General features: G+C 37.6%; 1 protein-coding gene across 1 annotated transcript; it reads left to right on the top strand.

Annotated features, from left to right (window-relative positions):
* The first annotated feature begins 569 nt into the window (after nt 1–569).
* On the top strand, nt 570–50528 carry USH1C (USH1 protein network component harmonin). The gene is made up of 26 exons (XM_059826115.1): nt 570–605; nt 4573–4640; nt 6602–6745; nt 7242–7380; nt 15468–15576; nt 15678–15702; nt 16506–16563; nt 17332–17426; nt 18672–18756; nt 19174–19233; nt 19515–19571; nt 21419–21561; nt 22172–22237; nt 25354–25478; nt 28706–28755; nt 31593–31745; nt 32114–32230; nt 34350–34598; nt 38065–38184; nt 42385–42447; nt 46141–46182; nt 46492–46545; nt 46691–46790; nt 47848–47957; nt 48668–48723; nt 50421–50528. Exons 1-26 carry the CDS (start codon nt 570–572, stop codon nt 50431–50433), a joined length of 2337 nt encoding a protein of 778 aa, XP_059682098.1. The 3' UTR covers nt 50434–50528.
* The last annotated feature ends 6695 nt before the right edge of the window (nt 50529–57223 follow it).

The following is a 57223-nucleotide window of genomic DNA, read 5'->3' as shown; positions in this document are numbered from 1 at the left end:
CAGTGGAAATCGGACTGAGACAGTGATACATCAGATTCACCCTGCTTACCTACAAATAAAAAATTGAGATTATTTGCAGTAATTTATTCAAGCAAATTATTTTCTTTTTTTTCCCTCCAGGTGTTAGCATGCTTTAAATTTCACATCTTCCTGCTTTTTTTCTTAAACAGTAGAGCTAGTAACATACATACCTACAAATACAAAAGAGAAGTTTGGGTGTGAGCTCTGCGCTGTATGAGAAGCACCAGCTGTATAAATCAGCCCAGGGAAAAAGCAGTCGGTGCAAGGCCAAGTAACACATGGGGGGGGGGCTTTTCTTTTTCTTTCTCTTTTGCTTTGGCCTTAAACAACCAAGACCTGGGGTCGCAAGGAGGTTATCGCTGCTCGGCGGCTCGTACCGCTAAAGCAGTGACATAGATGAGCGGCGGCGGCGGACGGGGTCGGGGATGCTGCAGGCAGCGGCGGCCGACAGCGACGGGCGCGCCACCCACCGCCCCGGGGCGCGGTCTCGCCGGCGCAGCCGCTCCACGCACCTCCCGCAGCCGCGCAGCGTCCGCACCCCGCGCACCATGGAGCGCCGGGTTGCCCGTGAGTTCCGGCACAAGGTAAGAGAGCGGGGCGGCGGGGCCCACGGACACCTGGGGTCGCTTCACCGGGCGAGCACAGGCTGTGAGCAGAGCTGCTCCCCCGTGGCCTGGAGGGAGGCAAAGCGCCGGGCTGGGGCACGTCTCCTGGCGCCGGGAGGGCCTGGGGCGTGCTACCGGCGCTGCCCGCGGCTGTACGGTGCCTGTGTGCCGGAGTGAGTGACGGGGAAGGGAGAAGCTCGGGGAAATTGGCGCTGCCGTGCCAGCGGCGCGGAAAAGCGGGTGGCAGCCTCCTGTGACAGGGTGGTTGTAAAACTTAAAACCTTCAAAAAGGGAGGGAGAGAAGAGGGAGAACGTTCCCCGATGCATGAGCTTTTTCAGGGCTTGTACAATTTATTTCATTTTAATATCATGTAAAAAATGTTGCACCCCGTCAAGTTCAGGGAAGGCAGAAGTGCGGGTGCTGAAGTCCAGGCCCAGGCAGTTCACATTTGCAGTGCTGCGCGCTGCCAGCCGGTGCTCAGGAGGCTTCAGTTCCACCTTAACATTCACGAGTGCAATTGTGCATGTGCAGTCATGTGCAAATGCACTTGATACATGGAGCAACTCAGTCTGCCTGGCACGTCATTTTGTCATTTACCCAGTTAAATGTAGAGCTCAAAATTGTATGAGCAAAGTAAGCTCAAAGACCTCTATTTAAGGAAAGGAGGGGGAAAGTCGTTTACGCATTTAAGACATGTTTAAGACCATGTTTTTGCATAGCTATTTAGGACTCTCAGACTAAAGTTTTCAGTGCTGTTTTGTGGGGGAGGTTGTCGTTGGTTTGGGTGTTTTTTCTTTTTTTTTTTGTCAGCTAGGGAATGGAATTTCTTTGAAGTAGTGTAATGTTGCATTTTATAGAAGTATCACCTGATAATAAAGCCATTAACTAAAGAATTGTTAGGATGAAGTAGAGGGGCTGCAAAAAACCACCTGTATGACAAGCTGAAGTTCAAACACATTAAGGACCTCGATACTTTATACTGATGACTACAGCCATCTAGCAGGTTATTTCTGCCTTGCTACCTGTTACTGTGTAACTCAACAGTGAGTTGCGCAACATACCTCTAAAAGGCTCTGGTTCCTAGGCAGATGGTTACCATCTTGAACTTTAAACCTTTTCCCTTTCATTGCTGCTATAATTCATAAATCATTCTAGTTCCACCCCGATAATGTAAGACTTATTGTGAGCGTTTATTGGTGCAAATAAGTAGGATGCATGTCTGAGTGAAAACTTCAGCTGAGTTAGAGTATAGTGGAATAGGCCTTTTCTTTATATTATTTTGTATCATCCTGTTTCTAGTGGCCTCTGTGACAATTTTAATGTCTTGGATACTTACTTTTTCTGTGCCAAAGTAGTGAAGATGCTCAGCCAGAGGATCTGTTCCCTCAATGATTTGCTACTTTCATATTCTTTTTTCATAGTAATTTTAATCAGTTCTCCCTAGCAACCAAGCAGCAATGCAAATTATATAATATATGCAGATATATTAGCCAGTTCTTCCATTTCCCTCAATAGTTTTTCAAAGGCTGTGTAGCTTAATTAGAACTTTATATTATTCTTCGAAAGCTGACAGATTGGGCTAGTGCTACAGTAGTGCATTACTGTAATCTGAACTTTTTTCCACACCAAGAAGTGTTTCCACCCCCCCCCAAATTCTATTTTACTGAATAAAGTTACATAGACTTGCTGCCAGATTTTATTTTTATTTTGTATGTAGGTGCAGTTTTTGTGTTGACTCCTTATTAATTTCTGTGAGAAACAGTGCAATTTATATAGTGCAAAATAGAGCATAAGCAACTCTTTATTTGTGTTCTAGGATTATAAATTATACAACTACTGTGAAGATACCCTTAAATAATCACAGAAAGGTTGAGGTTGGAAGCGACCTCTGGACATCATCTGCCCCAACCCCTCTGCTCAAGCAGGGCTGCCTAGAGCAGCTTACCCAGGACTATGTCCAGATGTTTTTCTAATATTCTTGGTTTAAAAGCTGTGAAACCATCTATCCCATACCTCCACAGTTATTTCCTTGAGTAATAGAGAAATACTAAAATACTTCTGTGATCCAAGTTACAGCATGTTACCACTGATTTTTATTTTTTTTTTTCTCCTTAACATGCAGGGGTATGATCTTTTAGCATTTATGAAATTAGAGTCAGCTCTTTAGAAGCTGTTGATGAGCCTAGGTAAAGTGTATGTCTACAGTAAGACTCTATTCCAAGGAGTTAATTAGTTAGGAAAATGATAAGAGATGCAGGTGGCTACAAGGAAGTGATAATTGGTGGAACAGAAGGCAACAGGAGAAGAATGACCTAATTAGAGAGAACTAGGAAGATTAACCCAGCTGTAGCATTCTGAATATATAAGAAGTCACTTGGGTGTTTGTTTTGGTCACGGGATGAGGAAGTTGTTGGTGCAGGGTGAAAAGTGCAGGAATAAAACAGAAAGGCTGAAGGTTGCGTGAGAAGAAATGGCAGAATTTAGATATGGTCCTCCAGTTCCTGAGAGGGAGTGGGGATGTATCCAGAAAAAAAATGTGATGTTGTCACTGGTTGCTTTCCCAGTCAGGAGAAGAGATGATGATGATTTTGCTCTTTGCTGTGTAGGATTGATGTGCTTAAACATTTAATGTTTTTCATGAGTCACCACTCATACAGTACTTTAGCTAGCACTAGCAATTGAGTTCTGTGTACCAGAACCGAGGCAGATTTGCATGTTGTATTTTTCCTGATGGGGAAGGGGAAAATGGATGTTGGACTTAGTTTTACATGTATCACCTTGCCTTGAGCCTGTGTACAGTATCGGTGAACCAGTCAGTTTGGATTGCAACCATTTTATTTCCTTTTAAGGTGGACTTTTTCTTCTGTGTTTTGAAATTCCCTGTGAATAAATTGGTTTACTCACTAGTATTACTGTCAAGCAATCTTGTCCTGCGTGTAGCTTTTTGGCATTCAGGTGTTTTGAAAGTGTCTTTTTCCAGAGGAGACAAGTAATAGAAAACCACCCGTGTGTAGAGTCTTGCTGGTTTAAGAGAGCCAAAAGGGACAAAGGGAATGTGAAGCATGTATTTAGTGTAGAATATAATGCAAACCATTGCAAACCTAGAAAGAAAGGGCCTTTCTTTAAGTATGCAAATTGGTCCTCAGACTTTACTGTCACAGTAATATTAGCCTTTAGGTCAGATGTAAATTGTTTTCTTGAACATTAAGCTTGTCCAAATGTTAAACTAATGTGATGTGACCTCTCACTGCAAGTAAGATCAGTGGGGGTGTCACTGGCACTGAATATAAATTGAACTCCTCATATGAGAATTCTTGGGGTTTTTTTTGCTTTATTTTACTGTAATTATCCAAGAGCAGGCATAGTAATATGACACTGGTTTAAGTGAACGTACTATTACTGGGGGAGGAAAGAATAACTAGCAAGTTCTATCAGTTAAGAGCTGCAGCAAAGAGGAACAGAGGTGTAGCAGTTTGCATAATGTTAGAAGTAAGATCCTGAAATCAGTGGTTTGGATGACAGAACATAGATTATAATCATCTCAGTGTGGTGGTTTTATCTGTGACAGCATGTGCTATATTAATGAATGGCCAAAAAGGTTTCTGAAAACATTTATTCAACAGTACAGTGATGATCAGGTAAGGCAAATATGATATTACTGTAATAATATTACTGCCAAGGGGAAATCTAGCATACAGAATATATCAGTATTTACCACCTTGTCCAATTGTTGTAATACTAATTTTAGAAAGTCTTGTTGTAAGTTTCACATTGTGAGGTAATACTCTATTGCAAAAATGTGTTTATCTTAAAAAAAAAAAACCAAAAAAAGTCTTTCCCTATTGGAATCTTTGCTCTGTGGCTTAAGAATTTGTGAAAACCTTGTATGTTCAACATTTGTGGCTATTTAGTCAGAGATTTACAATAATGGCCTTGGATTTTCAGGTTAATCTACTAATTGACAATGAAGCGGAAAAAGATTACCTTTATGATGTGCTGCGGATGTACCACCAGTAAGATCTAACTTTATATATGTTTGTGTAGAATTTTACTAATGTTTGTAAATGTAAAGAGTGAATATGCAAGATGTTAAGTGGTTTTTCTATATGCTACTAGAAAAGTAGTTGAAGTAATAGTTTTTATTCTGTTTAATAAAGTCTTTAACAGTGTAGTCTGCAGACAAGGAAGGAGCATGTCTAACCACCCGTAAAGTTACTTTGGTTTTATGACTGGGCAGTTTTGTAAAAGAATTTGGTGGGTTTATATTGGGGGGACAAAAAAAACACTTGGATGATAAAACTGTTCTTAGGAAACAGGAAGAGAGCGTTGTTCAAATTCATTAATATTTCCAAATAATGCTTATTTATTTGCAACAGAGGTTTTCATTGAGCTTGCTTTTCAAAGATTTTTTGCTAACTATTTGGATAAAGCTTTGCAACTGTTTTATCTGAAAGCTGAAAAAAATTAGTCTGGGAATCTGTTTGGCATGTTTAACAACTTTGGCTTATTATGACATAATGGGAAAAAAATGGTAAGGTGATAGGCCTATTACCAGTCCTTTTGCTGAACTGATTTAAACCACAGTTGCTTAGGACCTATATTATTGCAAATGAGATCAGCGTCTGATCCATTGTTTTTCAAAGACGACGAGGATGCATTTTCCACTCATGATAGACAAGTGGCTCTAATAGACATGGTTTCCATTCATAACTTAATAGCATCTCAGCTGAGTGAAACGTAGATGTTTCCATCTGATGTTTGCACTGAGCTATAGTTATGGGTGTATTCAGCTGCGTATCTGATTCAGTTTCACTCAGGTCTGTCTAATTGCTTCTCCATTCATAAAGCCTGTTTGGAAAGCCAATTGATTCAGTAGCTCTTAATTATTTAAAATCTTCTTGCAGTTACAAAAGTAACAATGCATATAGTAATTTTTCTTTAATGCCCAAAATTGCAATGACTTGAGCAAGATTTCCAATATCTCTGTGAAGATATGTTGATGATGCATCGCTTTTTTTGAATACATTATGAAGTATTCCAGGGCAAAAATATGTGAAATTGCTGTTGTAGTTAACATGTAATGTCTGCTCTACTGTGAATAGCATTTCCAAAAGCATTTGACCTCTAATCCCATGTAATATGCATTCCTGATTTGGATTTTTGGTGCATATGCTTCAGAAATATTGTATGCCAGGAAATGTAAATTATAAGAGAGGGAGCAGCAAATATATAGAATAAGTTTAACTGGATGTCATTTAGGAGTAGGTCCACTGAATTTAGGGAGTTGTTACTCCACTCTTGCAGCTGGGCAGCGAAGTACATTTTCTAGACCTGTAACTATCTCAGTGCTGACAGTATCAAGGAGACTACTTTGCATAGCTCTCATAAAACAGGTGTTCACAGTGGTTTAACTTCTGTGGGTTTTGTTTATTGGTTGATGGCCCTTCAATTTTGATTTGAAAAAAATTCTAAAACTTAAACCAAGTCTTTGCTCTAGCCACCGAGTATCACGATTTTTTTCCTGGAACAAAATAATTTGTCGGAGGAAGGAGCTTGTACCCTAGATTCACTTAGAAGGATTGCTAACTAGTAAAGAAACAAAAATCTAGTAGGCAGGTATATCTGATCTGGAAAGTTATTTCCAAATAGTTCCATAAATTTTTGGGGGACTCTGAGAATGAAATTAAAGATGTCATCTATAAAAGTGATGTGTGTGACCTTTAAAAGGTAAAGGCAATATACAGGAGATTTCGGTTATTTTGAAGGAGGTAGTGCTTATTCCTCTTTGCTTATAGAAGGCTTGCTTTCTCAGAGGCTATTTTGCTTTGGTTAAACCAGTATCTACATAAATAACTTTTTTAGTAGGTTGAAGGGACATGCAAATTTTGAAGCCACGTGTACAGCAAGTTATTAAATAATGCTTTGTGTTGGTGTGTTGATTACCTGTGCCTGTTTTCTCACTGTGTTTTTGTAGATCTATGAATCTCCCAGTGCTTGTGGGGGATCTAAAACTCGTGATTAATGAACCAAACAGATTGCCCCTATTTGATGCTATCCGCCCACTTATCCCATTAAAACACCAGGTGGAATATGATCAGCTTACACCCAAAAGATCACGGTAAGAGAATGCAGAACAAGGCAGCTAACTTAAATACAAGCAGGAAATACTAAGTTTTCAGATAAATTCCAAGTAAAATATCAGTCACCTGTGTAGAGCTGGGCATAATTTTTTTACTTTTGCTATATTTGCTAGAAGTACCGTCTTGAGCTAGCTGAAATTGTTTGCCAAGTAGTTTATCTAGTAAAAGCAGGGTAAGGGAGTCAAAACCAATGCTTTCCAGTTGAAACAATCTCTTCTCATTTTTCCTGCATTTAAGAAAAAAAAAATTCTTATAGCTCTAACCCTCTAGAAGCAGACAGCTTCAATGTTGGTAGATGTCTTATGAAAAATACTTAATGGGTTTAGCTAACACACGTCCATCCAAACTTCAGTCACCATGCTTTTTTTCATGCCTAAATGTTATAAGAGAAAAATAATATGTAACTTTCATATGAAACATTATTGTCATGAAGTGTTACGGAGCTGAACAGTCAAGTATCTTCCATTTTTGCAGAAAGCTGAAAGAGGTGAGATTGGATCGTTTGCATCCTGAAGGACTTGGAATAAGTGTGAGAGGTGGAGTGGAATTTAGCTGTGGACTATTCATCTCCCAGTTAGTTAAAGGAGGACAGGCAGACAATGTTGGACTTCAGGTAAGAAAATTATATTCATGGCTGCTGTGCTACAAAAAGACTTTTGGTACAATGTTAGGGAAGCAGGCAGTAAGAATTGTTCTTAAATATTTAAAAATAGCGATTGCTAAGGTGCCTTTTGTCTCTTGTAATAAAATTCATAAAATATATAAGTCAATGCCGTACTAAATACCATTATACTAACAATAAATCAAGTTATTAAAATTGTTCTTTTCTTTTCACTGATTTTAATGACAGGTAAACCTTTTTTTTTGTATTTGGGATATGATAATTTTTTTAAGATAAAGGGCTTTCTGGAGTGTTTATACTTCATGAGTAGCAACAGTTAAATGTAAGCAGATGCAAAGAAAGATCTCTAACTAGACTGTGGAAGAGTGTTTTAAGTTGCCAAATTCTGATTAAATGTAGAACAGCATACAAATACTAAAAATATTAATTCCATCTTGCACAGATATAATTTGTGTAATGAACTGTTTATCTGAACTTCATGTATAAATTGTGGGGGGGTTTGGTTTATGCAATGGAAGTACATAAAAGAAAGAACCTATTTTTAACCATTTCCGTATCCTTTGTACTGCATGGAACTGCACTTTCAGTGATTAAATTTTGGATAGCTGAACTATAACAAGATTGGCAAAAATAATTATGTATAGAAACACATTTTTTCTGTATCTGTACTTATGCAGTTCTCATTAATGAAGTTTTGGATGTTTGGTTTTTCTGTGTGTCATTTCTTGCTCATATATATATTAGTGAAGAGAGAAGTGAGCAATTGCTGTGGCAAATGTCTGCATCTTTCCATGCTTTCGAAGCTGATAGGTTGTATTAAAGGTCAGTGTTTCTGAGTAGAAAGGCTGATATGCCTGGCTAACTTCAATTTGTTGAGCGTGAGTAGTTACTGGAAGTATTGATGTTTAAGGATTATATTTAATACTAGTCTAAAATGTGTTAGACTGGCATGATTCATTACAGTGTTTAATCAATGTGTTTTCTGGATATGCTTCAGTGTAACCCCACAACTCTCTTAGATTAAAGAAAAAAAAGCTCTGGTGAGAAAGCAGTCAAGTTAGGGTATCACATTTGTATAATTCATGCTGAGAGCTTTCTAAAATTTAAATAAGTGTTCCTCTCTCTGCATGCATGCAAATGCCCTTTTGTTTGTCCGTTCATACCTATATATCCCATTCACTAATTCAGAATCACCATTGAATTAGTCCCATCTTCAGGCAGCCTGCTCTGGACAGGCACATGACCGGCTCCCTGGATACTTTTAGAAGCTCCTACTTAGAATAAATCCGCAAGTTCAGGGAATACACGCCCAGAAATTCTGTATTTAGTTAGCATTGAGAGGGTGGCATAGGACACGGCAAACACTGTGCTGAATGTGTCAGCAGCCTACTTTTAAGCATGGGATTTGCCAGTGAGTAACTCCAGAAAAGGGCATTGATGCACCTTCCCAGAGTTTGCACCAGAAAAGCTTGTGTACCTTGTGTGCTACGTTACACAGTGAGAATGGGAAGTGTAAAACAAGAGAGTTGTTCCTGGATTGTGATCAGCTCAGTAGAGAGACGCCAGCTGCATCCTTCCTCCACTGCTAGAAAACTGAGAAAAAGACAAAGATCAGTGACTTACATGGCTTTTGAAAACATCTCCTGGGAAATGCTGGAAGGCATTAATGATGCTGAGCAATAAAGGAGTTAATAGCCACTGTCTTAAACTGTCATGCTAGTACATTCATCTTCATGCTGTGCTGCAGCTCTGCTTGTTTGAGACTACTGTTTTGACATGATCGATAGGTAAGGAGTTATGCTCAGTTGTTGTGCTACTGTAAGGATGACAATTTTTGGTTTTTTCTGGATAGGCAAAAAGGCCCTACTGGCTTTCTGTGACCAAGGCCATTGTACTACACGTTGGTGACAGTGAATGGGATTGTAAGGCGTCTTTGGGCTGGCTTGTACAAATTGTACTGCAACTCAGGGCATGGTTAGTTTGGCAGGCAAAGTAGGGACATAAGGGGGAAATATGCTTGAGACTGACTATGAATTTGTTAGATTATATGTATTAATATGAACAGATGGTGCTTCACAGCTCACCTAATTGTCTGACTTCTGTTTTTTGATATGTGGTGTTAAAGCTCAGTCTAAAGTGCCTTCATAATAGGTGGCACTAGGCACTTTCTGAACTCCACTGAATAACAAGGGCTGACAGGCAGCCCATTGTTCTAAATTACTGTCTCACAGTAAAGCCAACTGCTTCTGAAATTTCACCCACCTGCTTTATTTAACTAAATCTCTACACATTTTCTATCCCAAAAATGTTGTCTGAGAAAGGTATAATGATCTTCTATTATACCATCAGTTTTACGTCCTGCTGCTTTTTTAATTCAAGTTCATTTTGCATGATTTCTTCTTGAAGTAGTTTCCAAGTTACATTAAAATGATTGAATAATCATGAAGGCTCACTGAGGCATTTGTAGTTTTGACCCTTTTTTAACTACAGTTTCTCTAAAAGGCAAGTGTTTTGTCCTTTCATGAAGAAATGTACTTCATCTTTTTTTTTTTCTCTGCTTTCTGATACTTACGTCTATGGGGATTCTGCTGAATACAAAGAGATGGAGGTTGGTATGAGTGATGAAAGTGGAAGTAGTACACAAAATGAGAAATTTGAAACAGTGATGTTATGTAAAAACCCTTCAATTTTCTGGAAGCACTAAATATTATATTTCTTATGTTGAAATTATAAATAATAGGCATTTTACTTGGGAAAAGTTAGGTTTGCAGCTTTTCTTTTGAAAGTCCATCATCTCCCTGTTTGATAGGGAAAGGGGAAACAGTGATATATAATAACAAAATAATTGTTACTGTTCTACTCTGCTCAATCCTGCTGACTTTTATCTCTACTGCTTCTAATACAGAAGTTTGTTATACAGTGATACCAGTACAAAAGTAACAAAATACATGAAAACAACTATTAATTACTTCAGTGTATGGACTGTTTTGCAGGAAAAGCTGTTCAAGTGGCCTAAGGAGAAGCAGTTTGTTACATGCCTATGTCTCCTGTAGTTCAGCCTAGACTGGGGTATTTCTAAAGCACCATCAGTCATACATTGTCAGTCAGTAACAGAAATGTCATTAGGATGAGTGAAGAGTACTAGACTGTCTTTTGGTTTCATTTCTGAAGCTCGGCAAAGAGGAGTATTAAAAATATCTATATGGGAAAAGCTCGTTCCCATACAGGACAAAAAATAAAATATGCTCTTGGCTGCATTTATAATTTTGTAAGTGTGTGCCTCTTAGGGAGATGATATAATACTAACAGATATGACTCGCTTAGTGAATAATGACATCCTCAGAGCAATACTAGTTCTGCTGATACAGAAGCTATATGGAGACTCACAAAGAGCACTGCCATTTGCGGTCCTAAAAGTGGGATGCTTTGTATTCTGGCATTGCAGTTAATAACAGTAGGGGTTAGGTTACCCTTTTAAAAAATGGGTTTGTTCAAACCCAGACTCCATGGTTTGAGAGATGTGAGTAAAGAAGGGATCTTGAACTAAACTAAAAACAAACAAAAAACGCCACTAACGAGAATTAAGATTAACAGAAAAGTCTACGTAGATGAAATGAGGTCAACATTGCACACTTGAGGTTAAATAATTGTAAACAAGTGTCTGGTATTTTTGCAAGTGAGTAATCCAGTGATGGGAATGGAGGAAGCTTTTTGAGCATTTTACTGTTGGGGAACTCAACCTTCCTTTGCAAAGCAGAGGTCACTTGCTTTCCTACCATTTCTGCATAACTAGCAGAATCCTAAATAGGCTGAGAGTCTTTATGATTTGTAGAGGATATTGAGTTTTTATGCACAGTGCCACAAGTCTCTACTTATTTCTGAACCATTTTGCTTCTTGGCAGTACAGTCACATTGCCAGTGCTAATCCCAGTCCTAAAAATGCATTATTTACAATGGATTTCCTGAAGCGTCGAGGGCAATGGAACAGCTTTAGACTAAATTCTTGGTTTTGGCATGGGGAACTAGCTTAGAATTTAGCAGGGGGAAGAGGAGTGCAATGGCACGGCTGCTAGGCCTGTGGGGTAGATGGATGTGGTTTTGAATGTTTGGAACAAGTTGGTTAAGTGAGTGTTCTTTCATAGTGAGAGCTGTCAGGGGTGCGACACTAAACTGCAGACCCCGTGTGCTTTTTCTGTGTCTGATTCTGCACTTTTACCACAGGTTGTGCGTTCAAAGGTACTGACCCATTTCTGCTCTCGTTAAAGCTCGTACTAAAAATCTGACTGACTTAGATGAAAACAGGCAAGCTCTTAGGAGTGCTGCAAAGGGCAGAGGCCATCGCCCTGGGTGAGATTTGTGGATATCCAGCAGGTGGAGCAGCAGTCCCACTGGTTAGGGGCTGGGGACCACAGTCGTGTTCTGCCTCTGCAAATGCGTTCTCTCCCCCAGGACAGTCACATACTGCATTTTCTTTGGTTTTGTAGTCTTCTGATGCTGTGTTGTGTCAGATAAAGGTCTTTAAGTTCAGTGGAGAGGAAACTGTGCTACATGAGGTATGCTGGTACAGTGCATGTGTTGTTAATGTCTTGTGTACTATTGCAGAGCATATGGTATTTCCCAGAAGAAGCAGAAAAGCTTGTGGAAGTGGGTGGTTTGTCATTTTTGTTGGGGTTTTTTTTAGCTGAATGGATCACAGTAGGAAGATTCGGTAATGCTTATTACATATGAAAAAAGGCAGAAGGTGATGGCATGCCCAATGTCTTGTCACCCAAGGGTAGACCTATCACAGTGTGTGTCAATGTGACAGTCTCTAAGATATAGGCCATACTAAGGAATTCCTACTTTCAGTTCCACTCCCTCCTGTCACATAAATGTGGTGATACAAATTTAGGCTTTTGGTGCTGAATTGTGCAGTGCCAGAGGAGGAGTCTCCAGCTGTGCCTATTTTTCCCCTGAAACTGTCAGCAAGGTACAAGGAAGCTAGTCCTCAGTGAGCTACACCATGACTTCTTCACTTTTTTTCAGGTACAGATACTCCCTTCAAACTTGTGTGATAGAGAGAACAGTGAATACACTGTATGATTTAGTCTGTGTGGCCACAGAGATCATTTGCTCAGTCTGACTAAGACTGGTGGTGTTACCTTTTATCTTTCTGGTGACAATAAAGTTGGAAAGTTTCTATGGGGGAGATTAGAAGTATGTGGCTCAAAAAAATACTGTTATATTAAAAAAATTTGGGGTCACAGAGTTATCTAAGGTAGCAATTGCTTGCATAGTCTTAACAAATGCATTAAAGATTACAATATATATATTGTAATACTGTTGTGAATGTTACAGTGAAATCTTTAATTCTGTAAGCAGATAGTGGTTTTTCCACAATGGCTTCTTGTTATTATTTTTTTTGCACTGCCTTAGTGGTTAGGGCTGAATGAATCTTCTTATCCCTTTCTGTTCCTGGGGAGTCTCCTGTGCGCCCTGCATTCTGGAAGAGCTAACTCTTCTGATCTTCTGCAGTAGCAGTTGAACGTGTGTTCACAACTGATCTTGGTACCAGGGGCTGGTGCACTGGCAGTCCCAAACCAAGTGGATGAAAGGGAAGTTCCCCCCAGATCAGAACTAGTATAGCCAGAGTCTTTATATTAACTAACTTTCACCAAATGTGTTGTAATGAACCTGCCTCTTCCCCTAAACTTTTTAGTTAATAAAGATGTTCACTAGGAGTTTAAAAATCGTGCTCTCTTAATTTGTAGTATAAGGACTTTTTCCAAACCTAAAGTGAAAGCTTTTTTCTTGTGGAGATCAAAGTACAGAGGTGTAAGAGGGTATTGTTAACGATTTGTTGTTAAAGCTATTTCCTGGTAGTGGTTCGTATATCCTACTTTGCAGAGGATTGATTTGCATTGCCTAATGGAAGAGAGTATGCACTAGTTTTCACACAGCCATGTCACATGGTTCAAGTTAGGTAAAAGTCTTTGCTTATGATGCTTTAGGCAGGGCCTGGCATTTTTCAGTGTTATCTTGAGCAGCTAATAATATGCAACCTTAAATGAAGTGGGCGATGTCTCCATCACTAATTCCTTCTCAGTCTACCTAGCTAAGGGGATCATTAGGCAGAGTTCAGAGAAACTTGGAAACTTCTAGTCTAGTCGTCATATCATATCAAATTTGGATTTGTATTAGAGGAAGGGAAGCCTTTTGAAATAAAAGCTTTCCAGTGATGTACTGTGATTTTATCACCAAATAAACATTAGTTCTATTAGTTCTTTTGTGTACTCGGATAAATAAGATTTGAAATTTTATAGAAGCAGCTGAAAGCTTATGGCACGCTGTCTATTCTACGCTAATGAACACTGCCGGGGAATATTCTTGGGGTGCTGCCATTTGATTGCTGATAAATGTTAGTGTGGTCCCCGGTGTGGCCTTTTGTCTATGCCAGCGAGCACTCTCAACCGATTCCTATGCGGTTCAGGTGATAACATGTGCCGGTGTGATTCCTAGAGAGCAGGGTACATGGAGCCACCCTGCTTTGGAGAAATTGTCTTCAGTGCTAGAGAATGGTCTTTGTACTTAATTTATATACCAGAGTATATGTAGCTTCTGTGAAAAGCTGACCTGTTTTAGGATCAGACAATGAGTCTTAGAGATAAATTGAATGCACTGCATAGATTTGTTCCTACAGTCTTTTGCTTCCGGATATGTTACTACTTTTTGGTGCAGTATACTAATAAAAAGATGCCAGAGGACAGTTCAGTTGGTTTTGTGTTTCTGCTGTCATTCTTTCATGAGAGTTGCGTGATATGTTTTCTTGTGATTTGTTCAGAACAATATTGAACTTTTCTGAGGCAGGTAGTACACACTGGCAATGAGGGTTATCTTTTGTGCTAGTATACGTTTAGCTATCTAGTTTTGGGTTTTTTTTCTATTAGTAAAACCCCTACATATTTTCCTGCACAACAGGTGAAACCTGGGTGGAAAATTTCAGTTGCTTTTCAGCCCATTGTAGACGCAATTTGTGAGGCAAAAGGCACATAGGTTTGAAAGATAATCAAAGAGGGCCTGTATCTGTACAGAGACCCAGAGCCAATCCTTTAGAGTGGCGACCAGAGTGCAAATTAATGCTCCTTTCAGTCAAGTTATCTAAATTTGCCTTGGGGATAACACTAGTTTTGTCTCTGCTATTCAGAGTGCATGTTCTTGGTCTGTTCTGTAGCTGACTATGCTCCCTGTCACCCGTGGAGCCCAAATATATATATTGCATACACATGGAGGCCTGAGTAAGCTTGGGAGTAAGTTATTGACTTGCCTTCTCTCTGGTGGGAGCTTCCTTCTATGTTTCTGTCTCAGGTTTTCTCACTTTTTTCATGTCATATAACAGGGGAAATGCCACAGCAGGGCAGTGGTACCATCTTCTCAGCCATAGTATATGATGGGTTGTTGCTGTGAAACACTTGAAAATCTGTCATGCGAGTAGCATGCAATTTTCTAACTAATGTAGGTGATCCAAGAAGACTTAAGCTACTGCGCCCCAGAATAAGTATTCATTATGCTAGTACACAACTATTACAATTAATCAGATGTTGCATCTGAAATGGAATTCCATTAAACTAATACATTGTTCTGAATCCTGATTCAAGCAAGGTAATAAGACTGTTTAGTTTCCTATTGATCAAAATATTTAAGAAGGTGTCTCAGAGAAAATATGGTAAAAGCAAATTTAAACTGCTGAAGTATGAAGGAGGAAAATCACTCCAAAATTACTTGGATTGAAATACGAACACTTGTATTTAAGGTAATCTGTGCAGTACAAGTCTGATGTGTGGAGACTCATTTTTGTGCTTTCCACTAGGTAATATTTATAAAATTGTTATTTGGCTGTTCATCTGCCCTTTTGGTGTTAAATATTAAGTTCAAACAAATACAGGTAAATCTGATCTGGACATTACCTGAAATTCAAAAAGTATTCAGGACTCAACATTATCAAACCTTTGCATCAAAATTATTGCCAGATTGCATCATTGCTTAAAAACTTTTTAACGTTAATTCACAGTTTATTTGTTCTTCTCCCTTTCATTTTTGAGGTTGGAGATGAGATAGTTCGTATAAATGGATATTCTATTTCGTCGTGCACACATGAAGAAGTCATAAACCTCATTCATACAAAGAAAATAGTGTCCATAAAAGTAAGACGTAAGTAACATAAAAAAATCACTTGTATCACTGAAGATTGCTGTTAATAGATTGGTAGTGATCTGTAGAAAGTGTTACTTAACAGTATTTTTCTTTTTCAGATATTGGCATGATACCTGTCAAAAGGTAATGGTATTTAATTTGAAAACAAATTAGATTATTCATTTTTAGATAGCCTCTTCAATATCCAAAGAACCTCTATGTTTATCTGTATATTTGGAAACGTGTGAATGGGCTCCTCTGTAGTAGATGAAAATATTGCATCCTTTGTGATGAACAGGTAGATGTCTTGTTTGATGAATCTGACTTTTTATGCCAGTTGCCTACTTAATTGAACCAATTTCTATTTCCTCATTATTCATGGATATTACCTGGAAATTTCATTATCAATGCGCCTGGCTTAACAGAGCGCTCCACTGCTTCTCTATGTATGTAACATTTGAAGATTACTTTAGAGCTTAGAAAAATTTCAAATTACTGTCTTTTTCAATAAAAATTGGAAGAATTGAAACTTTTAAGTGGAATGTTTGAGAAATGTTAATGACGGGAGGTGTGTTTCTGCATAGAGATTTATATAAGCTGTTCAAATCATTGTGATTATTTTCAGTCTTTCTTAGAGTTTCCCAAAATCATTTCACTTGAAGAGGTTTTCTCAATTATATGTTTGACCAGCTTTACTAGCCTAAATAATTGTATGCTTGTTTGATGTTCTATTTAAATTGCTGGAAAATCATAGAATCATTTAGATTGGAAAATACCTTTTAAGATAGAGTCCAACCAGTAAATAAACCAATTGTTGTAAATGGTAAGCAAAGGAATAACCAAAGGAACTTGTGGATGCAAAATAGGAGGCCACATTCCAAAGTAGCTTCTTGAATACATTCACGTTTATTTTGTCCCCATTATTTTAAATGACTTTTTCCTTCCAGTTCAGCAGATGAACCCCTTAAATGGCAATATGTGGACCAGTTTGTGTCAGACTCTGGGGTAAGAGATCAATATTTTATTAAGATGTCTTCTGGGAAATGGTTCTGAAGCACTTTCTCTTCTGACCTTATCACAGAAATTATTGTATGTATTTCTATGATGCAATATCTTGTTACAAGTGTTCTGGGAGAAACATCTTTTGTGATATGAAACGATTCTAGAATCATTAGATAAGGAAAGGGCAGGATACAAATGAAATATCTTTTACTTGTTAATTGGTACTTTATTTTGCTTGAGCTTATTAACTTACCAGACTATAGTTCAACTGTATAAATTTTTAACAGATTATTTGGCCCATTTTAACTATATAAGTGGAGGAATGACAGGTATGAATGCAAGTCATTTCTATGGGTTGCAGCAATGAAAAGAGAGAGCACAATTACCGTTCTTCTGCTTTCAGGAAGAAAGACTTCATTAAATAGTGAGCACTATCATGTATTTTTCCAGCTCTTTTGTCAGGGAACATCTAAATCATTATTTTGCTGTATCACTTTCCTCTAATTTTCCTTCACCCTTTTCTGAAGACAAATTTGACTTTTTAAACAGTCTTCTCCAAATAGAAAGATAACTTCAGTCTTTCATCTCAGCCATACAGCTCCACTGATATGACTGTACTTCACATTCACCTCCAGTAGGACCTTGGAGGAATCTTATCTTGATGTTGGCAGGGTTTGATCGTGGCTTCATGAAGTTTTTTAGTAGTCTTGATAAGACTTCAACACAGAGTAACATCTGCAGCATTTTTTAATCCCCCTACAGGAAGGAAAGGGCAGTGTTGCTGGTCTTGCTTCTTCTGGAGGGAGGGACAATAAAGAGAAGAAAGTCTTCATTAGCTTGATTGGTACAAAAGGCATGGGATGCAGGTGGGTACGTGTTTCTTATTTAGTGTGACGGGTTTGTTAAGTGAGACAGCCAAGACAGTTATTTCCATCCTTCATTCATGTGAGATCAGAAAAATGGAGATCCACGCTAGATCAGGAAGGCAAATGGGAACAGGAGGATATCTGTGGCACACATTATGTATTATTAGACAAAGCATAAATACCTGTGTTACAAGTTCTGACTTAAAACCCAAAAAAATCTTTTAAATCTAAAAATAAGAGCAGACTGTAAGCGTCATAATACAAGTTGTCATGGAATTGGGTCTTTCAAATGCTTTTGTATTTTAAAATACTTTTAAATGCTGCTCTGTGAGGTAGCAAGTTCCAGCACTGTCCAGTGTCAGGTTCACTCCCTGAACTTAGACTGCTTTCTGTGACCCTTTTCAGAACTGGGAAGCCATCACACAGGTATATCCAGTTCCTAAAAGTAATGTTGAATTTGCAGGATTTTTAGAAATACGAACAGATGCTTCTCAGACTCCTGTCCTTGCAGCTAGTTATGGAGGTTTTGGGGTAGAAGGAATATTGTAGGATTTCTTACCTATTTAGGAATATATAGTTGAAGTTATCAAGATTGAACAGCACAGAATATTTTCTAAAGCATAAGTTTTCTTTCATATTGTTTGGAAGATCTAAAGGTTTAAAAAAAATTATTTGCAGACCTGGAGGGGTTGTTCAATGTCACCTGCTGGATATATTACCTACAAAAATGGCTGCTGTGTTTGGGGCCAGCTTAGCCTACAGCTTAAAGTTTCCAGGTTAGATGTTGGCCCCTGGTTGAAACATCCTTCTTGCTTCTAATAAATAATCCTGAAAAATAACATTGTATTATATGTATAGTATACTGCAGTTCAGCGAGTAAAAGTGCAAGCAATTAGTAATTCTTCATTGTGTTACATGCTTGCTTTCCAATGTCATTGGTTTCCCGGTCCCTTAGACAATGTAGGTCAGTATACTATGTTAGTTTCAACATCTAAGGAAAAATAAGCTTGAATATTCTTCTTCTAGCTTTTTCTTAAATCACAGTTTTGCGACGTAAAGGGTAGAAAAGGAGGATGATAAACCATTGCATGTGTACTGGCAAATTTTGGTGTATGTTTCAGAGTAGCTTGATACCGCAAAAACATTCTTTAATCGGAAACAAGTTATGAGAAAATAACTAAGACTTCTCACTGTATTATTCTATAAATATTATCCTATAAATGTTTGTTTTTTATATTACACCAGTATTTCCAGTGGTCCAACACAAAAACCAGGCATTTTTATCAGCAATGTTAAGCCGGGTTCTCTTTCAGCAGAGGTGGGCTTAGAGGTGGGTATGCTACTTTCCAAGGTAGGTACCATAAGGAAATCTTGCTTGGTATTTACTACTTCAGGGATTCTGGATCACTGTAAAGTCACTAGCTGTGGGGGTGTTTTTCCATGGGGAAGAAATACTGTGTGGTTACATTTCAAATGAAATGAATTTTCTAAATTTTAAGAACATGAGAAATGCCCTCCTGGGTCAGACCAATAGTCCATCGAGCTCGGTATTCAGTCTCAGTGGTAATATGAAGTGCTAATATGGGAGGATGTGCAGGCCTGGCCAGTTTCTGGTCTGTACCCCTTGTACTCTGCCAGTAACTATGATTATTTTAGTAAGAATGTTAGAGAGTATCTCTTTTTCTGTTTTCATTTAATACATATGCTAATTTAGCATCTTTATTAAAATTTGGATTAACTCCTTTAGGTTGGTGATCAGATTATTGAGGTAAATGGAGTGGACTTTTCTAATGTGGATCATAAAGAGGTAAGATCAAGTCTTCCTAATTCCCCAAATACATAGTTGTCAGCTTATTAAGCATCTGTCTGATTTTCCTGGCTGCAAAAAATATGTTTTGATATCGGGCTACTTAACCAAAGAGGTTGTGTATTGAACATGGGAATTTGGAAATTTGAATACCTACCACCCTGTTTAGTCTGGTGGGTCTTCTGGAAATTCCAGCCTTGACAACCAGCATCTTTCATCCTGTATACAGGCCTTTTATCACTTAATTCAGACTGATTTTTTTGTTTTGTTTTGATTTGCAGGCTGTCAGAGTGCTCAAAAGTAGTCGTACTTTGACTATCTCTGTGGTAGCAGGCGCTGTAAGTAGTATACCTATAAAAGCAGAACATTTGTGGAAATTACTAGGCGGGTGAATAAATGGTAAAAATAAATAGATAAGAAGTAAAGCTGTATTTCATTGTAATATCTATACCACGAAATTCTGTCAAACCAGGGCAGTGTTGAGTGGCATTTGATTATTTTATTGGTAACTATCCACAGTATTCTCAAATAAAACAGTTTCATGACTGTGGGCCAGTGCAAAAGCATTCCCCTGACAAGGAATGGAAATTAACGTTGTTGTAATAGTTTCTCATGTTTGAGAGCTTCTGTTCTAATAGATAGCTGCTTCTGCTAAAACATGACAGGTGAATTGGATTGGAGTGAATTAATTTTTTTTTGTGAACAGCTGATGTCTTAGTCTTATTCCAAATTAATTCCTTGTGTAACTGTTTATCTGATCTCTTTAGTGTATCAACACTTTGAAAATTGTTCCATTTTCTGTTTCCACTCTTTTGTACAAAAGAACTATACACCTTTGGGGCCTAATCTAAAGCCAGCTGAAATAAATAAAATCTTTCCATTGACTTCAGTGCGGCTTTCAATAAATGTTTTAATGTTTTTACTGCTATAATCTGTCATATAGTAAAATGTATTGTTATATACAAGAGGATACTGAAGTTCCATAGACTAATCAAAGATGGTATTTTCTAATTGCCTTGCAACTGAATTAAATAGGGAAAACAAGATTTATTAAATCATTTAAGCTACTTCCTGAGGGCTCATGTATACTGTGTAGCTGTATCAAGGAATTCATGGTTTAAACAAATTACACTTACAGTAACAAAAGACACAGTTGTCCGAAGTCATTGTAGACATTGTTTAAACAAATGCTCCAGACTAGTTGATGAAGCTCCAGGAACTCAACATCCTAAGGACTTAGTTTCAACTCCCAGATATGTTACCAACTGTTAGAAAAGATGGGATCTACTCCAGCGTGTACCACTGGGATCACATCCTTAAAATGGTGAATTTTTGCTGTGGAATTTCTCTGCTCCGCCCTACTTCACCTTGTGTGTCTCTCCTTTCCTCAATACACATCTTTGTACTGAAGAAGAGATTGCAAAAGGAAACAGCTTCTCTACTCCTGTTTTTAGGTCAGCAAAGACCATGGTGCAAAGGCATTCATCACTGCCTGTTTTTGTTTGAGCTGTCTACTTTGAGCCTTAGAGATGAAAAATTCTGCCTTCCCAATTAATGTGGGATTTAATTTCAGTAATGAAAATTAGATAAATGTTATCAATGTTCCACAAATAGCACCATGAAAATATTTTTCTGAAATAGAAGATAGTGCTAGTGTCTTAACTGTAAAGCAATGAAACGGGAACAAAACCAACTGAAACACATCAACTATATAACCTTTTGGCAATGTACATTCCCTGAATGATGGTACATTTCCACAGCAGCCAGGCACAAGAGCATTAAAACGCAGTAACTGTGTAGTTGTCTTCCACACTGGGATTCATTCAATGTGCAGTTCTTGAGGATTGCATTGCTCAGTTAAATTTCAAGACAGTATAATGGGGAGTTTTTTCTGGGTGACACAGCATGTCTTTGGCCTGACCCTTACGCTGTTGATGCTGACTTTAGTAGTTGCATGCCTCTTCTGAGGTGTTTAACACATCATAATTTTGAGGCTGAAACTGGAGCAGCTCTTTGGAATGAAGTGGTCAGATCTTTCAGGGTCTTTCAGAAAGTATTCCTCAGAAAAAGTAATGTGAGGAAATGGCAGATGTGCTAGTATGTAATCGGTTTTGAATTATTTTCTAGAAGAACTACATTCATGAGACTTTTCCGCAACTGATTTGGATGGGTGTTCCAATTGCAGGGAAAGGAGCTGTTCATGACTGAAGAAGAAAGGCAGAGAGAAGCACGTCTCCGTGAGCAGGAACGTCAGGAGTTAATGCATCAGAAGCGACTTGCACTGGAGACTAACAAAATCATTAAAGAGCAGCAAGAGAAAGAGAGATTGTAAGGACTCTGTGTAGGACGGTCTGAAAAATTTAGCTTGGATTTGGAAAGGGCATGGAAGACAGGAACAACTGTGTGAAGATTCCCAACTTAGATTAACTTCATTCTGCTGTTGCAGAGTCTCTGTTCATAAATCCTTATCCCGTGGTGCTCTTAATGTTCTGGGTTTTCAAAGATCATATTATTCAAACACATCTTGAGTAGAAGGGTCACTTTGTTCCCCGACTGTCATACCCCTATGATTCAGTGTGATACTAGTTATTTTCCTGGTACCATTCCCTCATCCTTTATTTTTAGCAGGACAGTTAGAAATTTTATACTTTTAAGATAATGCACTATGGAACTGTCTCAGAAGGAGGTAGTGACTTACAGAGTTAAATAGATGATATGCTGTTATTGTCCAGATGGTCATGAATGTCCTCAGGGTTCCTACGAAAGTATATTGAATCCTTGGTATCTTAAAAAAGACTTTTAAAAAGGAGCATTTTTCCCCAATGCATATGTATTTACTGTCTATAGCTTTCACTAACTGTATGCTGAAACACTTGATGCAAGTTTTTACTCAGAAAATATTATTTATATCATTGTGTCCTAATTCCTCTTACTATAGAAGAAAACTGGAGATTTCCCAGAAGGCTGCAGAGGAAGAAGAGAGATATCGTAGAGAAATAGAGCAGTAAGTAAAAACCTACATAGGCAATATGCTGCCTGAAAAAGGGTCCTTATGTATTAGATCTGGCTGAAAACATTCTGCATATTCTTTTCTAATAAAACTGTGTATATTTCCATTTAATTAAATGTAGAGTTCAGTGCATAAGAGTAAGTACATCACAGTTACGGAATAGGAAACTGATCTAAAAATCAGCACCTGGAAAACATGAGGGTTATGGTGATAATAAATTCAATGTGAAGTTGAAGTTGGGTGTTTATTTTAAAAATGTTATAAATATATAGAGAAACGTAAGATTCAGGGAGTTCTGTGTCTCAGAACTTGCTTACTCTGTCACTGAACCACTACATTTAGTTTTAACAGAAAAAAAGAAATAAATACTGCAAGGAAAGGGATCAGGGAAGAAACAGAAAAGAATGACATGCATATGCTCAGGGGTGTTGACATACCTGCTTAGCTTATATTTAAAAAAAAAAAAAACACACAACCAAAACGAAAAAAAAAACAGGTAGCTTCTTCATGATCTGTAAGAGTGTACACAGTGTGCAATTTCATATCCTTTTCAGTCTATCGGACAGTTCTGAAAACAAAAGCTTTGTAGATTTAGACTGAAATGAGGACTATGTGATGCTAATAGTCATAAGTAGAAATTTCAGTCATCATAAATTTTAAGTAGGCTTTGGCTTTTCTAAGGAGAGAATTAATTAAATTTAAACTGTGGCACTGAAAGCAGGAAGTTCTATGACCTATTTTATTCAGGAAATCTGATTTTTATTATCACAGTCTATTCTGGTTTTAAAAATCTGTGATTCTAGGAACTAGACACATTCAAAGGTTGTATCATAATAAGGTCAGTACTATAAATGTAGTGTAAGCATTGTTTTACATTTGAAACTTTAAAATTAACCAGTATAACATGTTGTTATCACAGTAATTAATTTCCTTTCTAAATGATGCTGGGAAATTGCATGAAAGGTAGTGTGAAATTGCACAATATCTGATTTGATACAGCCTTTTAGAGCTGAGATTGACCCTGAAGTATTCAGCTTTGCACCTCTGACATCTTAAACAGTTTTTAATTCATATTCATTCACTTAAGTCCCTTCTCATGTACCTGTATTAGCTAAAGTTCTCTGACAGAAAAAATTGCAGGGATTTCTGAATCTGCGAGGTGCAGAAGGGAATATATTCCTCAGCTGTCACAAGAGAAGAATCTTCTGACAGTCCTGCTGTGGCCTCTACTGCAGCACATGGATGAATTCTTTCACATTTTTCTTTTCTAATTCCCGGGGAATAGATAACATCCTGGTCTGCTGTAGAAATTCCTGCAGTAGCTGTGGAAAGCTGCTATAAAAGCAGACCGTCACAGGTGAAGAATGATTCCTTTCTCCAAATCCAGATTGCCTGTCTGTTACAATGAATGTTCGCACTAAGTGCATATTTACGCGTGCAGTGAGGACTTCCGTGATTAGGTTGCTCATTGTAAGGTCTAGCTCACCTTCCTTGTGTAATTGCCTAGGGCTCCTCAGGCATTTGTTAAGTTTTTCCATGTTACAACCTAAATTGGCTGTCAGTATCAGTCTCCTTGGTGTGGGGGAGGGAGGATGGTAGTATAGGAACTTACATATTGTAAAGCTTAGATATAATAAGCAATTGCAGACAGGCAGTTTCAGTAGAGTATAATGCTTTCCTGTATTAACAGTTTGTGAGGATGACCCTTTGCTCCATTTTTAAAATCCTTTGTGCAGGAATTCCTTGTATAAAGTCACTGTGCCCTTTATTAGTATCCCGCATACATTTTAGGAAAAAATTTCAAATGTGCCTAAATGGCAGAGGTCCTTAACTCTGTGTACTTCAAGTTACATTGTAACCCCATATTTTATTTTTTTAATTAAAATGAAATGTAATAACATATCTAAACATTCTGTCCAGTGTTCCCTGCTATTGACTGTTTCCTATTTCAAGGTCAGGTTGGATGGGGCTCTGAGCAGCCTGATCTAGTTGAAGATGTCCCTGCCCTTTGCAGGGGGGTTGGACTAGGTGCCCTTTAAAGGTCCCTTCCAACCCAAACTATTCTATGATTCTATTTTATGATGACTTTGCCTCCAAATTTAAATACTGACCTCAGCTGCAGATTTAATAGTGATTTGACTACATGTTGGTATTTTTTAAATTGACCTTAGCTAATTTAGAGATTCAAAAGATAATCCAAGTATAAATAGCATCGTATATATATCTCAGACCTGGTAAATTTTGGCACCATATATCAGTTCACCAGTTCAAGACAGGCTACAGCCAAGAATAGATCTTGGATCATTTAAAGGCACCATATACAAAGCTACAAGCTGTTAGGTTATATGGCAGTTCTCTTGTGACCTACTTGGGATTTGGGCAATTTTCCTTCAAAATGTCCTTTTTTTGATCATGGTGCCTTTCTAGGTACCTTCTAGATATTTTCCTTGTTTTATGAGCTCCTTTGTCCTGAAGTGTGACAACTTTTTTCTCTTTTTCCTCTTTATAATGCTGAATCTAATGTGGTTTGTGTCTCATCAGTATTTAGTTCTTTTTGAAAACAGTCACTTTTTAGTGTAGCGTAGGACTATATGTTTAGGAAGCAATTGTCAAAATGGAGATAAGATATATATAAAAGTAAGAAGCATACTTTTTAGGTATAATTTACCATTGTAACACTGGATTTAGGCACATGATAGATGTTCTGTCAATTAGTATTTTAGTTAAAACTGACTTTTTGTAATAGATACTTCCCAGTTCTAAAAATGAAAAATTACTAGGTGAGAGATGGGTTTTGGCTTCAGTTAAGATGACAGTCAGTATTGTAGTGTATCACTCTGGGCTTAATATCTGTGCAGGTGTTTATATAACTGGCCACAGAAGTCTCAATTTTAAATAATATTTTACTCAGTTAAATTATATTTTACAAATTATCTTAGTAAACGAAACTTAGATTGAAAGGAATTTGGTTTGGGGGAAGGGGCAGTTTATTATTCTTTATATTAAAGAGAAAAAAACAAACATACTGAACACTAAATAATTGTAATTAATTTATATTGATGATGTTGTTTTTATACTCAGAATTCCTAGCTGCATTTTTTTTCCTATAGGATAACAGCAGAGGAAGAGAAATTTAAAAAGGAGTGGGAAGAAGACTGGGGTCCTAAAGAACCTCCCGAATCTCAGAAAACTGTAACTGCAGAAGTGCATTCTGCCCCTCGTTCCAAAAACAAAAGTAAGTAATAGATTTCAATCTGCTTTCTAGGGAAGGTACTTGTTTCGGACACATCACTGAGCTGTATGGAATATATCACCAGTTTGTGTCCAAGCCAAGCTAGCTATGACTTGGTTATTTTCAGAAGGCTAAAAGCATATGATAGGTTAATTTAAAAGCTCTTATTTAATGGGTACCTAGCTTGCAAAATCTACATCTGCTCAAACAGTCATGGTTTTTAACAAGCAGCAGCAGGAAAAAGGAAAAAGAGCAAAGCTTGCTAAGAAATTTTCCGAACTATCAACATCTTCAGCTTGGGGTTTTGATGCATTGCTTTCCATGTTGTTTCAGTTCAGTGTTTTGTTTGTCAGCCTTTGCACAGAGCAGTTCTTGCATTAGTAGACTTGTGCTGATTTCCACTGTATGTCTAAACGGAAGTAGTGTGCGTGTTTTACGAGATGTGATTATGTTTTTATGTCCACGTGGATAAGCTGATATTCAAATGCTAAGATACATGAGTGCTTTCATGTCAGTGATGGGTTTATGGGCGTTTTGTTACTTTGGAAAATGAAGGTGTGAAGAAGGGGACACAAGTGTGTTTTTGTTTTTTCATTTGGAATTAGCTTTGAGATTAGGGTTTTGAGTATTTTTGTCTGCTTGCTTCTAACTAGAAAAGATAGATACAGAATCCCTGCTTTTGGCTTGGAGGAAATGTATTCAATGTTTAATTTTCAGAAAAATCTGAAGATACTTTCTTTCATATCTTTACTAGCACCTCGGTCCTTTCTTACTTTGGCAGTCTTTTGGGGGGGCTGTAGGAGTGTCTTGAAGCTCCCTTGCTGCTTTTCTATGAGGAGGAATAAACAACTTAATATATTGAATGTGATCAAAAAATGCAACAGAAGCCATTGTTGCAAAACAACAGTAAGACACTAGACAAAAACAAGAAAAATCAAAGATTCTTAAGAATAAGCAACTTCAAGTGTTTTTCCTAGACATTTTGACAAATCCGTTTCTTGCCAGCATGCCTTTCACTTCTAATTCATTCCTTCTCAGGCTACAGTATTTACCACATAATTTTTCTGCATATCACTTTCTTCAGTTCATGCTCTTTTGACAACTATCTTGAAAATGAAATGATGATGGCATAATGATGTTCACAACCATTGCAAAAATAATCTTACATGCTAAGAGCTTGGGTAACAAAGCATGTAAGCAGGTACTAATTAAAAGCATGCAATCAGGACTTCTGAATCAATTCTTAGTGACCTAATATTGAGAAAGCTAGGCACGATTCTAAGAATTTGCAAAATTCAGGCATCTGTCCATGAGGTGTTGTGTGTAGTAGCAGATCTGCTACTATCTTAAATAGACCATCTGTCAGGGTGGAAAAAAAAAAATCCTGCTTCTTCTAATGTAGATTACCTGTAGACTTTGAAACACCTTTTCCGTACTTCCTGTTTTTTTTCTATTTTCCTCCTACTCTAATTTTCTTTACTGAATCTCTCTCTTTTTCCTCCCCGTTCTCTTTTTTTCCTGCCTTTTTCTTCTTTTCACCCATTGCAGCAAATCTTTCACAAACAGGCTGTAGTCTGCACAGCCTGAAAATTGATTTGATATCACTGGGCGGTCTGCTTCAGCATTAGTCAGGAGACTGAGGAGGTGTTGTTTGTACACTGCAACGTTTCCACGAAGAATTGCCCTGAAGTGTAAGTCTGACTTAGTTGTCCAAAGGAATTTAAGATGCTTGGAGCTTAATTTGCAGTTAAGAAGCTAAATTGGGAGCTATAGATAGTATGTGGAGAGTGTACTAAAATGGTATTAAGACAAAGGAAAAAGTGGAAAATGCTTGTGGAGCAGGTATTGCATAACTTAAGGGAGACTTGGGTCAGTTCCTAACCTGATTATGTTACTTTTTGTATCTTTGGGGAAGTCACTTCACTTCTCATGGATGAGAAGCTGAGATGGGGAAATGATTCTTCTGCAACCATCTTTGATCCATTTAGTTTCCTGATTCTTCAGGACAGCGTTTTGTCTGTATAGCATTTACTTTAGTGACAGTGTAAGAGTGCTATTTCTTTTTGAAGCCAGATATCCCAGAACTGCTGATGATTTAATTACAGGAAAAGCCACCTAACTCTGCAGGCTTCCCTTCATAGCAGAGCAGACTTAATTATCCATCTGCAGATCCTAACTGCTTTTCAGTGTTGAAAGAGGTGGGAAATTGATTTAAAGGAGGAGCTCAGTTTTTTCAATTATGTGGAAAAATATTGCATTGCTAACTTCTTTTTATTTCGTGGAAACTTCTAGTCACACATTCCTGATCTCTTTTTCATTTCATGGGAACCTCCAGTTAGACTGTCATTTTTATCTCCTTATGCCTTTCCTCCTTTGTTTCTCTAGTAGATTTAAAGGGAGTTGCACATGACCAACTTGAAACAGATAACATGGATGAAGTGATCATGAAGCAGGACAAACAGGTTTGCTGTTCAGCCTTAACTTCCTATCCTGATTCAGATTCTTCCTGTGTTTCCCTTCCTCCTGACAGTCAGTCTTGACACTAAACCGATTATTTGGTTTTGCTAGGGCAATATGTGTGGTCCTTTGGTAAATGATGGAAGGTTGTGACACTGTTGCTGTCATTGCTTTCTAAATATACCTTGATACAAATGCAAAATCTGTAAATACTACAGAAAAGTGGATTATATTGAGAGCTGTGTGTGTTACCAGTGTTTCTTATAAAATTATGGTATCGAATTCTTTTGTATGTTTTTACTTAACGATGTGGTTTTTAATATTTATTCACTTGGCTCAAAATATTTTAACCTATGAAACAGAGGTTTTCTTGTCTTCTCAAATATTACTGTGTTCTGCCACAAGCTTGAATGAGTTTGAATACCTGTTTCATTTTAAGAAGGCTTGTTAAAACTAGTGTAAAGTAGGACTGTGACCATAGAAATCTTAGCAATGCATATGGCTGTATGGTTCTGTATGAAGATTACTTGTTGCATTTGCTTTGCTCAACATAAGATGTGTATCGGTAAAATAAGGGTAACTTGTGACTAAATGTATTAGCACAGTTGATCAAGAAGTCATCTAAGAACTTGTCATGTAATATTGAACCTTTAGTGTTGCACCTTCAAATAAATTTTAATCAGTTACATGTATCAGCATGGATTGATCTGAATCTGAACCAGCCCTTGATTTTTCTTCAAAAAACCCCCAAATTTTCCTTTACCTTTTTGTAGCTTTTGGATGGTTTTATCGGTATGAAGGAAAATTTCCCACGATCCGCAAGGTACAAAGTTTGATAAGTGAATTTGTTTGCTGTGCATTTCTATTTTAATTCCTCCTTTTTACTTCTTCTCTGTTCTTAGCACTCTTTATAGTCAAATGCTTCTTCTTTAAACGTGTGCACAAATTCAGATGCATTTGGGATGCATCTGCCTAGGAGTTTGTCCTTTTGAATACTTTGGACTTTTCAAGTCCTGCCAGCTGCAGTGGGAAGTGTATGTCAACACACTGCAGAAGGTGTTCAGTACAGGTGGGCAGTGCATGTCTTTATGTTCTCCAAAAGTCCTCAGAATAATATATTTAAAAAAAAAAAAAGTACAGAGACAAAAATTCAATGGGAACCAAGTATGCAGTTCCCAGTTACACCTTTTCACATCTCCCAGTAAGAGGAGTGCTGAAGGCAAAAAGCTTTTAAGCGTATACATCACATAGAATGAGCAAAACCAACTGAAAATCTTTAAGCTTAATAGAATACTTATATATCTGTAGAGTTGCTGCTAAAGTATTGCAATTTCAAATTATTAGAGTTTCATATAATACTTTATTCCCACTTTTGCTTTACTCTTATTTCTTTCAATGTATATTAGCCATATTATAGGGGGTTTGCGGTTGTGTTGTGTGTTTTGGGGGGTTTTCTGTGATGACTGATAGTAATTAAGTGGGGTAGAAGTGTCAAGGAAAGTTCATATGTCTGTCTCCTAAGAACTCAAGGTTTCTGAGGAGGTCAGGATTGTATCTGACAGGTGAAGTATTTGTGTCACCATTTAGGACTATTACTTTAACCTTCTGTGTGGACAGGAAATGCCTGTTCTCTTTAACAGATAATAGGAAATGATGGTACACTCCGATACTATTTTGTACTGCTAGCAACCGGAAATCATCATGGATCTGTAACTTGTGTGAAAGCCAGTACAGTTAGGATTTCTATCTGAAAAGTATAAATACATGTTATGAAAACTCAGCCTCTTCACAGAAATAGGTGACCTTCTGTATTGCTGCTGTCAAAGGTAGTTTAGAGAGCCTCCAGATAACTTTTCATATGGTAATGAAGATCTTAACCAATTCCTGTTGAATTCTACTACACAGTGTGGACTAGAAACTTGAAAAAGATGTATTTTCAATCTTTTTCTTGTAGAAATATTTTTAAATCTGGAACTGATGAATTTTCTTCCTGCTCCAAAATGCTAATTGCTTTTTTTGTTTTGTTTTAAAACCAGGATTTCACTCTTAAAAATGTCTTTAATAGGAAGTAAACCTAATCCATGGGGAAAATGGACGGAAAGGATGACTCATCCTGTTCTGTCTGAATGCAGTGAATGCAGCTAAGATTGCCTGATATGTGTTCATATTCTGGAACACTTTGCCATATGCACTGCTTAGTGTGCCTTTAAATTCAGTAATTTTTCAAATGTTGATACCTAGCAGGTTGACCTGCCAGATGTTACATTTAGAAGACAGTACTAAATGTATCTTTGAATTTATTAGAGGATAAGATAATATTGGCGATTGTTATTAAGGTACAAACTAATTGCCTTGAATAAAACATGCCAACAGAATTATGTTTATGTAAAAAAAAAAATGGTTGTGAAAAGCTAATTTTTTTTTACTTTTTTTTAATTGTCACCGATTATTGATTTTTCTATTTTCCCAATACCACCACCATCATTTAACCATGAAGCAATAGACAACATCCCACTGAACTCGGCAGTACAAAGTTCTGATTAACTACTTGACTGGGATAATTGACTTTTGTAGCTGCCAGGGCAAATGTCTGTTTTCCAAGGCTCTATTATCAATATTGTATGTAAAAGGTGGAAGGAAGACAAATAATGCTATGTAAGGTGAAGCATGTTCATGCTTTGAATTCCCAAAACTACCATGAGAAGTCAGTAGCTGATGATAATTAGCAGAGCAAAATCAAACTTGGAGCTTCGTCTTAGCGCTGGCAGTAACTGACAATAAGTGGCTGGCTGCTCCTCCTTTTTACTTTTTTATTAATAAAAGGAGAACGTGGGCTTTCGAATATGAACTAGGCCCTACCAGTACAAATGGGAGAGGGCAGCAGAAATATGACATCATTTAAGTAGAAATAAGGAGCAGGGTGTATTTTGAAGACAACAGAAACAGAGGTTCCAAAAAGACTATGTAGTTTTCCCCTTTGGTTGCACTCTACGTGTAAAATTTTAGAGTTGCTTTGTGCTGTATTAGTTCACTCACGTGAGTAGATTTGTATCCAGTGCTTGTAGGAGCTTCTTGGTCTTCATGATGCAGTGTTCTTTCCTGGGAGCAATTCAGTTTCTGCACTGATCTAAGTCTTTCCTTTGTAATTGCCTATTTCAGTTATATTAGGGCATGCAATGCTGGTTTTGGGATGTATGCATGAAGGTGTTTTATACATAGAATATTCACATCTACCAATACATGAGCATCTGTCACCTGAAAGCAGTCAGTCTTGTATTTATGTAAAAATGCCAGAACAGAGAGATGGCAAATCAAGACCTAAGCAAAACTGGTTGAGTATTCAATGTTTTGCAGTGGGCCTTTGTGTCCTAATGTTGTACCTTTGTAGAGGAGCAAAAAAGTTGAACTGTCCGATCTTGTCCTACTTATGTTAATATGCACAGGCTTTCCAAATAAAGTATAACTTCCTGCAAATTGCTGGGGAAACAGACCTTAGATTTTCTTTTAAAAGACCGTCCCCATACTTGCACAGACTGTAAATAAATTTTCAAGGCAGGCACTCATGTACTGAGCTTTAAGTTTGCGATGTTTTTAGCTGATGTAAAAATCTGTTTAACTAAAAAAACCCAAAAAACAAACAAAACCATCAAAATTTCCCAGAAAGGGAAAGAGCAAAAGAAGTCAAAAAGTGACAGTTTGTGTGAACAGAAGAAGAATAAAAAGGAAATGGAGTTTGAGCAAAAACTTGCCAAAGAGAAAGAAGGAATGCTGGAGAAAGAAAAACAACTGAAAATAAATCGTCTCGTGCAAGAGGTATGTTGTGTTCTCCTATCAAGTGAAAAACTATATTGAAAGAAAATGAGCTGAATCTTTAGTGGAATTATCTTAGCAGGACACTTGTTTAATTATGTCAAAGATAGTGAGGTTTAAAAAAGTTGCAGCTGCACTGCAAAACTCTGTTCTCAAGTGTGCTTGTTTCTACAGTTAGTTTTTGCCCAAATGAGGATACCTCTGCAGTTAATGAGTGTCCATGTGCAGTGATGAATTTAATGAAAGATGGTAAAGTAGGATATAATTCTCAAAAGCATAATTAGTTTTAAAACTAATTTAATTGTTTTGAAAAACATTTGTATTGTAACTATACCTGTAACCTTTTTTCATGCACTGATGTTATGGTTAAGGTATCTGAGACAGAACGAGAAGACCTGGAAGAATCAGAAAAGGTGCAGCACTGGGTGGAAAGACTTTGTCAGACACGGTTAGAACAGATTTCCTCTGTGGAGAATGAGTCTCCTGAGGTAAAATTCTGCCTTCTCCATATATTGCATGACCTTTAAATAACTCACTAGTTGTCTCCTAAAAGCCACAGGTTTTTACCAGAGAAAAATCTGTCAAAATCTTTCCCTCTCAGCCTTCATGCTAAGAGGGGGGAAAAATGTCAGTAATTGATGAATTACAATCTATAGCATTTGTTGTTCCTATAATTTATGGGAATTTTTTTTATTGTTTTAATGAACTGATTTTATTTTGTCCTTTTAAAGTATATTATCACCACAAAATTAACAATTTTACTTGCTCGTGAGCTTTTGGGCTAGGTGGGACATGCTACCAATAAGAAAACTGAGATTAGAATACCCAGCCATATTCTTTAGTATCCTATGCAAATAAGAACATCATTGATGATGAGCTCTTGGATGCTTCCTTGTATTGCATGGAATAAAGGGTACAGGTTAAGGAAATGACAAAAACATAAGAAACTCCCAAAGAATAGGGTTCAGTTTTGTGTTTTAAATAGTCCTCTTAAACGAAGGCAGTTGCAAATAGTGATTGTGCCTTAGAGCCTGATGGTTCTAGATGTGGAGTGAGGCTTTCCCACCATCGTGCTGCTCTGGCTCTCTTCCAACCACAGCTGCTTTCAAGAGGAACACTGCAATCTGCTGAACTCCCCCGGGATCCCCGAGAAATTGCAACCACAAAGGGGACCCTTGGGGAACACTATCACATGAATTTCCTTCAGGTCAATGTGGAGCAGCTCTGAAAAAAGCAGCTGGTCTTCTGTTCTTCCTGGCCTCAGGCTTGAATCCGTGTGGCTCTTCACTGCAGGTCTCTAAGACAGTGGAATGATTACACTGAATTTCCTCTAGCTACCTAAATTTGGCTGCTTGTGTTCTGCTAGATATTTGTCGCCCTTACTTTGTAAAGTAAGAAGAACATTACAGATTAAAATCACTGTTGTATTTCCAGATATCTACCCTGATTTAAGACAAGCACTCTGTGCTGTATTTGCTCTGTCAATTCTTCTATTACATTTTATATAAATATTACATTACAATTCTTCTACAAAACTACCCAAGCAGTTAAACTCATGTAAAACACAAAACCAGAATGCTTCTGAGGGATAAATGCAGCTGAACAATATTCAGGTATTACAGGCTTAAACTGCTACTTGGGTACAAGAGCAGCAAGATCTCTTGACCTCTACCAAAGAAATATCTATTTTTTTAATACCAAGGGACGACTGTGGTAGATGAGGAGATCCCAAAGAATGTCAACAGAAATACCCACTTGAGGGAAGTACTGTCATATTAGACTAAGATGCATGCATTGGTAGGACAGCTTGTATCTCTAGTATTTCCTCAGCTGAGTCTACAAAATAGCAAAATGAAAGAGTATCAACTGGATTTTCTTCAATACTTCAGTTGGATCACTGATAAAAGAAATGTTAGCAACTTTAACAGCATATGTAGAATCCTTCTTCATGCACACAAACTTATTTTTTGGGTGAGTTGCTCATTATGTTCAAACTCTGGAGTTTGTTAGCCCCACAATGCATCTGATGTTGATTAACAGAAATTAGGATGTCCAGAACCTCCTGAGGATCTGAATTTCATAGCACCCTAAATTTTTTGTTTTGACAGCTGCTTAAGCTTACTTCCCCGTCTTGTATTAATGTCTGGTTATGTTTTAATGGCATGGAATTTCAGGGCCTGTCTTCAATTACTTCCCTTTTATATAATCACCTTTGCAAGGAGCAATTCTTGCTTATCTCTTCATAAGACCTAGAGAGGCAAGAGTTGTGATATCTGTGATTTGTCCTATGATTTTACCTTCTGAAGACTCCATGAAGGTTTTTCTGTTTTGTTTTAGGGGTTTTTTTGTGTCATCCCTCCCTGGTGCAACAGCCAAGGCTACTTTCACAGCACTCCAATTTTCTTCTTTTTAAACCAGAATCCCAGGGAGTGCTTTTAAAAAGGCTTTCAGAGAAAAAGTTACTGTGAATTCTGTGTGGGAGAAGCCAAGAGCTTCCTGTGCAGAAGCGGTTGGGCTGAGTGATGTTCTGGCATTTGCCGTTAATTTCTTCAGAGCTGTTAGAGGCAGATAAACTGTTAAGGTGGAATTCTGTTCTGTTGCACATAGTTGGCAAGTGGACGACCTTCTGCTTCTCCTTCTGCCACATCAATGCGGCGTTTTGCCGGTGGCCTGCAGCTTCATACCACAGATCTTGATGATATAAACTTAGATGAAGTTGACAAGCCTAAACAACGTGTGGCGCCACCTCCGCCGCCACCACCCGCTGTTACTCCAGCAGCATCAGCTCATCCACTTCCTACATCAAATGTTCCACTTTCAAGAGGTCCAGCCCTGGCAGTAACACCAGCTTCCCAGGTGACCTCATGATTTGTTTGAATGCATGTATCTCTACCATTCCCCTGCCGGGACTCTCTCCCCTGCTCCATCACCCACTTTATCCACTGGATCTACCCATCTGCCATATGCAATGTTAAAAAAAGGAATGAGGTGGTTTCATTGTTGCATAGTAGTGAATGCAGTCCAGAGGTAGTTTTATTTTAACTTCTTTTTTTAATATGAGAGGGTTTTCCTCTTTCCTCCCTATGTATGTTGTAACCCTACCACGTGCAGGTATCTTGGGCAGAATGTATCATTTAAAAAGGCAATTTGGACTTGAGTGTTTAAAGATAAAAAAAAAAAAAAGCAATGTCAGGCAGCAGATTTAACTCATAGTTAAATTTGAGAAAAATATCTGTAGTGAAAATGACTTGTGAAAGTGTTTTTAAATATGTCATCAAATTGCTTTGTTAGATGGGAAGAGTGGACAAAGACAACTAGCTTAAAATCAGAAGCTCAAACTTTCGAAGAATCAACACAGTATAAATTACCAGTAAAATACTTTTAAATGAACGAGAGTTGGTAATCAGGTTTTACTTTTCTTGCACACACAGGAGTTAGGAATTTCTTTGAGAAAATACAGGTTTTCTCCTTGTTACAATCTCAGTCCAAAAGAAGATCAAATGTAAGAAATCTTGTGCCAGATCTCACTTTAAGAGAGAAATGGCAGCTGTTTCATCATAATTCCCTTTGCTAAGCACTGTAGTGGGATTCATGTACTTGTTTCTATGGCAAAAGATGCTTACTTATTTCAAACAGCAGAAGAGGATCCCATAAGGTCACTTCTTTCCTGCACAGTTTTCTGCATGGATTGACTGACTGCATTGTTGGTTTTCAGGTTTTTTTGCATGTTTACTTGGAAATACTAGACTTTGCTTTTGCATGATTCTGGTTGGTATGGGGACAGATATGCAAACTGATCAGGGGGAAACTAGCAGGTTATTTCTGTGTGAATAATTGCCCTAATGTGAACTATGAATCTTATAAACTTAAGTAAACCTCTGATAGTGCTTGATCTATGTGGTTTACATGTTTGAAATGCCAAGAATATGCTAGATCCACTGAAATGGAGGTGTCAGATGTTCTTATGGATAACAGGTTTTCAAAGTTATTTGCAAAATTACGTGAAATGACACAAGTGTACAAAATACTAGTGTTCAGAGGAGAAATGTATTCTCCTAACACTAATAGAAAATATTCAGATAAAAGAAGTAATATAGCAACTGCCATACTGGATCTGACCCCAAACCCGTATATTCCAATATATGTTTCTGACAGTTTTGCACTGCTAGATATGTTAGAAAGAAGAGGATAATAATTAAAGAAAAGCACATCAAGCAACAACAACAATAAAGTAACCTAGCCTTCAAAAATAAGCCAGTTTTCACTGAATGTAATTAGCATATATGAGGAAAGAACTAAACTCTTAGTAAAGTATTAATACTGAACCAAAGCTGCTTTCTTTCTAACTAGATAACCCAGTATTCCTGATGTGGTTTCAGACGTGGAAGAAAAATCAGAAGCTGGACAATTTATCCTTGCTGCTTTTTAAAAAGTCCGTTTTTAATACCGCAGACAGGTAGAAGCAGTGCATTTATTTGACTTCAGCAATAAAAGATCTTGTGTTTATGCCTGCTAAAGCCAAAAATAAGACAACTGTTGTTGTCCCAAAGTTTACTTTTCTAACGTTACTCAAATCAGTAAATCTTCTCTATGTTGCCAAGTTTTTTTTTCCCCAGATCATTAATTTCAAATTCAGCTTGAACAAACACCTGACAAAAGGAATGAAATCCTGTCAAATACATTCTTGACAACTAACTATTAAAATATCTGGTATAAATTGATCTGTTTTGCAAAACTATTATTAGCTATATACTTTTTATGGACACAGTACTAAGTCTGTTGCTGTTTAGGTTGTAAGAAACACCTCCCACATCGGCAAAGTATCTTCTGTGTCAAGCAGTCCGCTGGTATGTCATGTAATGTTAATAATGACTGTATTTTTATGAACTTCCCATGTAATGCTAATGTCAAGGGTTTGACTCTGCATGGCTACTTAATTTAAAATTCAGCGCTTGCATTCATGTGCATGGATCCTTTGCTGTGTTACAAGATACCTAATACCAGGTAGTGGAAGTGACTTCTAATGGTCTGAGGACTTCATATTTCAACACTTCAGCAACATATAGTCCATGTTTGCATGTTCTGTATGTCATGGAGCATATACTTTGTTCTTCTGTCAAGATAGACAAAAGGAGCTAGGACCAAACTATATTTTAAACCTAATGGGTGCTAAGAAGCAAGCTTTCTTCTCAGAGGAACCAACATTTGTTTGATAACTTTTTGCACTAGTTTTAATTCAGGATGGCCGGATGTCAGGTTTCCCCATTCTGAGGCACTCTAGAAAAGTCTGTCTCCAAATTGTGCAACTCCGGGAGAAATCATCTGGTTCCAGTGCAACTTTAAGAAGTTGGTATCTGTGAACTTGACGATTCTTCTAAGATCAGAAAGCTTAACAATGCAATATACTTCGCAGTGTGGAACAACATTAGTTGAAGGATATCTGCAGGGAGTTTCAAAGATCTGGTTCCAAAACTTTCTTCTTAAATTATTTGGGGGGGGGGGGGGAACCACACCCCAAAAATTCCCCTATTATTGCTTAACCAATTTGCTGGAAGCAGTTCAAATAATTTCAGAGGATACAGCTTGTACTATATGAATGATATCTGGAATACATCACATTTCCTATGAGAAACATTGACAAGTGTGTGCTGAGAGTTGCTGGGGTTAAGTCAGAAACTAAACCCACAGGGCTCAGTTTTGAACTCTTTTCTTGACTAAAACTATGCTTGACGTCAGTGGGAGTTTTGACTGAATAAGAAGTGTACAATCGGGTTAGTACGTGCTGGATGATTAGGTCTCAGATGCCTCTGGGTATCTGTACTTTGTAGAGTCAGGGGTAGGTAATTAGCATAACTAACCCTCGCTCTTAAGGCAGGAGAAGGTAACTTGAATTTCTTTATGGAAAGCTGATTGCTGCAGTCCTGGTGAATTTCATCTTAAAAGGTCTGTTTAATCATAGATTAGTTAAAATCTCATTTCAGGTTCACTATGTTCTTACACTCAACTTTAGCATTTCTTTGTTCCTGTAGTTTCTCATTTGGTTGATTGCCTTTACGGGATAAATGCCAAAAGCAGGGATGAGATTTTTCCCTAATCTTGCTCGTGAAGTCAGAGTTAAGGGAAAAATGCTACTATTTGGATGCAAGAGAAATTATGGTTTGGCTTGTTAACTATAAGTCTTAAAATAAGTTTGTTAGCCTTTTGTTGCATTAGTGTCGTTAAATTCATTGCCATAAACTATTTGTATTGAGACATCTTGGTGAAATGATGGATTTGCACAAATTACATTGTGAATTGTAATTTTCTTAAATTAACCCCATAGCAACTTGCTCCAAGTCCACCTACTCAACGACATCCAGGGGTACCAATAGTCTCTAAACCAGTCATGCTGCATCCTGACCCAAACTTTATGGTCAGGCCAACAATCAAATCAGAGGCCCTGGTAAGCCTTTTAATGTTATTCTTCCGAGTGCTACAGTACTGTGGGATTTGTTGTTGACTTGTCCTCAAAGAATCAATGATTCTCTTGTTTTCTGTGAACTAAAATTCATGTAGATTTTCAAATGATCACTCTTGGTAAGTACAAAAGGGTATTTTTCCTTTTTTTTTTTTTCATGATCTAGAAGTCACTCTTAGTGACAATTTTTGTACTGAGGTGCACAATTCCAGGGCAGTGTAGAGCCTTAGACTCCGCAGATCTTATTTTTCGTTTATTCACATGCTGGTTTGTATTTTTATAAATTCTGAATTCCTTTGTCAGAAACGAAATAGTAAAAATTAATTACACTGTGTCTTTCCTTTGTGAATAGTCACCAATATACTTGAAATGTAGATATATAACTCATCATGTCATTTCTAGAGGAAAAAAGTTCATTCTTATATCTTAGACTCCAGTATACTGGTCATGCAGTGCTACTGTGAAGTGTACTCGCAATCAGATACTTTTTCTTATTTCTTTTCCATTTCTGTTTCAAATGTAAATGAAGAAAAAACCCTTGGGCTAAATATTTTAGGACCAACCATGTAGCATCTTTGGGAACTGTGGTATATGAGGGAAAGGGAGCCAAGGTTTACTGGGGAAAAAAGAGAAATGCTGCTCTGACAGGTGATAACTCCCAAATGACAGGCCTGAACATTCATCTAAGATAGCTGATGGACCAATTAGTAGTACTTATTCTTGAGGGTCATCATGACTTACACTGTTACAACTAGAGTTGGGTGTCTGTTATGTGCATGTGTGTGGACATGTGTGTCTATGTACATTTCTGTGAACAAGGCAATGTATTGCAACATGTGACCTTTCTAAATGATGGAAAATACATCACATTTGCATTTCATATATTTAATTACAAGCTTATGCTATGTCTGACAATAAGTGATGGGCACAATATTCCTAGCTGTCTTTCATTAAAGTGGGACGGATTTTTTTGTCATTTTTTGCTTTAATAATTTAGATACTCTTGTTCCTTTACTTTCCCAGTTACAGTCTGAACAAATTTTAGTGATACTTAGTAACCAGTTTTCCCACAGATGTAGTCCTCTTGACACTTCTATATTATGAATGGATTGAGATGATAAATGAAAGCAGTTTTTATAAGTTGCTCAAGAGAAGACAGGTACAGAAACTAAAATTCAAATCCCTCCAGTGTAGATACTCAGTTGCATGCATTGGAGCTTTAGAGCTTTCATTTTGATTGTGTTCAGTAATTCAGCACCTCTAAGCAATTTGAAATTCCTTAGAGGATGAATGAACAGAGTAAAATCATAATCTGCAGTTAATATAATCTAGCTCTTGAAAATAAATGCCTGGTGTGCAAGTATAAACTAGGTTGCAAAACTGATAATACACTTACTTGTGATCAGACACTCTTGGAACAAATTGAAAATGTTGCTTGTGGTTTTTGTTACTGACTGCTTACAATTAGTGTGAGAAATTGGCAACAAGATCCACCTCCATAGGGAAATTTCTTATGATTTGTTATACATGCATGCACATCTTCCAAATCACAAGTCTGCTAAAACATTTCAGATGTCAATCATCTTCATTCCAAAACTGCCTTATATTAGTTGGAAGATTACAATTTCAGTGGGAGCAATATTCTGACAGGACTTTGAGAGAAACGTCAGTCTATAAATTGTTTTTGTAGACCTGTTACCTCTTATTTCCATTTATGACTTAATGCAGTAAAGAGTATTCATCCTGGCTGCAATGAAGTCACAGTAGTATGTGGAGTAAGACTTGCATGGATACGGAAGTAAAAAGGGAGGCTGCTTGTATTAGTTAAAAAATGAAAAGGCTAGTGTATGAGAAAACAGACAAGGAGGTACCTGCCTGTCTCCAGAAATGTATGAGAATTACAATTTGATTTCATATGGAAGGAATGATTTTTGTTTGTGTGGGGAGGAGGGGGTGAGGGGTGTTTCTTAAGTCAATGGTTCAGATACAGGACCGGTTCAGCTTCTCTTAGTGAAGGGAGGTGTCACCAAAAGCAAAGTAGCTTTTGCTACCCTATTTCTTGTCTTGCTAGATTTCACAAACCTTATGGAACTCCAGTGTTTATGTCTTAATATGATGTAATGCATGTAATTCCTTCTACCTTGTTTTTGTCTGAATTTTGTTGTCCTGAGTATCAAACTCTAGAAACTGATCTCGATGGCTTTACTTGATTCAAACAGCTAATCAAGTGAGCCTATATTCGAGCAATTCACTAGTAAAAAAGATAAAAAGCATGAACATAAGAATAAAATAAAAATGCAAGAATAGGTAAAACATTCCTGTTATCTGGAAGGTAGTTGGGCCAGATAGGAACAGTGAAGTCTCTATTGTGACTTAAGTCTTTATATTAACTGAATTCACTTCAAAATTCCCAGGTCTTTTTACAGTTCATTGAAAATGAAATTGTTCTCACTTACAGATAGGGAAAGGATGGGTGAGAATTAAATCTTGAGTGTGGCCTTGAATGCCTAGAGCAGCTCTGGGTCAAAATCAGTGTGAACTGTTTGTCTCTGCTGTACTCCAGTGAGTTGGAATACACTTGTAGCAAAGCTAATTACATTTTGGCTCAGAGAACAGGAGAGGATTGTTATGATTTACTGGTGGGGTTTTCAGAAAAGCAAAACCAACATGAGCATTAGTCTCTACTCTCGCAACTGTCGCAAACATCCGGTTGTATGAGTTAAAGACTTTGATGCGCTTGCTGCTACTAAAGATTTTTCCTCCCTCACTCCTTTGTGGTTAGATGCAGCATTTCTGAAAGAAAGTATGAATATTTAAGCTTTCCTCTAATTTGCAAGATGTGAAGGCTGATGCTGCAGGACTGCAGTGAAGGGACCTCAGACAGGTGCTTAGTGCAGTAAGACATGTGATGATTGGAAATTTCAGTTATTATTGGCCATAGCTATACCAAAACTGTCTGTGTTGAAAGGGAAAAAAAGAAATTTTTTCTAAGTAGCTGGAGAGGAGCTGCAGAGTTTTGTAGAAAATGTTGCTAGACTTGCCCGAAAGTCCTTCAAGACAAAACTTCAGTCTTTGTATTAATTAAACGCAGACCACAAATCTTTCATTAACTCAGGAATAGTTATATTTTTTCCAAGTAATGGTATGACTATAGGACACCGATAGAATCAGTAGTGAAACTGATACAGTAATTTGTTTTAAAACAAATTGAGTTTTCAAGTGTAAATAACATAGTTTAGTCTGTAGAAAGTTCTTGTTTCAGAAGACTCAAATATGTTACCTGGTTTGATGCAGGGTTTTGAGTGGAGGTTAGAGAGGTGTGAGGACTGTTTTGTATAATTTTTTTTAGCCCATTTTATTTTTGAAAATTTTTGTAACATAATAAGAGGGTTTGTATTTTAAGTGATTGCAAACTACAGTGTACCATTTTGTTAATGCACTGGAAGCGGAAGAAAAACAGAATTAGTATGGGATTAAAATCATTGAAGCCCAACACAATAAAATAAAATCCAGCAGTGATTAATCAATATTGTGAAATTACTTGTAAATATCCAAATTGAAGCAAGACCAGTCAGAAATAAGTCAATTACATTCAGGAGGGATTTTTCTTTATGTAGAATGAACCTGTACTAAGAACTGGTATTTAGGTAATTCCTTCTTTCAGGATGAGTCAAAATGCACATACCCTTTCTTTCAGCTTATCAACTTCATGAGGAATTTAATAATGGAGTTCACCTTTCAGTATAGGATGTTCCCTGCTAGGAGAGCAAATCTTAAATGTATAACATGCATTTATCATGACTTTTCACTATTTTGCAAATTACTTGTCTAGCATTTTATCCATGTTTTTTTCAAGTGTTTTTTCAAGAATCATGGAGAAGAGACCCTGGCACCATTCTGTGCTGGGGGATAAAAGGAGACATGGAAAATATTTTTAAGAAATCTTGTGGTATGGAAATGTGCATTATTTATGTAGTTTCTCTAGAATTCTTTTCTCTTTGTATTCAGTACTATTTCACTGTGTGTGTTCTCTCATTTGGAAAAGGTATAGGGAACAAGCACTAACAAGTGCAAGTGTGTTTCATTCCCTAGAAGAGCAAAAAAAGGAGTGAAGATTATTTGCGAGTAGGTGATACTTATAGCAAAAGGTTAATATCTGGTTTGGCAATTTTCTTTCTTTTGCAGCCACAAGAGATGTTTAAAAGGATGGTGGTTTACAATTCATCATTTAGATCTAACAAAAAACAAGTAAAACAACATTTTCCATGTTTTGTGTGGTACTTCTTGTTTTGACTGATCATAGATTTAAAACTCTCCTTTCTAATCCTGTTGTCAGTTTCTAAAACAGGATGCAAGACAGCCCTAGTGCATGAAAACTGCTAGTCTTTGTAAACTTTCAGTGTGTGCCTGTGCCTCCTGCTAATCTAGACAGATGAAGAATGAGAGGATAGTAAATCCTTCAGGTTGAACTCTATCTGACTATTTATATGGTTAATGCAATCTTTAAGACAGTTGAACATTGATAACTGATCTGATACTGGCAAATTATGGTTTTGTGTGTATTCCTAAAGCTTCCTTGGTTTTTTTAGTTTCCAGTTGCAATGCTTTCAGTAATAAAATATTTTCTTAGTTCAACAAATGGAGCTGTTATCATAACATAGTTACTGGTAGGAAATCGGAGGAACTGGTGGTGGAAAGCACTTATTTGTGTAGGATTTTTCTGCTTTATTACTACTTTTATTGCTATCCTCTGTCATAATGATGAAGTTTTCATCTCTTCCTTTTTGCTTAACTGGTGGTTCAATGGCCGTCCCTTGAAGAAGTGAACTTTGTGCTTACCTTCTCTGCTGCTGTCAAATGTGCCAGTTTCTGTGCAAAACACCTAAGTTAAATGCCTTGCCATGTTATATGAAAATGTTGGTGCACAGTTGTGAGCTCACAGTGGGAGCTTTTGAGTGGTAAACTATTAAGATTAATAATGGTTTTTTTTTTCTTCTTTTGGTCAGTTTCAGTTTAAATCTAGAAGGGAAGACTGGATTTGACTGAGATAAATCAAACTTTGAGATTGTTCAGTTGCCTTTGAATGTTAGTATGTTCTGTGTATATGTAACAGCTGTGTTCTCAGTGTGTTTTTTGGAAAATTTTGTTACATCTGGTCTTGGGTTTCTCTTTTAATTCTTCTTTTTTGTTTAATTCAGTCAGGTCTCAATTGCTATTGATGCTAGAAACTTCAGTGAGCAGTACCATAGGCTTAGGTGCTTGTGGTTTGGTTGGTTTTTTTCTTTAAGTAGTGACTTTACCTTTCATCCAGAAGTCCAGAGAGATATCTGTTTCAGTGCAATCAAACATTTTAATGTTCCAGATTCTACTTATGTTCAGGCATATGGATGTTATTGTAAGTCAAGAAAGGATTAGAATGTTCTTAACTCTTTTGCCTGACATGTCCTGAGTAGTGGGAGGGTAGGCTTAGCACTGTGGTTTCCTCTCGGTGTTGCTTGGTTCGTTAGTCCCTGCTTGGATATGGAGTACGCTCTCTGCTCTCCGAATTTGTGATGCCCATTTCTGGGAAGATTTATTACACAGTTCAGTGGATTTCTTCATTGTATCACAGCTGTATTCATACATTATTGGATCCAGATCATATCACTTCTTTGCTTGCAGGTTTTTTTGTTGTGGAGTTTTTAGGGTTTTTTTCAGGTTTAAAAATTATTTTCCCAGGAAAACTTTCTTCAAGGGCAACATCTGTTTTTCATGAGGGTAACCTGGGACAAAGAGAGTTCAATGACTTCCTTTAGATTGCATAATGAATTAGTGACTGGACTGAGATTGGAGTTCTTTCCTCTAAGTTGCTTGCTCCAAGACCATAATGTCTACTTCAGCCATGGTCAATACAAATTCAGCTACTCAAACTATTAGTTGTTTAGGTAGCTATCATTATAAAATGTTTCTCTTAAAGTTTTAGTAAAACCATTCGTAGTATTAATGCACTTTGTAAGTGAATGAATGATTGGTTTATTTTTCCCCCCAAGATGAAATTCTACCCTCCCTGAAGTCTGTGATCAAATTCCCATTTATTTATTTAGTTCCTCAAAGTTAGCAATTAACAAATGTAATGCAACCCATATTAATTTAAATGCGAAATAAGGTCTCTCATGTTCCTATTCCCAAAAGATGCTTTTAATACCTATTTCCCTATGGAAAAAAAAAAAAAAAGCTTGTGGCAGTAGGTAAAAGTTCTGCAGTTGTGCCCTGAACATTTAGCTCTCTGGAGCCTGGGGAGACAAAGTCATGCTTCAACCCTTGCAAATGTTTCTTCGGTCTCAGAAGAAACACAGAACAAGGAAATTATTTGCTTAAGTTGGTCTTCTGATCTCAGGGAAAAGGTGAAGGAGAGAGGCAACCTCCAGGAAAGCCAGGGTTCATGCTGTATGATTTAATATGCCTGTGTGTAATGACTGCCAGTCCACACAAGAGCCATCAGCATCACTGTTGCATGGTCTGTGTAAGTGTGGTTAGACAAATGGGCAGCACTGTTGTACATTTGAGGGTCTGCTAATGCAGACCTGTGTAGTGCTCACTGACTTTGTCAGCGGCAGTGGTGATAAGAACAAGATCTGACCCCAGAGGATAATTCATAGTTATGTCAAAAGTATACAGGCAACTGAGAGAGATGATGAAGACGATAACAGGAGGAGACATTAGTGTTTTCTACTACAACTTTGTCATTTAACAGCCAGCCCTTAAAGATAACAGAGGAACCTTAAGCTGTGCATTTGATTTACAAGTGGAAAAAGGCTTAGCTGAGCCAGAGAGTGGAACAGACTTTGTCATTAGATGCATCCAGTAGAAAAGAGGGCAATAATGAATACATCAAGCCTGATCACGTACTGAACTGCTAGCCTGCATCAGATTTTGGCTTGCCTGCTGTGTCAGCCAAGGGTTGTGTGTTCTGCGTTGTTCCCATATCCCCAGGTTATTGCAGCTTGAAGCCACAAGAGTGATACAGCATTTAGGTGCCTCAGAACAGATTTCTGTTAAGTCCTGAAGTCCTTACTTTAATATGCAGGATAAGTGCAGAGTTTTTATACATCTCCAGCATTGCCCATACAGTCTCATCTAATAACTCCTAATCCTCCTCTCCTCCTCAAGAAACCATCACCTAAACACCATTGATTCCCAATTGCTGCCTCAGGAACTCTCATCTTTGCAGAAAAGGTAACTCCTGCTTTTTCCCTGCAGTGTTGGTCGTCCAAAGGTAATGCACTGGGTTTTGAAAGCTTAAGAAGGTGTGGGTCCTCTCAAAGCGTAAACCTTGCCCTACCTTAACTGCAATATTATCTTCCCCATTTCAGACGTTCCCTGACAAAACTTTTGAGTCCTCCACAGAACCACGTGGAAACAAAATTGGTTTTTGTCCCGCATTCGCTTGTTGTATGGAGCCAACTCCCTGAAACTACATGGAAAGGAGAGAAGGGGGCTGGAAGAGGGTCCTAAAACCCAGACACTGTGGAGTAGTGTTGCTGACAGGCAAATGGGAGCCTGTCACTTCTGCCTGTGTTAGATAGTGCCCAACATGATAGTCCTAAGAAAGGCTGCTCAGAAGAGTGTGGCAGAACATACTTGTCCATGATGCTTTCAAGGTGTGTTTCTGTTCTGTCAGGTGTGGAGAGGATCTGTGGAGCTGACAGAATGGTAAACCATTCCTCAGAATTGCTTCATAGTATGACCAGCTCAAACTGCTTATGTGTCATGAGGTTTTGAAATGTCTTCTGACTGTCAGGACAGACTATTTGCTACCTTTCTGTGCTTTTCTCCAGTTACTGTCGTCTTTCGTAGTTTATGGAATTGTGTGTTCTCTCACTAATAAATAAAATGGAGTTTGTGTGTTAAGTGTGTTCATGAGTCTGATGTTTTTACAATTAAGTACTGTTTTATTCTCAGGGTTTCCAGAAATATTTGGAAGATTTTGATCCATACTCAATGGTAAGGAGAGAATTCAAGTATGTCTCACTGTTTAATATGAAATACGCTGGAAAAAAACACATCCTTGATTTTGAGGGCTGGGAGGGGGTAAGATTCTTGCTTGTTGGTTTGCTGGGGCTTGTGTATTTGTCTTTTCTAGTCATGTTGAAAGGGAGGTTTCTTACAGGAAAAGATGATTTGGTATTCTGATCTTTCTCTAACACTATTTTGGAGGATGGAAAAGTCCCTTTTCTCCATAAACTACATAGATCAGCCTAATTGTTTTGTGTTTCCAAGGTCGAAATGGCTAATCATTATATCTTTTCATAGTTTACCCCAGAGCAGATTATGGGAAAAGATGTGCGGCTATTACGAATTAAAAAGGTAAATACTTTATTATTTGATTGATATTTAAAGGGTTCATATAAGCATTTCATGTACAGTCCCATTTACTGGGAAGAAGGAAAGATTAAGCTCCTGTTGATGGCAAAAATTAACAGCCTTTTCTGAACTACAACTCTTTTAATAGGAAGGATCATTAGACCTTGCAGTCGAGGGAGGAATTGATTCTCCAGTTGGAAAGATAGTTGTGTCTGCCATCTATGAGGGTGGTGCTGCAGACAAACATGGTGAGTAACAAAGGGGAATTTGAATGCCTCTGCAGAGTGGCTGCTTATGCTGGCTGAGAGTTGTTGGCTGACTTGATAGCTATGCCTAGTACTGAGAGGCACACTTAGATTGTCCAAGGCAGCCAAGTTCTGCCTGGGCTCTAAGGGCAGCTTGGAGAGAGGCTCATGGTTTGAAGGGTGCTGCTTAAATTAATAATTATCTAAATTTTATAAATAGTTTAAGAAGAAATGGTCACTGCTGCTGTATTTCTATCATGACAGAATTTTCACTTACATAGCCTGAAAATGTAGAGCTGTTCTCTTAATAAGGACTCCCCTTTTTCCAGTTTGGTATTAAAAAAAACCAAACACCATCCAAAATGAAACCAACACCTGATTCTCTCTGGGGTATTCAGTTAATTAAGGAAAGCAGAATAAGGTCTCCATTACTTCACAATTTCCAAGCAGTGACATTTGTAGTACTTCCATGTGCAAAGCGATTACTAGGCCATGGCTGCGCTACACTGCTTAGTTTTGTTCTTAATGCTGCTTTCAATAGTAATTTGTTTTATAAAACACCTGGCTTTACTTTCAAAATCCCAGTTAGATGATTGTGCTTCATTCCAGTTTAGCAAGTCAAAATCAGTTCTAAGGACTAAACTTTACATATGCTCTTGCAAAGGAATGACAGTCCTGCAAATCCTTGACAAATGCCACTTACACCTTCAGGTATTTAGGTAATGCTGCCATTTTCATAGTAGTAACAGCCTACAATCAACCACAATTTTTGTGCTGTATAGACGGATTACCCAGACAGGCAAACTGCTACTGCAGAAAATCTTACTGAACTAGTTTCTTACTGGTCATGATCAATAAGAGATTAGTATGGCTTTTCCATGCCTAAAAATTCCTTTTGCTTGTAGCAAACTTTCTTGTCTATGTCAATTTTTAGTGAAAGCCTTCACATCTAGTGGAGACACTTTTCATTCTACTCAGTACTGCATAAATATGGGACAGAAAAGACTCACAGAATTTTTCTTGCTTATGTGTATGTATACTGTATTGGTTTTTTCACCAGGAGGCATAGTGAAAGGGGATGAAATACTAGCTGTAAATGGCAAGGTATTAATTGACAGCAGGCTGGCAGAAGCACAGGCAACTCTAGCAAAAGCTTGGAACATCGGTGGGGTAAGTAACCTGGAATACTTTTTCATTCTACTTACAATGCTCATATGAGGTATACTTTCCTTTCATGACATTTGTCACATCAACACAAATAAGGTTGCAAACATCAAAAGTAATAGGTATGCCATGTACTACCGAAGTGAGCTGAAATATGCAGAACATTGGTATATAGCATCTCTGAAAATCATGCATGTAATTTACTGTGAAAGTTAATGGCATTTAGCCACATGTCAAGATTGGTATTCAAACACATTACATTCTGAGTGTTTATAGTACATTTATCTGTAGGATCTCTTTTTGATACTGAAAATTACTTGCAAGCTGACTGGAATTTTATAGTAATAGCTTAGCTTATCTTTGATTTCTTAATGTACAAGTAACACAGCAGTTCAGCTACAGTGAGTGTTTTTTCATCAGGAGCTATATTAAATGCTAAGATGACCAAGTACGGGGTGATTCTTAGAATAATTATTTTTTAAAAGTTTGGCAAGACCAGTAGGTTTTTCTTTAATTTCGAGGTACAAATCAAACAGCTTAATCTTGAAATGGGCTTCCTATAGAAGTCTTTAATAAAGACCTTTCTGCTGCTCCCTGTGGTTTTCCAGGAAAAGATTGCCTTCCTGATTCTCTATCTGATATTCCATGGTGGTCCACTAACCATGTCTAAAAGTGGTATTTAGCAGCACATGTTTGCTTGTGCATTTCTTTTTCAGGATTGGATTGACTTAGTCATTGCAGCATCACCTCCAAAGGAATACGATGATGAAATGTAAGTGCATAAGCTTTCTTTCTCTGGGGATTAAAAGGCTAGTAACAGTAGTCTGTACATTTTGCTTTTTTATCAGATGTATTTCAAGTATTTACTTCTTGTGGAGTACATAACCTTCTGCATCACTTGTTAGCTACTTATAACTATCAAATTAGCAATCATGCGTTACAGCAGTGGTTCCCAGACTTTTCAAAATGGTAATTCTCAGAATTACTTACTTCAGTCTGCATCATTTACTGTGGTCCCATGGATCATAATTTGGGGAAACAAATGCCCATAAGCATTCTTCATCACAACCAGACATTTAATTCTGTTTTGTATTTTTTTTTAAATTAGATTGCAGTTCCTGTTCTTGTCTAAGCCAACCAGATTTTCAAAAGGCTGTGATTTGGGTGTCTTAGCAATCTGTGACGTTCACAGAGTCCTTTTTTTAAAGATTATCAGCGTAGGTGTGAAACAGAAGAATCCATGGCTTAAAGTGTGATAGAAGTATCAAGTCGATACAACTTACTTTACCTTGGACAAACAGTTTCAAAAGCAACACCAATGTTTTCTAGCTTGACTAATGAAAAGATTTGAAGATATCTTTGATACTACCAAGTAAAATGGCAGAGGAAAGTTTTTTTGTTGTTGTTGTCACTGTTAACCCAGACTTTTGTACTGTGTAGAATACTAGAGTGTTAGTTGCTGTAAATCAGTATAGTTTTACTGGCTAACACCAACTGAAGATTGCTGTAAAACTGTGTTTAATACCTGTGCATAAACTAACAAGCAAGGAAGTAACTGTCACTGTTATTTTTGTTTTCATATCCTGTATATTTAGCCCTACTATTACCTCATCAACAGTCAGTCCCAACACACACAGAAAGGTTTTTGAAGGCAGTGCACCTGTGTACAGACAAGGGTATCTCCTGCAGCTGTAGCCACTGCAGTGTTCCCTCATGGTGAATAGCCAGACCTGGGTTAACATGACTGTCCATTGTGAGGCTGCATTATTTTTTCAGCATGTGCCTGCCTGTGCATTGCATGCCACACTTGCTTTTGTTCCTGGCGTGCTGGAGTGTTCTTTGGGCTTTTGCCATTCCTGTCCTATTAAAATATCAGTATTTAGTTTCTATTTCATAACATCCCTTAGAGGTCCTCTGCAGAATTGATTTATCATCTGCCAGACTGTAAAATAAATAGGCCCTGCCTAAACAAGTATGATTAATCCTGTTGTTTTTCCTTATCTGTGGACCACTGCTGTGGCTTTATAAATTCATAAGTATATAAGTAACTACAAATTACTTCCTTGTTAAGGCTTGTCCAAAGAACAAGTTCCTATTTATGTTAGATGACAGTGTGCCTGTAAACAAGTATTCATGACTGTTTGGTTTTCACTGAAGTTTGCCTGTGTTAATTTGTCACTACACAATGGGTTTGTCCCGAAATTATCCACATGTCACAAACTCAGTTTACTGTGTATGTTTTCTCTATGCTGTAATTACTCTAAGTACAGTCATAGATCTCCAGAAGAACCAAGGTAAGATTGCTTGTTGCATGTGGGTATTCGTGTTCTTCTCAATTATTACTTAAATACAAAACAAAATTAATCAGCTGAGATCTACTTATATAAAACTGTGCTTACCGTAAAAACTAAAAATTGCACTACAGCTAACAGCATCTGTTTCACTCTCTCTCTTTCTTCTTTTCTGCAGGACATTTTTTTAAAGAAGGCTACACTGGACAAATGAAGTCTTTCCCCTGCAGAAACCTGCTGCTCTGTAAATTAATAGGAAATAAATAACCATGTGAAATGAGTCTTTATTTGAAAGAAATGTCAACAATCAGACTTGTAAGTTGAACTAGAGACTTCACATTCTTCAGGTAATTAGAATGATTTCAAATTACTAATAGACATACAGCAAGAAATTTTTGCAAGATCATTGAGAAGGACCACCAGTGAGCATAGTTTGGTGTGTGAGAACTCAATCTATTTTTTGCTATATTGGGGGGCCAAATTTTGAAAATTATCTTCCAATTTTCCTGGAAATAGACACCAAAATGACAAATGAAGATAGAACACAGATGTGTGTTCCCACATGCAGCACTTGTGATTACACATTCACAGGCCAGTTTGGGTGCGAAAAGGATTGTATTTTTACTCCGTACATACTGATTTTCCATGGGGAAATGGGAATGTATATAGGTAACTTCTGTTCTCACTCATATTCTTGTAGCTCTCTTAATGTGCATTTCTTTTGCTCAGTTGTGAGTTGTTTTGAGTATAAAAACCCTGCTGGTGGAAGAATCAGTAATACCAGGAGTGCTAGTATTATAAGGAATGATTTTGGTGATGCTTATATGGTATAAAGAATCTTCTCTACCAGTAAAGTAAACAGCTAGCAAGTAAGCCAGATAAAATCATTATGTGTAGTCACAGTTATACTACCAAGTATTTGTATTGGTGACAAAAATTACTCCCTCACATAGTTATGGGTGGAAAATTTGTGTGTGATTCACGGTCTGCAGTTATGTACTTTGTTCTTAGTGAGGCTATATACGTTACTAAACTGTGCAGGAAGTCACACATTTCACTCTTGGTGACTGCATGTCTTCTGTTTAAATTCCTCAAGACCATAAAATCTATACTAACCTGACTTTAAATAAGTATGATTACAGTTGTAGACTTAGTAATTTTTTTATATTATCAAGATACCTCCTTAGAAATGTCATTGTCTTCCTTCCTTCCTTGTATCTGCTAGTTAGTATTCTGGTTTTCGTATTGTGTTTAGATTTTTCTTACCTGGACTAATGAGAGACAGTCTATAGTTCTTTGGCATATCAAATTCCCACTGAAGTCTTGCTTTTTCAAGGTTTGGAAACCCTCCTTTCTGTAACACAGAAAAATAACAATTACGTTCCTGAGAACTCTGTATTTGTATGGAGATGATCAATTACATTGACTTGATTTGTAGTATTGTTCCAGTATGCCAATTAATGTGTCTGGCAGGGTACACATGTTAGAGTGTTTAAAAATTCAACTCTTATGACTAATCCAGAAATAAAATTGCATTTGCCAAACAGAAGAAGTCTTGTTTCCTCTTTGTCTCTGGGTTTGTACATCATAGTAATAGTTAATCTGCTAAAATACACGGATTTCTGAGTTCATCTTTAATAACAGACCCATTTGCAACAGAATGCCACCATTGTGGAATTCAAAAGAAAATTCACTCTGCACACTAGGGAATTGTCACCCAGCTGAGCTGCCTCATCTTTTACTGAGTTTTTGTGGGCAAATCTAGCCATTTGATAATGGGCAAGCTACTGAGTGCAGCTGCTCTGGTTTATTTTGTTTGCTAGGTCTTTGGGTCCATCCACCCACAGCTGTAGACTTCCTAACCAACAGGCTAATCCAAATACATCAAGATTAGCACCAGAGGGAAAATTGCAGCAGAATGTACTCCTGGTGCTCTGGTTCCCAGTTGCCTACATAGTGCAACCATCTGGACTATATGACAATGCTGATAGATGAGTGATGCTATCAAATGTTGTCTTAAGGGATGCTCTGATGCTATGTACCAGCAAATAGAGAGCCACAGTAATGTGCCAGTAATGAACTTCAGCCTGCAATCAGTGCTTAATTGTTCTAATCGCTGTCTCAGCACACTAAGAAACATAACAGAAAACTGAAAGGTTAGATACTAGAAATATTTTTACTGGTGTTATTTTTTCAGAGACAAAAACAGCACAGAAGACTGAGCTGGGAAATCTGTGGGAGTACCAACAGTTGAGTTGTAGCCTTGCATCTTCATCACAAAACTCTTTCTTTTCCTCATCTACCCTTGATTTGCTTCAATACAGCTTAAAAGGCAGAAGAGCTAGTTGAGGAAATAGTTACTGTTCGTTACTTTGTGTATATAAGAAAGAGTTACTTTATGTGTTTAAGCTGTGTTAGGATGGCAGAGTTGCTTTAGGCAATGTAAGGGTGGTGGTGGTAGTTAAAAGGAGGCTGACACTTCTGAAATCTTAAAATGATATTAAGCCATTAGTCAGGGAGCATTTTTACTTCATTTCTGGCTTTCAGTGCCCTGGGACTGGATCACATCTTGAGCTAGCTGGCAAATGAAAGGAGTTGGAGAAAGCTACAAGAAAATACAGTTTTCAAGTAACTTCCCTTTCAGTTACTTCAGTGTGTGTGAGCGGAGTGTCCCAGATGTAAATCATTTAAACAGGCACCCATTTAAGTTGCTGCTGTATTGGTGGCTGTAATAGTGACTACATGTGCCCGTGCTTCACCCCTGTTCAATCAAGCCAGCTGTGAAAAGATAACAGTAGGATAAATGGGACTTTCTCTTTTTTTCAGCCAATGCATAGTTTCCTTTGGGAGTATGGAAACTCTGACCTGATGCACAAAGCAGGAAGAAGTCCAAGTACTTCACTGACAGTATCACGAATGCTTCAAACCGCTTTTAACATAAGATGGTTTTTTGTTTTTCATTTGCTGTAATCTCAGAGGGAATATGTCTAGTTTCTCAGAGCTGTTTGTTTGGTTAAGACCGCTAAAACCCGTTATCTCTCTCTATGGGATAATAACCCAGAGGAAGAGTTTCTCAGAACTGTTAAGAATCATTCTTATTCTCTCAGGAATTTCTTGGCTGTATTAGTCACAGCGTTGTCTTCAGTGTACCCTCACAGTTGCTGAACTGGAGCATGAATAACATCAGAGACTTGTGACTTTCACATCTGCTCTGTGAGCCTGTGCGTGCCTGTGTGCAGGAAAAAAATGTCAAGCCTTGTGGATCAGAACTATGACGTGCATTACAGTATAGGAAATACCGTTGTTTGTTACTCATGGATATTAGCATTGGGAGGTCTTTGATCTATTTGCTACTGCCATTCTACCACTTTAAGAACTCATAATTTAGCCATTATTTATCATATGACCATGGCATCTTCTAAAACTTGAATTACGTTTCGAAGAAGTTATTCTTTTTGAAAAATGTGTATAAACATATTTGTATATAAACAAATTCATATACATAAAGGAAGAGTGTGTATGTCTACACACACCAATAAGATTTTAAAATCAATTGGAGTAGCACATGTACAAATAATCTCAGCATTTCACAAATACGAGATTTAACCTCTGAATATAGATAAGTTGTTATAAACTCTCTTTGCCTTAAAAACAGGACTGAAAACCATGGTTACATGTCAAAGGATGTATAGCTGGTTGTAAGGAGCTTGGTATGTAATAGCTGATACATGTTTTCTGTATGCTTTAGCTGTATGTTGGCTTTGATAAAGCAGGGTCAGACTCAGGGTAGCTGCTATGGAATTTTTAGCCACCTTTCACCGCAAGAAACGTTCCCCTGGGATCTGTGCTGACGTGAACAAACTGTCACCTTTACGCTATCTAAGGACCAGGTCTAGTGTAAAGAAGCCCGCATGTTACCTGTAAGAAGCTGACCCTTAGAATTATAAATCAGATGAATCTAAAATCCTTTATTACCAGTTCATGATAAGCTAATAAGTGTTTGATTCTGATACTGAGTTTGTCCTCCAGTGTTTTTCTGCCCATTTTATCTTTTGTTACTTTCTCAGGGGGTTTCTGTTTTTTCTGACCTTCAGAAATTTCTGGAGCAGATTCCAAAATTCCCTTCTTGCACACTTGAAATTTGAGGAGGTTCCAGGTGGGCTACTCACAAAGCTATTTTTATGGAGATTGACTAGGATGCTTTCTTTCCTTCTTCCTAAGGAAGGCAGCAAAAACTTTTGCCACTGCTGGAATACTGGGGGCCTCTGCTGAAAAGACTTCTTCCTCTATTACTAGATCTTCATTTGCTGCGTTATTGGAGGAAACAGATAGTAGTACAGAACTTCGGTGGGGCTCAGGGTCTATCTATATTTTCAGCAAGGTAACCTGGGCTATTTTTGATCTTCTCTGAAAGCATCTAAGATGAAAGAGGAAGTGGAGACAGGCATAGGAAAAGCAATCAATAAGACTTTTGTTCCCTAGAAAGGAACTTTTTGAAATGTGAAGCATTTTCAGCTTTAAGAGGATCATGGATTACATGGAAGAAAAAGTTCTCTGGACTGTGATGCTGGATGTGTATGATAACGTCCAATGAAGGTGCTAAACTATTAGCGTAACAACCACTGGAAGGAAGTTTTAAGGAATCAATTTTGAACAAGTACCTTGCAGACTGGCAGCTCTTGGATGCTTAAGTCTGAGTGGCTGGTGTTCAACTCGGACTGCTTGTCCACATAGCAAAAATGTGGAGTCTGATGTACTGCAGGTAGCTGCTTTATCCAGTATCATAAAACCTGCTGCATGATTAGTAATGGCTATCCCTTACACATCTGAAAGGTAACTATGCTTGGTAGATAACTTCCCACTTACAAGGTAACCACAGACTAGAACAAGCAAGGCTGTGATCTAGCAAAGCACTTAAGTACATGCTTAAATTTAAGCATGAGAACTAATCTCATTGACATAGGTTGAGTTCAATAAAACCACTCAGGCTTAAGTACTTTGCTGAATTGGGGCCTGAAGTCAAAGTCTGAAGGCAAAGGATGCCTTAACCCTGGAGATGCTTATTATGGAAAGTTGTTATTGTTACTAGCATTCATATTGAATTTCAGTTCCTCTTCGTTTTCTCAAATAATCTTTAAAGGTTATTCCTCCCGCGAGCTCCCGCTGCCCATTTTCTTGGCTTGTCCTCCTATCTTTTCTCACTATTTCTCTTCCAGACATCGGTAGAACTCATTAGTCTTCGATAGCTATAACAGAGTTTGTTTACATGGTGCTTAAAAGAAAGTTTGGGAGAGAGAGACTGAGACCCTCCCAACATAAACTGAATAAGATAGGAATCAGAGAGCTTTTTTTTGAGGGCAAGGACTTTTCTAAACAATAGAAAAGTGAGGGGGAAATTTGCTCATGGTTATTCTTTATGTAAAGCTATCCCACCCACCCCCCCAAAAAAAAAAAGGTTTCACCTAAGCAGTTCTGAATGTTTTAGCAAGAGGGGGACTGAGACACTGTGTTCATGCTGACTATAGCTTGAGACTTTTGAGTATTAATGCCACTTAACAGAGTGTAAATTAAACTAGATAGAAAACATTTGATTAGAAACACTGGGCACAAAATAAAGCTTTGATTAAAGTCTTGTGATAAGTGAAATAAGGTGAAATAGTTTTTCAGGGTTATTCTTTGAAACTGAGTAGATTATAATTTTTCAAGTAACAATGTCTTTTTGTTACCCTTCCTTCCCCCTCTGAGCACTAAACCTGAAATTTTCAGAGGAGAGAGACCCAGGAATGCTTTTTGATCAGCATCAATTCCAATAGCAAGGAAGGACAGAGAGAAGGAGAGATGCGTGCTTCCATTTTGATTATTCACAAAGAATTGTGATGAACATCTTTGAAAGTGAAGTATCAACCTGGTAGAACAGAAGAAATTGCATCCTGTTCCTTAGTGAAAATCAGGCAGCTCCATCTTAGTGCAAAGGAGTGACATGCAGAGCAGGAATCAAAAACTGAAGTTCTTTAAGCTGGGTGAGAGAATTCTGGTTCAGAGCAATCACTTATAACAGACATCAAGCCATTCATGCAGAGGTCGTAGCTGGTATAGAGAATAGAAGGAACTGAGATGACTGAGGTGTGTTCATTGTGCTCCTGGCTCCAAGTTGCTTTTTCTTCACGCAGGGGAAGGCAGCTTCCCCACTGCATATCTTATGCATCTGAGTATGTGCAAATTTTCTATTTTCAAATAAATCGGCATTGTTATAAAGAAGTCAGTGCATGTGGCACACTGTGGTCTACAAATCATGCAATTTATCAAGACACAAAGTCCAGATTGAGAGAAGGACAACAGAAACAAGCCTATTGTCCAACCAACGTAAAAATTTCACAACAGTGATTTCGGAGTTAACAGGTGGGTACAATGTAGTTTATGACATTGTTTTCTTCCTTGGAGTAGAGAATTTGATAGCAACAAATTTGTGTTAATGCTCATAGGACAGATGAAAACAGAGTGGGTAAGCATATTTTTTGGTTGGATTGTTCACAGGGAAAAGTTATTTGAGTGTATTAAGTTGCCTGGCTTACTTGTAATGATTTATCCTAGATTGTACTGCTTCAGGAAAGCTGTGTTTGGTTGGTTTTTTTAAAAAACTCTATCAATATTCACATTTTTATACCTCTAGCCAGACAAACAGATGCAGAGACTTTTTCTTCTGTTGTGTTGTTGAAATGCTTCATGAATTACATACCTTCTCAATGATACTGAGATATTACCTGGTATTTCCTTTTCTAATGGTATATTTAAACCCATGTGTACATGAACAGGTATGTTTAAAATAGCATAGTAAATAGATGGAGAGAAGTGGCTAGGTTTATAAATGACACAAAAGGACAAAATGCTTACCCTTCTTTACACTAGGCAAATGCAAGTGACTTTTATACGAGGTGTGTCACCATTTTCCTAGAAAGCAGATTACACCCAAGGATTAAATCT

The sequence above is a fragment of the Gavia stellata genome, chromosome 17 (assembly GCF_030936135.1).
Source record: "Gavia stellata isolate bGavSte3 chromosome 17, bGavSte3.hap2, whole genome shotgun sequence".
NCBI lineage: Eukaryota > Metazoa > Chordata > Aves > Gaviiformes > Gaviidae > Gavia > Gavia stellata.
Note: the sequence above shows the minus strand (reverse complement) of the source record. Positions and strands in the feature narration are given on the sequence as shown.

Coding starts and splice junctions, on each gene's coding strand:
- USH1C (XM_059826115.1), top strand. CDS start 570: ATGGAGCGCCGGGTTGCCCGTGAGTTCCGGCACAAG. Junction 22,238..25,353: donor TATCGTAGAGAAATAGAGCA/GTAAGTAAAAAC, acceptor TTTTTCCTATAG/GATAACAGCAGAGGAAGAGA. Junction 25,479..28,705: donor CCCTCGTTCCAAAAACAAAA/GTAAGTAATAGA, acceptor ACCTTTTTGTAG/CTTTTGGATGGTTTTATCGG.